Below are 72,089 nucleotides of genomic sequence, written 5' to 3' on the forward strand. Positions count from 1 at the left end.
TTATACATACAGATTACCTTACAGAGAAATAAAACCTTTCCCAATTGTATCTTTACATTTTTTAATCTTGCTGGCATTAAATTAACTAACCTATATTTTTACTGACCGCTAGCTTAACATGTTTTTCTACATTATTGGTCAAGTGTCTCTCTTATTAACGAAGTCTCTCTCATCAGTTATTAAAAATAACTCCAATTTCTGAACGCACGATAAGTGCTGAACGAGGTCGAAGTCACCTAGTGAGTTCAAATTTGGTTGGAAACTTTAGCTCTATTACCTCTACAAATCGGCATGAGCATTGGTCCATTGAAGTTCTAGATTTACGTGTTTCAGAAAGTGACTCTGATTACAACAGTGGTCAGCCATTCGTCTTTTATTATTGTTGCCATCAATTACATATATGACAAAGATCCGATTTCAATAATAGTCATAGTCTAATTGTAAAAATGTTGATAACGAGGAAAACACAGAATTAAAAAATCAGTAAACAGAGTATTTAGGAAAGGTAAATGTATATGTTTATCAAAACTTTGTGTTCGTATCTGGATATTTTTCTTACTCTGTGCTCAACAGCGACTGCAGAAAATGTTGAAATAAGAAGCGAGCTTTCACGCTATAAATGTTAACAAATACAAGTAGTGAAGTAGTGGTTAAATTGCGTATGGTTGTGCTGTCATAAAAACAATGTTATACAGAACAGTTCATTATTAACTGGCTCTTTCAATTAATATTTCACAGCTTTAGAGATCAAGACGGAATTTTTGCTACTTTAGAGACCAGTAGGCATATCCCAGAAGAATTTTCGTAGCCTAATAAGAATAGACCTACATTTTTACTAGGGACCCTAATAATGGCCATATAATATTTAATGTCTCGGATGGTGCCCTTGAAACAGGCGTTATTAAATAATGCATTTTTTCTCATTTCCATTCGGTTCTTTTGCATTTGTCCTTCAAATGAATTACCTTGGAGGTGTCAAATTTTGTATGATACTTCACCTCTGCTGCCTCTATATTGAAATAAAAATGGTAAAAATCGGTCCACTGAGAGTAGCAGTCCGGGACCAGTATTTTATCCTCTGTGGGCTAACACGACGTCTCCCCACTGACCTGAAGTCTGTCGTGCGTTTATCCTCGTTACATCTATACTTTCTTGAATAAGTAAACAATAACACAAGATATATGAGGTTTACATTATAGTAATAATAAAGAAAATAAAATTAAAAAACATATATTGCAGAATACGCTATATAAAAATCAAATTCCAGTTTACAGTTACATTTGGATTTAAGTCATAAATTTTCGACAAGGACTTCCACACTGTATTTTAAAATACAGTCTGAGTTCAAGAACGTGTTAAGCTATGCTTTATTGTTAGTGGGTATATTTAATTTATGACAACATTATAAATTGTATTGTTAATAACAATGCTTTTAGAGTAAGACAGTTAAAATGGAGATCCCACTAAGTGATAACAAAACTGAAGATGAAGCGAAGTGCTAAAATCTTTCTTGTCTCTCTCTCAACTGAGAAAATGAACGAGCGTTTACCCTAAGTGGAATAAATTAGCCAGTTTGTCACAACAGTGCCACTCTTGCCTCGCCGTTTCTTGATTGCAAGCTTTTTCTTAACGTGTCTTGTTTGTTAGAACTACCATTTCAATTGTCAGGACGATTGCATACATCTCTTTAAGTTAATATTAATTGTATTTACTCACAACTTTCTTTATCCCATTAGCATTATAAATGCGAAAGTTTGCTGAGGAGTTATGTTGGGATGTTTGATTATTTTTTCTTTTATAATTTTGTATTTGATACTCAATCATACAAAGCCTTGTGGACAGATTTATACTAAATTTGACATGTTTATTGTTTAGATATGAGAATAACACATATGTAATGTATTGAATTACAATAATAATTATAATAATAATTATTATACATATTATAAATTGTTACTGGCAAGTTAAAGCCACAGCCAAAGACCAACTGTATGATCTATGATGCTGTGACGTCATATGGGGTGATTAGTTTGAATAAATGCCATTGGCTGTTCTCATCACGCCACCAGATCACACCACCTACCACTTCCAGTGTCCTGCCCTTGTCTCTCCCTCTGTTACCCCTCCAACCTTAACCGAGCACAGTCGATGATGTAAACTAATTCAGTCTTTTATTCCGATTCCCCGTAACACGTACACAACAATTGGCGACGAGGTACTAATGCGATCCCGCGAGTGCAATGCAACCTGTTCGATTGTGCGTAAATAATTTCTCCGAAAATTATAGTGGGAGGAAGTGTGTCTGTAGTTTTGGCGTCACGTGGACTCAAAATCGGTACATTTTGATGTTGGAAGACAAGGTCGTAAATTGGAACATTTCGTCTTTATTTAGTGAAACAGTAAAAATGGCGGGAATTATTGGCGGAATCGGTGACTTCGACAACAGTGCAGAAACTTGGAATTCGTATGTTGAACGATTTGAATTATTCGTTGACTGTTAACAGTATTAGTGACGACAAAAGGGTTAGTACGTTACTAACAGTCGTGGGTGTGAAAACGTACAGTTTGTTACGAGATTTATGTACGCCGGAAAAACCTTCAGTGAAAAAGTTTGATGAATTAGTGAAGTTAATTCAGGACCATTTGTACCCGAAGCCATCATTCATAGCTGAAAGGTAACAAATTCAGCAAAAGGAATCAACAGGAAGGAGAATCAGTCGCAGAGTACATCGCCAGCCTCAAGAAATTGTCTGCATACTGCGAGTTTGGCGCATCCCTCAACGACTATCTCAGAGACAGACTGGTGAGCGGCATCAGGAGTGAGTCGACCAAGCAGAGGCTGTTTGGGAGAGACCACCCTAACCTTCGACCAGGCTGTGAAAATCGTCTGCTCAGTGGAAGCGGCGGAGAAGAAATGCGGCGGCATTGACAGTGAACGGCGGCAGCCGGGTCCAACGGATGGCAAGCGCATCACCACCCACATGTGAGAGTCGGCGGCAGCGGTGGCAGCGCGAGCTACAACGCAAGGTACGAAGTCAAGGTGCAGTGTACGTGCTGTGGGCAGTGTGGTCACTATAGGAAGCAGTGCAAATTGTTTGGTGTTGTGTGTCACAAATGTGGTAAAAGAAATCACATATCTAAGGTATGTCGATCTACTGAAAATTAGTAAGTTACCAGACAATCAGCTTTCGAAAGTTAAGAAAGGTATGTCTTATCAGTCTAATTTTCAAAACAAGAAAAACAAAGATTATAAGATACATAATTTTTGTAAATGATAGTTCAGAACTGTCAGATTCAAATAATTCTAAGAATTATGTTCAGAGTGATGAAAATCTTGAGAGTTATGTCGAGGACATACAGAATTTATTTAAAGTAAATGAAACTCACCGTAAAAGAATTAGAGTTGACCCAATTAAGATTAAAGTCCTAGTGCAAGGTCGAGAAACCATATTTGAAGTTGATACTGGAGCTAGTGTCACAGTGTGTAGTGAGGATTTTTATGAAAAATAATTTTAGTTCTTGTAAATTGTTAGAAAACGACCTAACTTTGAGTTCGTACACTAATGAACCTATTATACCTGTGGGCAAAGTTAATGTGGATGTTTGCTATGAGAAAATACATAAATGCTTAGATTTGTATGTGATTAGAGGAGGTTCACATCCTTTAATGGGTCCGTGATTGGCTTAAAGTACTGGGAGTTGACATTTCGTTTAAAAATAACTTGTGTGTTATAAACAGACCTATAGATAACAAGGCTAATTTTCGAGACAATGACGTCCGAGCTAACTAATCAATTTCCAGAAGTGTTCACTGAGAAACTAGGTCAGTATACAGGCGAACCAGTAAAAACTAAAATCTAAAAAGAAAATGCTAGACCTAGGTATTTTAAGCCAAGACCGATACCATTCTCATTGAAAAGTAAGGTAGAAAAAGAACTACAACGCTTAGTTGACGAACAAGTGTTAATTCCAGTAAGCAGCTCGGAATGGGGAACGCCCATTGTACCAGTATTAAAAAAGAACGGTGAAATTAGGCTATGTGGAGACTTTAAAGTTACTCTAAATCAGTCTCTAGAAGTAGACAAGTACCCTATACCTAGAATAGAAGATTTATTTGCAAATTTACAGCATGGAGAAACGTTTCTCTAAAATAGATCTTAGTCAAGCCTATATGCAATTAAAGTTAGATAGTGAGTCACAAAAATTATGTACAATTAGCACGCATAAGGGTCTTTTCTCATATTGTAGAATGCCTTATGGAATCTCATCAGCCCCAGGCATATTTCAAGAATTTCAAAGAGTTATTGAACAATCTTTGCATAATTTAGAAGGCATATCAGTGTTCATGGATGATATTCTTATCACCCGCACCTAATAACGAAACTCATGTAAGTAGGTTGCAAGAGGTTTGTAAACGCCTGAGTGAAAAAGGATTTACCGTAAAGAAAGATAAATGTACATTCTTTGTAGACAAAAATCGAGTATCTTGGTTTTAGTATCGATAAAGATGGACGCATACCTCTGAATCTAAAATTAAAGCTATAAATCAAGCACCTGTACCTAAATCTGTCACTCAAGTCAAAGCTTTTATATTGGCTTGGTAAATTATTATGGAAAGTTTATCAATAATTTGTCAACAATCTTGAGTCCGTTGTACAACTTGTTAAAAAAGGACGTGCCATTTGATTTTGATGAAAAATGTCTCAAAATCATTTAGCCATGTCAAGGATGTTTTGACTAAAGCACCAGTTTTGGCGCATTATGATTCAAAGTTGCCTGTAAAACTAGCAGTAGACGCAAGCTCGACAGGGCTGGGCTGCGTACTTAGTATCATAACCCCCTGAAGGCGTTGAGAGAAACCTATTGCATACCACTCTCGTACTTTATCACCAGCAGAATGTCAATATTCACAAATAGATAAGGAAGCTTTAGCAGTAGTATATGGAGTAAGGAAATTTCATCAATATTTGTATGGCCGAAAATTCACATTGTGTACTGATCACAAACCTTTAATTAGCCATATTTGGACCGAAAAAGGGTTTTACCTGTTTTTCGCAGTAAGCCGATTACAAAGATACGCATTATTTTTAAGTGGATACAATTTTGATGTACAGTATGTAAGGTCAGAAAAGCATGGTAACGCAGACGCATTATCACGCTTACCATTAAGCACTAAACACGTTGTAAATAATAACAATGAACCCAAGGTGGAAAGGTACCTATTTACACTGTATCGCTGAAAGTTCAGTACCATTAACTTTTGAAGATGTAAAAGCTGAAACCCAAAATGATCCTATTATAAAACAAATACATAACTATGTGATGTACGGATGGCCAAATTTTTTGTCAGGAGAGAATAGGGAATTGTGTTACCTTATTTCCAAAGGAAGGACGAGCTAACAGTTGAGCATGGCATTGTTATGTGGGGATATAGAATTGTTGTTCCTAACAAGTTGCGTAGCTACATATTAAATGAGTTACACGCGAGTCACTTGGGAATTGTAAAAATGAAAGTCAGTAGCAAGATCCTATATTTGGTGGCCAAATATAGATGAAAAACATTGAAAGCCTAGCGAACAATTGCTCTTCCTGTCTTATGGAAACGTTCTAGTCCTAGTAAGAGTAATCTACATGTTTGGCACTATCCATCTATGCCATGGGAAAGATTGCATATTGATTACTTGGGTCCTTTCAAAGATAAGACCTACTTGGTAGTAATTGATGCTTACACTAAGTGGTTGGAAGTATTTGAAGTAGGCTCTACTTCAGCTAAGCTAGCTATAGAAAAGTTAAGAGAACTATTTTCTAGATTTGGATTACCTGTCACTATCCATAGTGATAATGGACCCACCATTTACCTCAGTTGAATTTAAAAATTTCATGCAACTTAATGGTATAAGACATACATTTTCACCAGCTTATCATCCTCAGTCTAATGGTCAGGCTGAGAACTCAGTTAAGTATGCTAAACGTAAAATAAGATTGGCTTTTTCAAGAAAATATTGATACTAAAGTAGCCTTGAATAGAATGTTATTTGATTACAGAAACTCCGTTCATAGCACTACTAACGAGACACCTGCCAAATTAATGTTCAATAGACCACTAAGATGCAGGCTAGATTTACTCAGACCTAATATAGCCAGAACTGTGCAATTAAAACAGGACAAACAAAAAGAATATTTTGGCGGTAGAAAAAACGAGAATTCTATTTCCTAATCAATCTGTATTAGTGAGAGATTATCGCTCTAAAGACAAATGGATAGAGGGCATTGTAATAAAACAGTTAAATAATGTAATGTATTCTGTTATGACAAAAACTGGTCTAATTTGGAGTAGACATATTGATCAGCTGATAGGACTACACAGTAGTATTGTTGACAGTGACAGTCAAATTCCCACCATCTCAGGACCGTACAGTTGCGGAGCGTGAGACAGGGCGCTCAGTGTCCGCCAACTCCAAGCCCAGTCAGAATTAGTAACACTGACCTCACTAGATCAGCTGGTCTCTCCCCCTCCTCACCGCATCATACCTCTCCATGTCACATCACTACCCCTCATTCTAGACCACGTCTTTCTCTACCCTCAGCTGTTCCTTCTCCTGTCACTAGAACAGCTGATCATACAAACAGATACCCAACTCGTATTAGGAAACCTGTAGAGAAATTAAACTTGTAAATAACTTACAGTACTTAAGGATGACATTTAATAATGATATGTGTTATTTATATTTATATGTGTTTTATTATATATTTATTATTACACTTGTATTGTTTAATTTATCTATGACTTGTGTGAATTCAATTTATTTGAAATTTGGAAGGGAGGAAATGTAATGTATTGAATTACAATAATATTATAATAATAATTATTATACATATTATAAATTGTTACTGGCAAGTTAAAGCCACAGCCAAAAGACCAACTGTATGATCTATGATGCTGTGACGTCATATGGGGTGATTAGTTTTGAATAAATGCCATTGGCTGTTCTCATCACGCCACCAGATCAATCACACCACCTACCACTTCCAGTGTCCTGCCCTTGTCTCTCCCTCTGTTACCCTCCAACCTTAACCGAGCACAGTCGATGATGTAAACTAATTCAGTCTTTTATTTCCGATTCCCCGTAACACGTACACTACAACATACACACGTTTTTTACAACACCCTTGAAAAACTAATACCGAAGGTACAAGCAAAGGCGGCGAGCTGGTCGGGACGTGCATATTGTATTTTGAACTTAGTGACGGAACTATAATTCATTCGAATCAAAAGTTCTCGTACTCTCGCATAATCTAAAGTAAGAGCCAGTTACAATTTTGCTTATCCTAAGCACTACAATAATATATCCTTGATATATGTCTTTTTTTCCGTTTTATAATCATCATAGGGCTCCATCATATTACGTTGTAAGTACTTTCACTAAAAATAATACGGATTTATACACTATTATTCCTTCAAACTGGCCTAAAATATTTCAATTTTTACTGAGTTAATTGAAGCTATTCTATCAAATATTATAGAATGCGACTTCAGGGCCTCAAAAAACTACTTTTTAACAAGTTCAATTATTTGAAAATGAATCAGGTGATTTGAATATCTTTCGATGGCCATCACGCATCACAGGAGTTTGTACGCCATTAAAAAGGAATATACCTATGATGTCCCAGTTGTTCAGCAGGAAATATTGTGTAAAGGCGTGGGTAGCCTACCTGCTAAAACATAAAGCAAGATAGAAGACCTAACAATTAAAGGTTTTAACAGTCCTTTGTAAATATATTACGTAATTGTAATTTCGGGGGAGGGTAGCTTTACTTAGTAGATGTTTTATATTGTTACACTTTATATACCTATATATATAATTTAAAGCTTGAGAGTTTTGCAACTTATCCAATGTAGTTTATGGTGCTGAGTTCTGTGACATCATTTCCTTTTGGAAGGAAGAAAATAGAACCGATCGTCATAATGACATGTAATGTTCAGTATCAAATAAAGTCTGTCCTTTCTAATAATGTAGTTTTTATAGGTCCCCGGATAGAAAAATCGTCAAAAAATATGGCCGCCGGATGATACTACAGAACAGGTTCTTCAGAAACAGGCCGGCATTTTACTTTTTAATGAACTATGCATATAAGGTAACGAAACTTTATATATACGTAAATTACTGTAGGCCTACTATATATAAAAATCTACTTTTTAAGCAAACATATATTTTTCCATTATACTGGGGACGGTCCACAAGGAGTCAGAAGAAAATCTTAAATGAAAGCATAGGTCGAGTTGTAAATCAAATGAAAGGTCTCTACTATGCCACAAACCCGACCTCAAATGGTTCGCTCTAGCCAACATGACGGCGGTTTAAAGTAACAAACTTGAGTTAGATGAAAAAGCTTAGTTGTCATTCGTTATATAAGATAAAAAAATAAAACCCCAAAAACCTCACAGCATACAAAAAAAAACTATTTGGAACGCATTGAGCCCACATTCGGAAACAGTCTATGTTCTCATTTAACATTCTTCTGACTGCCAGTAGACCGTCCCCAGTATGGTGGGGAAAATGTACATTTGCTATTGCTATTGAGATTTTTAGGTATGCACTAGTGTCAAGTTTCGTTCCTTTATCTGCAATAGTTCAAATAATAAAGTGCCGTTCCGGGACTCTTTGTAGACTCGGTATATATTTAGTATATGTTTCACCTACTAAAATATTAACCCTAGTACAATAAAAACTATGTTTATATAAAATATACTCAGTATGTTAAGTCAGTTTCATATAATTCTTTTTAAGACGAAAAGGACGAAAAGGATACAACTAACAAAGAAGCCTTTTGTCTGTATATCAAATCTTATTTTGACATACCGGTACGCTATCGAACTCGGCTTAATCACTGTACATTCTGTCCTTCTGAGTCATTTACCTCTTCTATAGATTTAATACTTTTTACAAATAGATTTCAAACATTCCTTATTTGTTTGAGATAGAGACAAATATCTCTAACTTCCTTATTTCTTTTTCTTTTCAAGAATTAACTATTATCTGTCATACTACTGGAAAGGCTCCTACATAGGGTGGTAGCTATTTGGTGCTGCAACAGTACCAGCAGACTTATACAGCAATACCTCACAGAAGATGAGCCTCATTCCATCTGACAGTGAAAAAATGTTGTTAAGAAAGTGTGTACAAATGACGAATAACTTAGGCTCGTTAGTTATTTCAAACAATCAGCTGTCCTGCATTATGGCCTAACATACAAAATACTATTAACATAGCTAATACTACTAGCTTTTCAGTATACAAAATTCTTAGTAGAATAACCTAATAGCAAAACCCAAGTACCAAACGAATGGGTTGTTGGTGAATCTGCCGGAGAGTTTTGGTTACGTGGTTTCAGGAAACGCCATCCTAGTCTGAGCTTATGTAAACCCGAGACTACCTGTCTTGCTAGGGCAACTAGCTTTAATAAAGAGAATGTAAACAGTTTCTCGTTTTTTCTGTATAATTTACACCTCTTCATGAAAAGGCATAAATTTCAAGCAAGCGACATCTACAATTTAGTTGAAATTGTAATTTCTAAACCGTTCATGAACCACCAAAAATCTTCTGTACTAAAGGAACTAAACAGGTTGGTTCTGTCACTTCAGGGAAACGAGGAGATCATATAACAATAATACCATGTATAAATGCTATCGATAATAGTATTCCTCCAATGCTGATCTTTCCTCATATCAATTTTAAACAGTATATGCTCATTGGAGCGCCAAATGGTTCAATTGGGGGAGCAAAACCCAAGTGGATAGTCAACTGAAGGATTATTTGTTGACTTTTTAAAGCATTTTATCAGGCATGCAGAATCTACAAAAACAAACCTATCCTTTTGGAATTAGACAACCATGAAACTCACATCTCGATCGAATTTTTAAATTTCGCTAAGGAAAATTGTGTATTGATGTTAAGCTTCCAGCCCCACAAGCTACAGCCATTGTACTAACCTGTTTGGCCCATGTAAAGGTTTCTACAACTCTGCCATAAATGGTTGTATGTTATCTAATCCTGGAATATCTGCAAAGATATATGATGTTGCTGGATTGATTAGTAGTGCTTACACCAAAGCATTTACATACTAAAATATCGTAAAAGGATTTAAGGTCACAGGAATATTTCAATTTCCAAGAGACATTTTTAATGATTATGAGTTTCCTTCATCCTATGTAACAGATTGGTCCAAAAAAATGCAAATGTTACAGACCGTGAGAAGTCTCAAGCACCAACAAATGAACATGTATTGGATTTTCTTGCTCAGCGAGTCCAGGCTTCCTCCAACTGTGACCTACAGATTGCCTCAATATCAAAAGAAACACCTGCAATTGTTACACCTGAAATTATTCACCCACTTCCCAAAGCTGCATCTAGAAAGAAGACTAGAAAGGGAAAGCGGCAAGGGAAAATGAGAATACTGACAAACACCGGAAGAGAATGATATTAAAGAGCAGAAAAGAAACAAAAGAGAGAGGTCCTGCCTTTCGTAAACAATTGTATCCTGCTACAAAGAAGAACAAAAGAAACCCTAGATAGAAAAACAAAGCTATAGATACCTTAAGTTCTGAGGATGATCTAATGCCTTTTTATCTGATATCGAGGAAGATGATATGACCTTGAAAGAATTAATATAAGGCTTGTTTAAAGAAGAAATGGACATAGTTGTGAAGAAGAAAAAGTTATTTATTATGTTGCAAAAGTAATAAACAAAGTAGATGTTGTGTATGAAATCCAATACCAACTGGAATGAACTTTCATTTTAAGAAATGAAACCATACATGAAATTGATGAAGAAAAATGATCGGTATGTAAATTGCCTATACCCTCAACTACAGGATCTTCGGAATGTTTGAAGCAATCACTTAAGTTTTCTGTGAATTTCAGTGCATACGACATGCCTATGGACTAATTTGGTAGACAAAAGAGACTTTTTTCGTCTTTGTTAAATTGTGTTATATTTGTATGAGCATAGTACCAAGGTACAACACCCTGCATTCCTCAGGTCTGCAAGGTTGTGTAAATTATAATTTATTACACCCTTATCAAATAACATACATTTATTTTTAAAGTGTTGGTAGATTCCTTAAATTAAGCTTTTAGATAAAATTAATATTACTATTGTAAAATAAAAACCGTTCTCCCCTACAGTTTTTTTTATTGTAGAGTATGTGTGATTAAGAGATGCTACTACATAGTGAAAAAATAACTTAGAATTAAAAGTAACAGTATGGAAGTTTATCAAGTATTTCTAAAACAAATTTTATCCAAGTAATATTAGAAAGAATGTTAAGTAACTCAAGAATATTCCAGAGTTCTTCTATAAAATATTCCCAAATGAATGCAAAACTTTCGTAAAGTATTTTAAGCCAGGGTTCACTGAGTCAACTAATCAACAAAGTTATTTAAACTTTGAATTATTTCCATTGTGCAAAAGATGAAAAATATGAATGCTTCCACTTTCTCCAACATAGCCTTCTTCATATAATGTGATCTTTGTTTTTCTTTTGTTGCTTCTTTAAATCTCTATTGTTAAACTCTAAATAACAATAAACTATTTTTGCTTCTTAATTATTTGCTCTTATAAATGTAGCTTTAATATCCAAGAAATATTTTGTAGTACAACTAAGAAAAAAAATGTAAAGTATGACTTTTGTTTAACATCAAGTGACTTAATTTGGCAGTAGGGCAATATATAGTTAATTGTTCTATTACATTGTATTTAGAAGAGGACTGAGTTCCAAGCGCACATGGCCCTCATACCGACAAGTTTCATTTTAATATAATATATTTTCTAAAAATGTGTTTGTAATTAAAATCTCTAAATAAAATGCAAATAACTGTAACTTTTATGTTGTATGATGTTTTTAAGGTATTCACTTAAAAGTATTAAGAAGCTGTTGTTTAGAAAATAAAGCTTGTAAAAAATTATTTGTTGTGTACTTAATCAGGGTGAATAAGATATTTTAGTTTTTCTTTGATCCAGTAATAGTACCTGAAAAGGTTGATAGAGAGAGTTCTAGGACACACAGCAATCATAGATGAGGTAAGTAAATAGGACTTTAATTTTGCTCTCTGGCTAACAAAAGTACAACTTTGTAGTTAAAAATTCATGGCTAGACTACCTTGTCATGTTATGTGGTTCCGTTACTTGAAGCGGTAATAACTGCTATTGGGTTAATTAATGCGTTTCCTTTACAACTGGTATTATAATCATGGCCATTATATTTAAAATTTTGATTCTTAATAGTATAAATCAAGAGTCTCCTACCTTGTTACCTGAGTGGTGGGTTACATTTTCAACATTCTAGGCAGATCACATCTTGAGAGGGTGTTCATGTCGATTACTGTTCCCTCGTACAGTATCAGCAAAGGAGCAATCACTTGATATTAAATGATATCTACAGTAGAACCTCTCATATCCGACCTTCCCACATCCGACTCCTCCCGATATCCAACCTAGTGTCTGTGCTCCTTTGGCAAGTCTGTTCAGACTTGAAAGTGACTCATCTACACTACAATATTCTTTGTTTTTTTTTGTGCCACAAACCGTCAGTTCAGCCATGGTTGTTGATGTGGAATGTGTTCTGACTACAATCTTGTATTGTTCTATATTTGTTAACGTCAATACTGTTTGTTTTTCCCCAATTTCTGACTACGGATTGTGAAGTGCTTTGATGTAAGGTTGCATGTGTGACAATGGCAACTCAAAAATGTAAATGTGTTTGTGTTTTTCTGCATCAAAAAGTGTTGCAACGATTGGGCCTTGTTGAGTCTGTTATTAAGCTTGCTTCTGAGTTGGATGTAGGGGTGACTACGGTAAAGGACTGGAAGTGTACTCAACGACAGTCAAGACCGATGATGCATTAAAAAGCAGAAAACTGTTTTAAAAAACCAAAACTGGAACTTATTGATGAAGCGTTATGGATTTGGTTTTGTCAGGAAAGGCGCAAAGGGACACCATTGTCAGGCCCTATCATAAAGGAAAAAGCCATAAAATTTCATGACAAGTTGGGAGGTGATCTACAAAGGTTTAGTAAGTACAGTAGAGTCCCGTTAATCCGACCTAATTGGGACCGAGCCCTATTCGGATTATGTGATTGTTCGGATTAGCCAGAATTACAGAATAATGCGGTTTTAAACTTGAGAATTGGTCTATTTTGTTATAGAGTTATCAACATTGTTTATTAAAACATGTTTTCTGACTGTTGCATTGTATTTCTTGACAAATAAACGTGTTTGCGAATACTAAGCACATTTACCGTATTTAGTGTGAGATTTCTATTGTTAAGCAATGTGAGCTTACTGGATATTGTACGGGTCCACGCGTTCAATAGTTGTACGAAACTACGCGTCATCCAATAGACTCTCTTTAATGCGACAGAAGACAATAACTGAATTTATGTCTTTTAACAATTAATATTGTACTCAATAATAATATCAGTACTGTACGTCCAATTTTTGTTTGATTTCACTTCTTAATACAGTAATTTAACTGATACTTAACCTATAAGTTTCAATTTGGTACTGTATTTAACTTCATTATTTATGTACTGTACCATACACAATTTGTCTTAATAAAATACTGTATGTCTATTTAATTAAAGTTTTATTTGTACGAAATGATGCACCAATTTTAATTTTTTATGTAATTGGTTCCTATAACCGTTCATTATCGTTATAAATAATTCCTCCTGGACCTGTTCGGATTAACCGACGTTCGGATTACACGTGTTCGGATTAGCGGGACTCCACTGTACATAAAACTACATAAATGGAAATAATGTCATGGCATACAATATGCTACTCGTATAATTCTGGGGGGAGGGCACTCTCAGCTGATGATAATGCTGCTAAAGAATTTATAGAAAAATTTGAGAAGTTGGTCATAGAACAGAATTTTGTACCTGAACAAGTCTACAATGTGGTTGAAATGGCCCTGAATTACAAAATGTTTCCAAAAACCACTCTTGCAGCTAAAAATGATCCTGTGTTAGGAACAAAGCTTACTAAAGACAGACTCAGGATTACAACTCGTACCAATGCCACAAAATGCTGTTGATCGTCATAAGGAAATCTAAAAAGACAAGAACGTTTAAAAAAGTCAACATGACAACACTTCCAGTTTTCTATTGTAATCAATCATCTGCATGGATGGATAGTTATTTGTTTAAGGAGTGGTTTGTTGACGGATTTGTCCCCTCAGTAAAAAAAAATCATTTAAAGTCTAAAAACTTACCTGCTTGTGCTGTTTTGCTCTTAGATAACGCAAAACAGTCACCCCTCTAAATCTGATCTAAAAAAGGAAACATCAAGGCTTCATTTTTACCCCCCCCCCCCCCAAGTTACACCTAACAGCCTATGGATCAGGGTGTTATTGAGTAGCTAAAGAGAAGATACAGAAGAAAATAGGTCAGCAGAAGAAAATTTGCAAGTGTTTCAGCACTATCTCCATGGATTTGGATGGATGTATTGTGGGCAAATAATGGAGGAACACTTCCACAAGGCCAAGATTGATAAAATTGAAACAAAAATCCATTACTGAATTCTTTAAATAAGGTACTATACATAAGCTTAGATTTTAGTCACGTTTTGATTTAATTTAAAAATTGTAAATGTTTTAAATTTATTCAGCTGGTATTTACAAGTACAATAAAGTTGTTCGCTTATTGCAGTATACTGCATACATATAGTTTTTTTTCTACTTGGGAAAGGCGTTTCTTGCTCCTTCCAATATCCGACCTTTTGGGCGTTCTGACCATGGCTCAGTTCCGTCATGGTCGAATATGAGAGGTTCTACTATATTTCCATTACTGATTGGATTATACTGATAACTTATTTATTTCATGGATAGCAAGGAAATGGTGGGATAAAAACTAAGAATTCAAATTTACAATACTTTATTTGTTCACATTGTACAGTTGGTCATAAAAAAGGTATGGTAAAAAGTACAAATATGTAACCTGACAATAATTAATCATTTTTATTACCTATAAGGATAGAGTAAAATACATCAAATTGAATTAATTGTATTACAAATTTGTAGCCATCCAATTAATTCTAAACTTTCATTGAACTGATAGTAGTTAACATATTTAGAACCATTTCCCATTTAAAATATTAGTCTATTTCAGCTTGAAAATTGTAACTCCACTACATTTAATAGGTCTACAGCCAGTTTCACCACTGCATCAATGTTCTTGATCATCTAAATGTGTTTGATTTTTAACTTATTCTTATGGAGTAAAACTGTTTCATCTCAAGTAAACCAGGAAAAGTAAACAAATTTTTATGATGAAATTTCTTACTTATTAAAAAGGCCTGAGTGAACCAAATTATATTACACATTTATCACTACCACTCCCCTCCAAAATCTGTGACAGTGTTTTTATTGCATTGTTGAAGAGGATATTATCTGCATATCTAAACACAAATGCATTATGAAAAGCCAACAGTTATGCACTACAAAAAGTACCAAATCTTGTTTAATCTGAGATATTCATTAGATTTGTCATACAATATCTAAAAACAGTTGTTCTTTTAAATTTTTGAATAATTATCTCTTTTGATAAAGTTATTCATGGTCATATTTTAAATAGCCAACATGTTGTTTTTATTCAAGATAATATTAAATATTCTTTATAGTTTTCCCCGCAAATAAATCTGTTTACAACATTTTAAAACTATATGTTTACTTTATTTTTGAATAAATAAATTCTAAAAACTAAATGGCATTTTTATTAGTAAATATATTGAACTTTGTTTTTACCATAGAAACAATGCATTAAAATATAGGTGGAGGGTTCTGAAACATTATAATGTAACATTAGCTATATTTTGTAAAAGAAAACTAGCTTTATGATAATAATAGCTCTAATAATTTCTTATTACTGTATAGATTTTATATATTCACTAGTTCACAGTAAAATAAGAAAAATATCACTGTAATCTTTTATTTACACACATAAGATCTTTAGAAACAGCCTTCTTTAAAACTTGTGAGTACTTACACTACTATACATTACAAATCAATTAACAAAACAAAATTAGTTCTCCATCAGAAAGTAAAACACACACATTGCATGATGCACATTATGCATGATAATAAATTATTGTATTAAATCTAAATAAATTATGAAATTAAGGATGCAGTAACAAACTTTACAGTCTGAGAAAGATAACAAGTGACAAATAACTATGCATCATCCTCCTCAGGATTGTCACTACAAGTAACAGTCGTATTAGCATCAAGGAAAAGTGAACCAGATGACACCCCATGGATTTGTGTAGTGTAGACACCAACCACCTGCAAAACAATATTTCATTAACCCTGGAACTGGCAGTCAATTCTGAGTGTTTTGTAACCGTACTTTAACATTTTGTAAAAATACATTTTTACTTTAAACCTTTATGTGTAATACATTATTTTTTCAGGAAAATGTGGATGATGATGATATAAAAACATTATGTAAACCATAAATGTTTTTAAATAGTGGGACTGCCCCTGGTAAAGTGTGATAATTTTATAAATATTAGAATCTGAGATAGTCAATTTATTCTTCATTTTATCCAGTTTCAGAAAATATATTATGGTATCCTGTTTCTCTTAAAGAAAAATTACACATTGTAAAAACCACAAATAGTACATGAAAGGCTAAAGTTTTTACTACGGGAACAATTATTTTCAAAAATTTACAAAAAATATACATTATATTTATACTAAATATTTGTACAGTATACCAAAATTTCGCATAGTACAGCCAAAAAAAGGCTATAAACCATATCGATGACATATCACTAATTTTCAAAATAACAAAAGTGATTTTATTGAAAAATGTTATGACGTCACTGTAACATCATTGTTGCCAAAACAAAAAAACAAATTTCTCCATTAAAATCAGTAATTCTTTCTGTTTTAAATGGTACATATATAGTGGTGGTAGTTTTGATTTAAGTACTATATGAACTGTCAAAACACATGGCACATGCATGTCACATCAACATTATAATTTCAATTGCCTTTTACATAATGTTTACATATTATGTTTGTGGTTTCCTCAGACTCCTAACAGTACCTGTACTCCAATGTTTTACAAACCTGAAAGTTGGACTAGTATCTTTCATTACAGACAAAATAACGTAATTTCAAATACCTTTTAGTTAACCTTTTGGAGACAAACGCCCATTCTACTGAACGGTTAGAAAATTAAAATTAAAATATATAATTATGTTTTTATACAATACAACATTTAATATGTGTTATTATTTTATCAACTATTCTACCCAACTATGAAAATATCTTTCATTAATTTATACCTGGTTACAAATCAGACATAAATAACTTTTATATTATGATTACTCTGCTTCCAACAGACATAACACCTGTAACCTGTTTCTTGTTCTGTTTACAATGTAACAACTTTTTATATATAAAAGTAACACAAAGTAATTTACACTGTATTTGACAGTTTTATTTCAATCTACATGTCTGTGACATAAAATATTAGTTTTAAAAGTACTAACCACGGATTTTCGAACTAACACTAACTATTTATTATAACTTATTGGCTATATTTTTCTAAATTAATCTACCGACCATATGTAACAGAAAATTACCAAAAACAATCTTTTTATATCAAAATTTGTAAGCACACTAATAAACAAAAACACTAGCACTTTATTGTGTAGTTCTCAACATATTATAAATGATGAAAATCACATATTGGACTGAAATTTGGAAATAGTAAAGAAAAATAGTAGTAGAACAAATAACAAAACCACAGATAAAATTAACCATAAGTTTAAATTCTTTTGCTTATAATAAATTTAAAATATACATTTTTTTAAGTGTTAATTATATTTCTTACAGTAAAAAAATAAAATTGTGTAAATGTTTGTAAACATCTTCAACTTATATGAAATGAAAGAGAATTTCATAACAGATAAGTCAACAACAAAATTATCATTCTAGCTATAAGCATTACAGTGTTATAATCATACTTTTTGGCTAGTAAGTATAATTTTTGACTGGCATCTATTGGATTAACCATGTATTGACAATCTGATTATGTGATTGATGTCAACTTATGTTCTTACCACATCAATATTAACAGTTTGAAATTAAATCATCCTACAGTAGCAAACACTGCTACAACTCCACCAAACCATGTACATGCTTCCTAAGTACAAAAGTGCTAAAGGAAGTTATATGGTGCTCTGAAATATCATGCTAAATTAAATAAAACAGGCAATATTTTTATTAATCACCTGAGTAAGTTCCTTTGCTCACTGTCGACCTGTAAAATCTTTGCTAAACTCAAAATTTTGTTCCAGTACATCAAAGTATTGCCAATTCTCACTATACTCACAATACTAATAACCAGACATAGGGTATAGTGCACTGACAGTTGTGAGGAACTCTGTGTCTGTCAGCATTTTACATATCATGCATTACGTAGTTTCCCAAATATCTTTATTAATTTAAATCTTATGAAGGAAATAGGATTTTTCCGGACATTTTCCATCGTTCAGTGAAACAAAAATCAGTGACACTGTGTTTCAAGATCTGCAATCTGATCTCTTCTTCAGGTAAATAACTAACTTAACACATGATTACAAACTAGGTTAAAATAAATAAATCATACCAGAGCGATGTGACGCCTATGTCAGGAATCACAACCACCGTGTTGTGTATGGTAAGTCTTATGTAGTAGCTAAGATCTTTGAAATATTCACTGATATTACTCTGTGTGAATACCAAAACTAATAGTTATTTTTAATTGATTTGGTGAGTGTTTGTTCATTGACGTAAAAATGTTCACTATATTTAGTGAATAATGAATAAATGAGCTAATAAATAATATGCCTCAGAAAATTATATAACTGTTGTAGGTACACTAATTTTTTAAGTTACATTAGTATTTCTATACATTGAACGTGATATTTACTAAAGCTATCAAACATAAATGGTTATACAAAGATCAGTTTATCCCTAAAAGTGCTAACATTGAGCTGTATAGACCTGTGAGCCGACCATCACAAAAAAAACCATATAAGAATTTTGTACTTTTTTGTACCATTTTGTACCAATCACTGTAAAAAGTTATTACCCATTTAAAAGTAGGCTCACAGGTCTATGTTATTTTTAAAAACTTTGTCGTAAATTAAAATAAACTAAACCATATATTTGTACCAATTTTGTACCACCAATTTTTATTTTCGTACCAGTCAAATAACGGCTCAGGAAAATATTTAAGGTTTGCTTAACATGATGGAAGAGAACTATACGTGCCGTTGCCCATGCACTGCTGGTTGCAGCTGATTAGCTGAAGGCGTGTGATGGACTTACCGCACTGTCAATTATTAGCCGTGGCTAATGTCTATGTTTATTGTTATACTAATGATTTCTTTTGTAGTTTAAGGTGATTATTTTAATTTTTGTACACGTGAATAATACTCTACTATGCCGGGTTGTATAATATGACGAGGTTTTTAATTGGACGATTAAAATTGGAAAATGGTTACGATTTATTTTGTAAATTTTATCGAAGACTGCATTGTATTTTCTGAAACACTCTTATGAATTACAGCACAAAATATCACAGACACCAAAACAAGATGCAGTCCAGACAAGAAAAGCTTTTGAAAGTCAGCTCACAGATCTTCGTATAAAAAGAGAACTATGTATATCAAATTCTGATACTTCATGATAAGAGCTTTCAAATAATACCATAAATGGCTATATCGAGCACATTCTTTATGCCTCTATAAAATTTAATTGTTGGAAAATTTTAAAGTGTCCATAACCCATATCATTTTAATGTTAATCTTCCACACCAAACTAAAAGCCGTTCACAAATTCTTTTTTTATATCTGCACTTGAACTTGGCATTTAAAATTTTGGTAGTCTGAATTTCCCTATATAAACAACACCTTATGGTTAAAACTGTTAAAAAGTAGACCTCCGTTTTAGTTCATAAGAATAGTAAAAATCATACGAAAATTAATGAGCACTGGCTCACATCTACAATATAAATTAATCTCTGAAACACTATACGCTTACTTCTGGCAGCTACTAACCTCTAGGACCATTCAGCCTCTGGGAATTTCGGCTTATTTTTATGAATGTTATTGTTAATTGTTTATAAAGCATTAGTAAATTAAATTTTAGATACACTGTTAATATATTTATATATAGTGACTGAAATTATTAAAATGCAGAGTTCTCCACAAATCAGTGACATACTATCTGTTAATAGAGCCTGTAGACAAACAATATAAATTATTACAATTTATACTAAATTAAATTAAATACCGAAAACGATTAATGTTCAAGAAAAAGAGTTTCACTTGGGTGGAAGCACAGCTTTTATTGGGTCTGATTCACTAAAATGCCATTTAATTCTTTATACTAGATAACTCAAGTACCTTAACTTTTTTTAATCAAATTGAATTTGATTGCTTTATGTTTATACAAGTTTACATTTTAGATAGTATTTATGTATTCTATTTAATGTAACAGTTTATAGTAGTTAGTTAAGTTGTAATATTTTTTTTATTTACGAGGTCTGTTCCAAAAAGTATCCGACCGCCGACCAGTAGGCGGCCGCGGCGTAACTGACCGGCTCGAACCAATTATTGGAGGGGAAGGGTGAGCCTACTCCTTCCCATATTAGGCATTGAATACGATCCGGTCACTCAGTGAGTCACAGTGCTCTTTTCCGTACAGTACTGCCATGTGTATGCGTCACATTTCAATATGACTGAACGTGTTGAGCAGCGCATTTGCATTAAATTTTGCCAAAAACTTGGCCATTCAGCATCAGAGACGATTATTATGATACGGAAAGTTTATGGTGAAGTGTCTATGGGCGATACACAAATAAAAGAGTGGTTTAGGCGGTTTAAAAATGGCCGCATATCAGTGGAGAGTGATGACCGATCTGGCAGGCCTTCAACGGCCAGAAACGCTGAAAATATTGAACGTGTTCGTGCAGCAATTAATGAAAACCGTCGATTGACTGTCCGAGAGCTGGAAGAAGGTTTAGGAATACCAAAATTGTCAGTTTGTAACATTTTACACAAAGATTTAAAAATGAACCGTGATTCGGCAAAATTTGTTCCTCGGCTGCTGACAGAAGACCAAAAGAACTGTGGACTTGAAATCGCACAGGACAATCTGGATTTCATAAAAAGTGACCCAGGGCTATTTAAAAAAGTGATTACTGGTGATGAGTCATGAGTTTATGGCTACGACCCTGAAACAAAGGCTCAATCTTCACAGTGGAAAAACTCGCGAAGAGCAACGGCCGAAAAAAGCAAGACAAAGTCAAAGCAATGTCAAGACATTTTTATCACGAATATGCTCCAAGAGGCCAGACAGTGAATAAGGAGTATTATCTTGAGGTCCTAAGGCGGCTACGAGATGCAGTGCGAAGGAAACGACCTGAACTGTGGACAAGCCGTAACTGGATCCTACACCACGACAACGCGCCAGCTCATTCCTCAAATCTTATTCAGCGTTTTTTCGTCAAACACAATATCAACCAATTACGACAGCCTCCCTACAGTCCTGACATAGCTCCTTGTGACTTCTGGCTATTTCCGAAATTAAAAATTCCTTTGAAAGGAAAAATATTTTACGATGTTGAACAAATAAAAACAAAATGCGGACGAAGGACCTGTTAGCCATTCCGCAAAATGAATTTAAGGAGTGTTTCCGGAAGTGGGAGGAGCGTTGGAATAAGGTAGTGGCTTGTGGAGGGGGAGTACTTTGAAGGGGGGCCAGATTGCCGTTGCCGCCGAGTAACGTCAATTCATGCCAGACGTCAAGGTCGGATATTTTTTGGACACACACCTTGTATATACAATTACGTATGCTATAACTTATTATGATTGTTAATGATTAATATTGTCTTCAACAGATTAACTTTCTGAAACATATCTGTTTTTTTTAATTACATTGAAGTTTTACTTACTGCTGATTGAATCAAGAATCAAGAATCTTTATTGACCATTAGGCAATTACACAGAAAATTACAATAGGTCTCGTCAGTTTTCTATACTATACAGTCTAGTTTGCCTAATACAAAGTACTAAACATTTGTACTTAATAATATTCAACCAATAGAAGGACAGGGTGTACAATCTTTTTCACTTAGTTCTGAGTTAAAAATGAGAACAACATAGCCTAAAAATTACAAAACTTAACAAAATTAAATTTTTTTTAAAAGAACTAAGCCCTAGCTATTTACTTTTATCCCTCAAAATCATCACAGGCCAAATATTCTTCAATGGTGTAAAATTCCTTTTTCTTTAACCAGTCACACAATGTTGGTTTGAACCTTGATAATGGCAAGTTTTTTAAGGTAGTGGGGAGTTTATTATAAAGTTTGAGCTGCTGATAGTAGTGACTCTTATAAGATTTATCAAGCCTAACATTGGGTGTGATTAGATTATCTTTACTTCTGGTGTCATGGCCGTGGATATTAATGTGAGTCTCAAAACATATTCAAGTTTTCCTTTACATGGACCACATTTTGAAAAAATATAAATACAGGCCAAGGTCAAAAATATGGAGCCCAGCAAAACTATTTCTACAAGATGCCTGGGTAGGTAAGCCTGCAATTGTTCTAATGGCCTTTTTTTGCCAAAAACAAATACTCTTTTTGCAGCACCTGAGTTGCCCCACAAACGAATACCATAACACAGGTGACTGTGGAACAGTCCATAATAGGTCAGCCACAAGTGTGTCCAAACCTACACAAAATTTTGAGTTTTCTTAGCAAATAAGTTACCCAAATCTTGCAAGTTTCTTACAAATATTGTCAACATGTACATGCCAGCTTAGCTTACTATCAAGGTAAAACCCAATAGCTTTACAGGTTTAAGTAAGCATTCATCCTCTTTATTTATTTGACTTCGTAATGTAAAAATTATATTCTCTGTTTTGTCCTCATTAATAAGTAGTTTGTTTGCAGAAAACCAATTTTTAGCTAACTCTAAAGATGTTTTTAGCTGTAAAGTAACATCAGGAACATCGTAACCTTTGCTAATCATTGTCGTATCATCAGCGTATAGTATTGAAAGACAAGGCACATTAACACTGAAATCATTGACATAGATTAAAAATAAAAAGGGCCCCAGAATAGAGCCCTGAGGAACTCCTGCAGTAACATTTAAGGTAACCAGACTCAATATTGTTAACCTTAACTATCTGCTTCCTGCTGGAAAGATAAGTTTCAATTAATTGTAATTCTTTGTCCCTAATTCCATAATACTCTAACTTTTTACATAAGACACTGTGAGCAACCTACGGTGTCAAAAGCTTTGCTTAAATCGACTAAACTTACTGCCTACCACTAACTTATCTTCAAAACCCTTTAATATAACATTTACAACAGTTTCAACCGCCATTGCAGCAGAGAGTTTTTGGCCTAAACCCAAATTGAAGATTATACAATAAGTTCCTATCTACAAAGTAATCAAAAAGCTGTGTCGGCAGGGCAAGACTCGATAATTTTACTAAAAATTGGCACAATGGCAATGGGACAGTAGTTTTCAGGCAAGCTTCTGTCTCCTTTCTTAAAGATAGGGGTAACTTTAGCTGACTTCAGACAGGTTGGAAAAAAGGCCCTTAAATAAAATTAAGTTGATTAAATAAGTGAAAGGCTCAATTATGACATCAATTATTTTCTTTACAGTAAAATTAGAGAGTCCATACAAGTCCTCACTTCGAGAATTACTAAGTTTACTAACTGCACTAATGATTCTATTAGCATCAATCATACTCCATTTAAAGCCTAAAGGTAGATTTCCTGAAAGAGAGAAGTTTTTTAGCAGATCTATAAAGTTAAAATTATGTACAGAGGTATTTGAATTATTTTTACGTGGTACACTAACAAAGTAATTGTTTAACACGTCAGGGGAGAGTGGGATATTTTTAGTAACGTCAGAGCTATTACCAGATTCCCTTTTAATTATATTCCATGCCATTTTACACTTATTTTGAGCATTATTTATGAGAGTATTGTTTGCAGCTATTTTTGCTTCACTAATGGCTTTCCTATAATATTTTTTATACTCGTTAAATCTATCTTTATCCTTAGGGTTTAAGCTTAACTTCCATCTATCATATAAAATCAGTAAACCGGTTCTCATTGTCTTGAGCTCGGGTGTAAACCACTTTTTCATACATTTAGGTTTTGGTTTATTTTTGTCAATACTGATCCTGGGACAGTTTTGATCAAACAATGCTGTCACGGTATCAAGAAAAATACTAAATCCTATATCAACATCACTTATTTTATAAAGTTGTATCCAGTTCTCATTAATTGACAGATTGTTTCTAAGACTTAATATTCTGTCATCAGTTATTAACCTTTTACTTAACTTTGATTCACAATTTTTTTCATTTTTAAAAATTTTCAAACTTAAAGTAACCAAAACGCCCGCATGGTCAGAGATTAAATCCTGATCAATAAGTGCAGTAGTACATAACTCCTTATCAATATGTGTATATACATTGTCTAGGCAGGAGGAAAATCTAGTTGGCCGATGATTTATCCAATATAAGTTAACTGACCTAAGGACATTGCAGAAGTGTGACACCTCGGGTCTGCTAGGTTTCAATATGTCAACATTTACATCACCACAAAAAGCAAAATAAGTATGAGGTAGTCTGTTCATTATGTCTAATATTAGAGTTCTAGTATTAGATTGTGGTGTACATCACATTTTTATTGAATATTAGTTTATTACCAGACAAATGAGTTTCTATAGTGTTATAAAACACATATAAGTCAAAGTAAAATGTTTGATAAAAAGACGTAAGATTGCTTTTCTTGTATAGACTACATCTTGTTTAAGGATTCTATAATATTTTGGTGCGTAATTCAGAATAGAGTTGTTTTAATACATTACAAAGCAGTCTTCCGTTGTGTTCAAAATAAATCATAGGAACTTTGTAATAAGAATGGTCTAACCTCTTATAGACAACTAGCCACTGTTGTAGTTCACAATTTTCTGGAAATTTATAGTACTGTATATTACAAAACCCGGCATGGTCGAATATTGATCATGTACAAACAAAATAAAAGAAATCACCCTAAACTGCAAACTGTGAGTGACACCACGGTTAGCAAGTGACAGTGTGGCAAGTCCATCAAGCGCCTGCAACTAATCAGCTGCAACCAGCAGTGCATGGGCAACGGCACGAATAGTTCTCTTCCATCATGTTAAAGAAAACTTAAATATTTTCCTGAGTCGTTATTTGACTGTACAAAAATAAAAATTGATGGTACAAAATGGCTCACAGGTCTATACAGCCCTAACATTGTACTACACAAGGTGAGGTAGGAGAAATTCATATTTCTCAATGTATGTTATAAAGTAATAAACTAGAAAAATGTCACTATTAATTTATCCACATGCTGTCTTTATATTTTCCATCTTAAAATTCATTTGTAGAAGTAATTGTTTGACTTTGCTAAATTTTTTAACTTGCTTTTTCAGATATTTTCAGTGGACAAAGACAACACATATTTGATTCTTGTTATTTTTTAGAAAGTAAATGTGCAAGTTGTGTATATTTTTTTATTTGTAGTAATTGTTAAATCAAAATGAGTTCAATAAAACATTTTTCACTCAAGCACATTGTTCATAACTACTGATAGCTAATCAATATTATCAACCTACCTTTTATTCAGAGTGGGTGAAGTCACTAAATACCTCATTATTTACTGGAATGTACACTATCTACAGGAAGGAAGTCTAATGGATCTACAGAGCATAAAGAAGGATTTAAGTAATTGATGTGACCTGAACGGTTCCACCACTAGCAGTGGCCATGTCGTTAGAGCCGAGTGTCAGACACTGCGGACCAGTCAGCTGGCAATTTTCGTCACTTGTCAGTTGTAGTGGATAACTTGGCAACACCGGACACACCTGACATAGGATATGAATTAAAACACTTTAAAAAAGCAAGATTTTAAAACTATTCCAAACTTTAGTGATTAAAATTTATATAACTGTTACTCCTACCAACTGCAAATTGATTCCTCCCCACCGGACCCTTACACAAAAAAAGAATATTCAAATTTCTATGGGATAGAAAATAGATTCTCATGGCAGATTAGAATATTTTGTTAATTGATGTTGTTGTATTCTATACTGTACATCAGTGTAACTACCACAAAAAGATTATATGTTTTATTTTTTAAATTTAATTGTAATTACTTCATCCAATATAGACAAGCACATTTTAAATAGAAGTTTTTAAGTCATTATACTTTAACCCCAGACAGCCCAAGTCATTATGAGCAGCGCATTTTACTCCCTTGTGAACTGGCAGAGTAAATACAACTAATAAACATCATTTGCGTATTAAACAGGATTAAAAAAGTACTTAACTTTAACCAGCTTTCTAGGGTTTTTTAATGTATTCACTTCTAATTATATATCATTCTTTGTCTAAGTCACTAAACATTTAAAATTAAAGATTATTCATGTGTAACACTTTATCAGCATCTGTTACAGCTCAAGAAAAATGTTTGATTGTTATTTTACATTACTAAATATGCTTTGATCCAATATTTATCATGATTTATCTTCTAGTGATATTCAAGATTTTCTCTGAATAAATAATGTTTCTGAAAATTAAATTAATGTTTTGATAATAGACACAGCTCAGAGTTCAGAATTTTATTTTCATCTGTCGAAGGATATTTAGTTTTAACTTTATTTGCTTAAATAATTTACAAAATATAAATTTTCATGTTTGTAACAACAGCTGCACATAACAGGATGTTTTTGGGAAATTTTCCATTGTTCAGTGATACAAAAATCTAAGACAAATGTCAGAAAAATTCTTTTATATTTACAATCCTCCTGTTGTCGAAAACAAACTTTAAACAAAGAATAGATGGACATTTTCTATTACTTAGACTTTAGTATAAAAGGTATAAGCATTGATTGTGTACTAAAATTAAAAAAGAAAAACGCGTTTTGGAAAACAATGTTTTTTTTTATATGAATCACACATGGAAATTTAGGGAGAAAATTGGTAAAGGGGTCCGAATTCCCTTAGAGGGCGCCGCCGAGGACATCTACAGCATGGTCAACTAACAAATATAAGCCAGGAATTACCTAAACCTGGCAAGCCACCATTCTGGTTTACTTTGATGCCTCGCATTATCTCCAATTATAAAGTTAAAACACTCTCTAACAAGGTACAACATTGTTACCAACTTTCAAAAATCAGTAGATTCATATACATTCCTAGGTAAATCTGGCCTGCATCTTGCCAAGTCTCTCAAAATAGTTCAGGGTCTATAAAACAACAGATAATTAACTGATTATATTTATATTTCAATTAAATTCTTCTTATATAAATACAATGAGTAACCCTTCAGTTATTGGTAGGAATGTAATTTTATAGACAATCAAAAATATCCTGCACTATGGAGCAGAGAAGTAGAACAGTTTGAAAATAAAGTGTTTGGAGATATATATGTAAAATAATTAATTATATTTCAAAACAAGCATTAGAGTAAGTAGCTTATATAGAAAATTATATTAAAGGGAGATGTTTCACACACAACAGGTGCTTGAAAATCTTTTCACAGAAAGTTATTGAGCTTTAAGACTTCATGAATGTGTTCTAGCATAAAACAAACAATTGGGTGTAATTTTAAAGTTTGTGTTCTTCTTTTATTTTGGGAAGCTTGAGTCCATAAGCTTCCCCCTTATATACACACATGGTTAGAAGTAAGTATGTATGTGTGTGTGATACGTATGCACATGTTTGCACATAAGAGTGTATAGGTATTTATATTTGTATATTCCTATCAGTAGTGTGTATTTTGAGAGTCCTTGCTGATGGACCATTAAGAGTAGGTGAGGATTGTAATATTCAGTAATTAAATGGTTTATTTTGTTAAAACAATGACAAGCATTGTTTGCTTACATCAACCATGCTTATTTATGTTCAATGATTTGACATGAATAATAAAACAACAAATGCTACCTATCAACTTAGGAAGTATCACCTTTTAAATCACTTTTATACTTTAAATATTATTGCACAGATTCTTAGGTTTCTTAACTTTGTTGCTTTTGTTACCAAATTTTATTAACCCTCCAGCTGGTATGAAACAAATATTCGTCGCCAAAGGCCCGTCCGATTTGGCAAGGACGAATATTTGTCGCCAAAGTAGACATGTACAGTTATTGAAATTTTAGGCAATTAAGATTATATAAATAATTTTTATTTGATATATTCTGGAAGAGCATTAAATGTAGTACCGATTTACTGTTCTTACTTCGATTATTGTCTTCTTTGTTTACCGTAAAACATCATTCTCTATGGACAGCTGACGTGAACGTAGTACGGGTCAACCACATTGTTGTGAAACTGTAAACAAGTGCCGGGTTTTGTGTTTAAGGTTATGAATCCAATAGTATTTGTGGAAATTGTATTTTATAGTGTTTTAGTATTGTTATTATTGTTTTTTTAACTTTCTTAGGTTATAGATTTAGTTGTTCAGTATGGGTGAAAACTTTAGAGACCGATCAAATGATCTTAGAGAGCTTATTTACTTATATTTGTTTATTTATTTATATATTGTACATAATTATGTAAAGAAGGTAAGATAAAAATTTATTATTTTATTTTATTTTTGTTTTATCTCTCACACTTATATAGGTATGAATGCAGTCATGAGATTATGTTTACCCACGAACAATAATATTTATTTAGAAATCTACGCATTTTTGAAAATAAGTAAATACGTGTGCTTTTTCATACAAAGCCCTGTAACACATACGTTTTGAGGTAAAAGTTACAATAATTACATATTTTTGGAATCAGGACAAAATTTTGAATAAGTTATACATTTACAGTTTTTATGTAAAGCTTATTGCTAAGCAGTTACACAACGGAATATTTACAAAAATAATGTCCAAAAAATATTTTTCTTACATTTTGTAAAAAAAAACAAAAATATGTTTCCACGGGAAAAAAAATAAGATATTGTTATTATAATGCTCCCCATATAGTTGTGAATACATTGACATATAATAGTTTATAAATTATTTGGACTAACAGTTATGAAATGTGATACATTATAAGAAACGTCTGCGAGGTTGTTAAAATAGAGCCGCCAGTACAGAGTGACACCTTTGCCAGTTCTAGGGTTAATGACTCATTTAACTAGGATCACTGTCCTAGACTTAGGGACTGGCTAACACATAAGAAAGAACTCTTAAGTCATATTTGATTGAGTGCACTGGAGAGTACAGCATGTTTGAATTTATTATTCTTCCTTCTTCTTAATGACGTATCCATACGTTACCATGACAACTCTCTGCTGAGAGTTAAATACACTAAGTATATTGTTCACAACTTGTTAATAGAATAGAGAAGTCTTCACATATAATTCATCACACATTAAGACAGCTGCTCAATAATGGGCAACAAAAACTGATGTTTGTGGAGTCTATCTTCTTTATTTTTTTTTCTTAAATTAGTTCATAAAAAGTTATGTGTGCATTTTGTTTTAATGAGTGAAAGGCTCTAGGAAAAACCTTATTTATGCTAGACAAAACATTTTAAATACAATTTTAACTCACTTTTTGGCCATCTGCAGTGTGTGGATTTCTACATCCTCTGCATTTACAATCTACACAGGGTTTACTTTCAGTGTAACAAGCACACCTCTGTCCGCAGCAAGTGAGCTTGCCGGGAACAGCCGTGGCATTTCCACAACGGCATCCCGATTTTGTAACTCCACCTCCCAAACTTGTTTTGCCTCTTGTTAGCTTTTTAGCAGGAAGTGATCCTCCACTGTTTAATTGGGGAGTGTGACTCTGGAAAAAAAAAATACTAAAATATAGTTTTATTTAATATATAACAAAATAAAAATTTAAAACTTAACATATTTGATTTGTATAGCCTACAATGCCATACATAGAAAATTATTAGTTATATAACCTACCACAATTTCAATTTGTACCAACATTCCAAATCCAAAACCATAAGTCAAACAGAATTTTTTCCAAGATACAATTTTTACCTCCAACATTCAATTTTTGCCTTGGATCTGTCAAATGACTAGTGACTAGTCACTTAAAAAATTTTTCTCCAATGTTAAGCAATTAGTCAGTAGTCATTTTTGAAGTCATCCCAATAACATCATAAATGCGAAAGTACCTTTGTTTGTTTGTTTTGTTTTGACGCATAAACTATTTAACCGGTACAAAAATTTTACATGGACATTTTTGCAGTCCCGGGTATGAACATAGGCCTATTCTTATTTTGAAAATTCTTCCGGGCTACGCCCCCTGGTCTTTAGAATAGTGAAAAATCCCATCTTGGTTTATAAAGTTGTTTTTAAATATTAATTGAAAGAGCCTGTCAAATTTTATCAACTGTTCTGTATAAATATTGTTTCATGTCAGCAAAACCACATGTATAATTAATTTAACTATTTTCAATTTGTTCACATTTATAGTGTGTGAATTTTCTAAAGAGCAACCATTAGTTTTCACGCCAATTTTAGATTTCAGGGATTAGGTACGTATTCATCTACCTTAGAAAATGTTCTAAAACATAAGATGGTCAGAATTTGACTCCAAGGACTCCCTAAAGCAGCTAGGAAGAACTATGCTAGATGGGTTTGCTGGACTGTGCTATTAAACTTAAAAGTACCAATTCAAGCTCTTATGTTCTAAAATATTTCAAATATTATTCAGTCTGTAAAGAAAACAAACATGTAAATAATGTTATTGTTAAAGTACTTTTAACTGCAAATTTTTAGTATTAGATATAAAAGACAAAGTTACTATCAACGTTTACTATAATTTTAAAGTTTGTTATAAAACTCATCTTAGTTGTCTTTTTACAGAAGTAGGCATCGCTGTGTATGTAAATATATTTTCTTGATTGGGAAAAAGACACAATCGACTATGGAACAAAAAATACTAGGATCAGAGTAAATTACAATGGCTATAAATATACATTTTTTAACATATTTTCTTGATTGTGGCAAGCAAACATTGGCGTCGGATATATAATTCACTTGAACCAGAAGTGCTCATACAGGTGCGAAACCTACGAAATTGCATGCAAAGCCGCAGGATAATTTTGATAAAACGTTTGTTATCGAAAATCAAACTTAAGTAGGACAAATTGTGTATCAGATCAGTTGGGATGTTGCACAGCTTAATCTGAATATTGCTCATTGAATAGTAATGTATATTAACTACGCATGGAAATTATAAAGTTTGCAATACAAAACATTGTTTTGCCATTTCTGCTTGCCCACTTCAAACAGAATACAAAATAACAGGATTTTGTCTTTTACTTTTGATATGGAACATTTCAATACAAAAAAGGTTAACTACATTACTGCATTCAGAATTTATTTCTTAACAAGAGCATCTGCTTCAAACATCTGTTTATTACTCTCTGGCCCGAAGAAAGAAATCCATCCAAAACACAGTTAGCAGTATTTTTATAATGTCAAACGACTAGTTTTTTTGTTATTTTTCGTTTTATTCTAGAGTTGAGATTGTATTAAGTGACATGATACTTGTTATCATGAAATTTGACATCAAGTGGTATATAACAATAAAAGTTTCAAATATAATAGCCATATTGAAAATGTCTAAACCTTTTTTATTGTGAATAGGCTATGTTGTTTTTTTTTTTTTTTTTAAAAAAAAAACCTTTTCTGCAATATTTTGTATATTTTAAAAAATAAACTAAACATTTTTATCTATTTTTTTATAAGGCTTTAAATTAAAATTGGTGCTTTTCAGCCAGTCTGTATTTCTGGAACAGAAAAATAAATCCAACTGCAGATAAATGTTCCTTGCAATGTACTGCTATGTACTTCGCATTACACCTTTGTCTTAGAAGTGTTACAGTAAGATTGTGTGCCACTTAAAATAAAATATGTATAGGTTAATATAAAATATGTACTTGACTAAGCTGTAGTATAAGAAATGGCTACCATAACAATAGAACCTTCAATACTTTCTTGTGAACAAATAAGGCATGTTTATAACTATAGTATTTGTGACCATCATGTAAGGAAAAATTAATGTTTCATCTAAACACATATTGCAATAAACAAATACCATCAGCTGTTACTATAAACAAATAAACATACACATTTACATTTTTATTCATATTTTGCAAACAAAATTTAAGTCAAACAGACAGTATTTAAACATAGAAAAGGCTTAGCTGTTAAAGCTGGTGTCTGCAGTATAATAAGCAGCCACCACCACCAAACCATATATATTTATAATTATTTAAACTACCAAAACCAAAATGTCAAACTGAATTACATTATAAGTAATTTATATTACCTTAGTAATCTTTAAGCTGTTTTTATACCATAAAATGTAATTATTTAATGATGGATAAAAATACTATTTAGGATATCTGTATTTATATAATATAAAAAAAAACAGAGTAACATTTAGTTACTTTTTACTATTTTTAAGGGTGTGTATAACAGCTTGTGATACAAGTAACACATGCACATTACTCAAATATCATACAAGTGACTTTACCTCATTTAATTAATTAATTTGTAACAATATTGTTATTCCACGTCATGTTTACTTCACATGACAAGTGATCTAATCTTGATAATTTAGTTTCGTTTTTGGTGTTAATTATTGTGATTCATTACTTTAACTTTTAACTTCACAGTCAAACTGTTACTGAGAGATAAACTGTGAGTTTATTTGGATTTCTTTATGGATTTTGTCTTGTTTTCAGTTGGACGCTTAATGAGAGGTTAGGTGATAGTGGTCAGTCATTTCCCCGGTCGAACTTTGGTGAAGTAACTAGTGCTCTTTGCTGTAGTTTTCCCAGTGATCTGTATTACTGTGTATTATTAGTGTACTTCTGATTTCATTTCCTTCTGTGTACGGGGCCTGACCTGACATGTCGGAGGGTCCGGCCCTGAGCTAATGGAAAAATGCTTCGGAACCGTGAAATCGCGGGATCCAGAGTCTGGAACAAATAGCTCGGAACCGAACTGCCCAGCGAGTAGCTCAGCGGGCTCGGAACCGAGATACGTAACCCCGAAAAACCATGCCACTAACCTCAACAAATCTCAGGTCGAAAAATCTGAAGTGGATAAACTTTCGAAAATCAAGACGCCGCTTATGTCGGAGATTCTAAAAAGAAATACAGCTAAATCTGAATCGGCCACTAAAGTAAATAGGCACAGCCTAAACACTAAAAAAGAAGTAGACCAAAGCTGTAATAGGCCTAGACTAGGCTCTGATAAACGGGAGTCGAGTGCACAAACAGGCCTATCATTTCATTAACCTAGTGAAAACTCAATTAGCTCTGATCAAATTGATGACCTTTCTGTTGAAAGGAATGAAATTAATGTTAATATAGGCCTAGGTCCTACTGCTCAACCAGAATCTAGTAGGCATAACTTAAATCAACCAGTGTCACAAAACCACCCACGACTCAATGAAAGGTCTCACACTAGGCCTAATGTAGAAACAAATAGCCTACATAAGGATGACAAACCGAAGTCCAAAAACAGCTCTAAAGGCTCGAGACCACAGAAAAACAAAATCCTTATTGGTACTGCCAGCTCACCTGACCTTGCTAAGTTCTTCGGAGCTAAGAAGGCATGGTTCCATTTAGGAAAGGTAGCCAAAGGAACAAAAGAGGAAGATATAAAGGACTTTGTTAGTATTACCTTTCCGAATATGGCTTTTAGAGTAAAGGATAAATTGGAGAGTAAAGGAGTAAATGAAAGCTTCAAATTAGGTGTAGAGTTTCTACACAAGGATACAGCTATGGATGGCTCCTGTTGGCCTAAAATGTCACGCTCAAGCGTTTTTTATTCCTAAGGACGCCAAAACCTCTCATGAGTTAGGGCAAGGCGTAGGCCTACAAAACTCTAAGCCAAAAACACACCCGTTACCTAGGCCTTCAGAAACAGTAAATAGTACCCTAGCTATAGCTACATTAAATGTTCAATGTATGAAAACCAAACTAAATGTTCTGTCATTATTTATTGAGGACTTAGATCCTAATGTTTTATGTGTTACCGAGCACTGGCTGCGGGAATGTGAGTATGAGCTATACAATAGACTCTGTAATTTAACGTTGGCTAGCGTGTACTGCCGTCAAGCCTGCAAACATGGAGGTTCTGCAGTGTATGTATGTACACTCCTCAGTTAAACATAAAGAAATAAATGTTCTACAATTTTGTGAAGAATTAACCCTGGAATTGGCGGCAGTGGAGCTCTTGGACAGCTCTGTTATCGTGATGTCGGTGTACCGTTCTCCGGATGGAAATTTCAATGACTTCTTAGAACGACTGGAGGACTGTTTGAGTTATCTCTCTCTTAGAAAAAAGAAGATTGTGGTCTGCGGAGATTTCAATATACATCTGGAAACCCCATCCACCAAGGAAAGACGCTTCACAAACTTACTGCTTAGCCAAGGTCTATTTGTGGCAAATAGGCTCCCTACCAGAGGTCACTCTTGTCTCGACACTATGGCTACAAATATTGACTCATGGGACTATAATGTCTCAGTTGTAACCCCTATGGTCGCTGACCATGACGCGGTTGTGATGGACTTAAACTATCCGTGCTCAGCCACATCTGAAGGTAAAACTCCTCCTTCATGGCATGAAGACTACAATTTTATTAAAAGGACAGTCAAAGATGACCAGCTGCCCCTGTTATCTTGGCAATTAGGACAACTGGACTGGAGGAAGGAAATGCCTGAATCTACTGTTCTGGAACCGGAATCCTGTTTCAATTCATTTTTCACCTCTTTCATGTTTGAATTTGACAATCTCTTCCCAGCTAAAACACTTAGTGGAGTTAAGAGTAAAAGAACTAGGCCTACTGCCAAAATTGTGGACAAAACATGGTACACGCCGAAATTGCGTCACCTTAAGTCTCTTGTGATTGCAGTTCATGATCGCTACAAATCTGCCAAGTCAGTGGAAGAACAAATCAAACTCTACTCGACCTATCTTAGAACAAACAGACTCTACAGGTCGAAGGTTACGGACGCAAAAAGGGCCCACAATGTACAGTTCATTGAAAATTCCCCAAACCCCTGCAAGGCTGCTTGGGAAGTGGTTAACGACTCAAGATCTAAAAAGCCTAAAGTTGTCAGTTCTTCGAGTCCAGACTCCTTTAACAACTTTTTTGTCGACACTGTAGAAGAAATTGTGTCAAGCATACCAGCTGGAGTACAGGACCCGTTAAATTTTAGAACTATAAATGCCGAGCATGGCCAGGGCCCTTGCCTGAGCCAATGGAAAGAGGTGACCCCATCAGAGGTGGTCAAAATTGTTAAAAACTTCAAAGCATCAAGTAGCCCTGACATCTACGGAGTGTCATGCAAGGTATTAAAGGCGGTGATTGATACTGTGGCGGTTCCTCTGTGTACAGCTATAAACAGCTGCCTTAGACAGGGTGTTTTTCCTGCCAAATTGAAAGTTGCATGTACTGTGCCTATCTTTAAAAAGGGAAATGCAGAAGACATTGCAAACTACAGGCCTATCTCTGTCCTCCCGATAATGTCTAAGGTGCTAGAAACAATTCTAAAAACTCAATTGACAAATTTCTTTGAATCTCACCTTCTGTTGGGAGATCACCAACATGGCTTCAGAAGAGACCACTCTACCACCACTGCTCTTCTGTCTTTGTCTGCGGAAATTATCAGGGCCTTTGAGGATGGGGATTCGCTGGCCTTAACGCTATGCGATCTGAGTAAGGCTTTCGACTGTGTGCCTCATAGAATCCTACTTGATAAGATGAAGAAGTACGGAATAAGGGAAATTGCTCTACAGACCCTGGAAAACTACTTGGAAAACAGACGCCAGATAGTCTCCATCGGTGGCGCAACATCTAGCAGCAGGGAAATTATGCACGGCGTCCCACAGGGCTCCGTACTGGGACCATTGCTGTTCATCATCCTAGTCAACGACCTCAGACTGAACGGCCAGACATTACTTTTTGCTGATGATACCACACTGGTCTCAAAAGGAGGGTGCATGGATGAAGTTCTCAGAGATGCCTAAGATCTGCTGTCTGTGGCAAAAAAGTGGTTTGCGGCAAACAAGCTGAAATTAAACGAAGATAAAACCCAGCAGATCTTGTGCACTTTGAAGCGGACAAATCCGGAAGATAATGTGGAGGCTGTTAAGCTGCTTGGTTTTTGGCTTGATCCTAAGCTGGATTGGAATCAGCATATAACGCAAATCTGCACAAAGCTCTCCAGGGTAGTTTTCCTTCTCTGGAAACTCAAACATGTAATTACGGAAAAATACCTTGAAATTGTGTACCATGCACTTTTTCACAGCCACCTGTCCTACGGATTGCTTCTCTGGGGACATGCCCCTATGTGTGGTGAGGTATTGCTGCTCCAGAAGAAGGCTATGCGCACCCTAACATCTGCCAAACACCTGGACCACTGTCGTCCGATCTTCAGACGACTGGGAATTTTGACAGTAGGCCTATATGGGCAGTACGTTTTAAACTCGTTGTTGTACGTAAAAAATAACCAGCAAAATTTTACCCAAAGACAAGACGTTCACAACTACAACACCAGAGGAGCAAAAGCGTTGAATATCCCGAAATGTAGACTGTCAAAGTCCCAAAAGTGTTTTCCCGTAGCAGCATTGAAACTCTTTAACAGCCTACCTGAAGAGAAAAAAGCGTTGAACAGTTTAAAGTTCAGAAGTGAAATCTACAACAAATTAATAGAAAGGCCTCTCTATTCACTCACTGAGCTGGATGCGACGCCACTCTTCTAGTCCCACCTTCCGGGATCAACCAAACTGACGCAATCTATCTGGAATTCCAGTCATCGATGAAGACTTCAAGTATCAAGTAAGCTCCGTCAAGACGGAGAATATGGAGGTACAGAGAGCTGTCCACACTATTATTGTACCCGATCATGATTACATGGAGAGTTTTACTTTAGAAAGTAATGAAAATAAACGAAAAAGAGACATAGGATGCTAGTAGCCCTTTTGAGAATCAGGACAACAACAAAACTTTACCAAACTTGAAAAAAGCATTTATCAAGAGATATTACAAATCTGACAATCAAGGGCCGTTTGAAATTATCATTCAAGATAAAGAAAAATGTAAATTAAATCCATTTACAATAATCAAGAACCATTATGAAGACATTGAACACATAGAACGTTCAGGGAAAAAATCTTTTAGTAACATGTAAAAACCATGAGGCAGCTAATAGTTTAGTAGACTCCCAATATTTGTCTCGTTACAATGTTTTTGTACCATCAGTTAGAATATATTCTGTAGGAGTCATATATGTAGAGCGAGAAATATCAGAGAATGAAATACTTGCAGATACAGAAAGTTATGTGGATATTATTTAAGCTCATAGGATTAAAAGACGAATTAATGGCGAACTAGTTCCTACATCTTTAGTAAAGGTTACTTTTGACTCGAACAGACTACCCGAGTATGTTAACTTAATGTTCGAATGAAGGTAGATACCTACATTAATCCTGTTAAACAATGTTTTCAGTGTTTTGCCTATAGACATGTAGCAAGCACACCCTGTACTAATAATAGGCTATGTAGAAACTGTGAAGAGAGTTTTCATACAGATAAATGTCAGACCCCTTTCAAATTTATTCATTACTTAGGTCCACACAGTAGCATCTCGAAAATATGCCCCGAATATATCTGTCAAAAGAACATTAAGGATAGGATGAGTTCAATGAAAGAGGACTATCATATGTCTAGCAAGTTTTTCCCCATAACATATAAAAAAATTAGAGGTAATGTAAGATCTAACTTTTACGCTACTGCCACCAAAACCCGCACATATGAAACTAACTTTCCTGATCTTCCATTGATTAAGTTTAAATCAAATAGCCTATTAGAAACTGCCAACATGTTCTTGCCCTTAACTGAAGAAGGTTATTCCGAGCTTAACAGCCGAAACAGTGAGAGTAGGCTAATTATAATGTTACATATACTCCCTCAGATAGACCAACAAAAATACAAAAATCATAGGATAGGCTATAAAAATAATAACTATAAGCCCAAGGTCTTACATCCTAATCGTATTAGTGGCAGCAGAGCTAATACAGTACCTAATTCAAAAACTCATACGTATTTTCCAACCCAAGAAAAAGTAAGTCCTGACATTAGTAGTCAGCGTACGGAACAGGAAAAGGAATACTTACGCTCCCTGGTGAATAAAAAAATAGAGGAGATACAATTGAAACTTGAAACCACACCTATTTCATTCACGTCAAAAAAAACAAGTTGATGATTTTTTTTGGCCCCTTTCAAAATGGGGGAGAATAACATTAATACAAAAACTAATATCTCCATGGACAGAAATTTAAAACAAAACACAAATAAAAGTTCCATTATAGGACACAGTTCATCTTAAGCAACTGTTAAACATGTTAAATAATTTAAACGTGTTTCAGTGGAACGCAAGATCACTTAAACACAAATGGTCAGAACTTATGCACACAATTACAAAGAATAACATCCATGTGTGTATGATTCAGGAAACTTGGCTAACAGATCAAGATTACATTACGGATAACATGTACAATATTGAAAGGGTAAATAGATTTGATGGAGACGGTGGTGTTGCAGTTATTTTACATAAGTCCGTTACATATACAAAAATATCTAGCTACAACAACAATATAATACAGTTAATCTGTATTAAAATAACTAATTTTAAGAAACCTAATTTACATTTACAATATATATTGTAAACCTTCAAATAAAATTGAAAGAAGTTTTTGGCAACAATACTTATTCAATCAAGATCAAGGTTTTACATTATTATATGGGGATATGAATGCTCATCATCCATACTGGGGAGCAATTACTCCTAACACAAGAGGAAATGTTATTTTTCATGAATATAACAATACATTAGCCTATTTATTTTGCTTAATGATCACAGTCACACTACAATGCCCTCCTTAGATCATCATGCTTCTACCCTTGATGGATCTTTTGCGTCACCAAATACGCATGCTTTACTGGAAAAACGGGAAATATGTAAGGACTCTATGGGTAGTGATCACTTACCAATAAGTATACAATTTAATATGTCAAGTCTTACATTTCAGTATAATCCATATTTTAGTAATATTAATAACAACAAATTTAATTTTAAAAAAGCAAATTGGCCACTTTTCACTAAGACTATTGAAACAAAAATTAGGGAGCTACAACCAATCTCTCCTGAATATAAAATGAGTGAACTCTATAATATTATTACACAGTCTAGTGAAGTATCTATTCCCAAAGTTAAAACTCCCACAAATAATTCAAGGCAAGCTTTTTCACCAAAACTATGGTGGACAGACAATTGTTCCCGGGCTGTTGCCCAAAGACGGCTAGCATTTACTACATTCAAGAAGCAAATGAATGCAGTTAACTACCATGCATATCAAACAGCTCAATTAAAGGCTAGAGAGAAGTAATCCAGTTGGCCAAGAAATTAAATTGGGAAAAATTATGCCAAGATATTGGGGAAAAAAGATCAAGTACATTTGCTTGGAAAATAGTAAAGAAGTTAAAAGTAACAATAGTATTAATCATAATGATGCTGTTATAAATAACAACGAGGAATTGTGTGAGGGTTTCATGAAACACATAATTCCAGACTATGTACCCCATGTTAATGAAATGCAATGCATGGAAATGAAATTATATAGATCAACAAATGACCCTTTAGAAACAAACTTAACGTTAAAAGAGTTACAACTAACTACAGTATTAAGAGTAAAAAAAAAGAACACATCACCAGGCCTAGATGGGATTTCCTATAAAATGATTAAATGTTTGTCAATAAATGCCCTTAACATGCTCCTAGAAATCTTTAATGATGTCTGGAATGGATATACTGACATTCCTACAACTTGGAAACACATCAGGGTCATTGCCCTACTTAAACCTTCTAAAGATAAAAATCTGGAGGAACATATAAACCAATTTCATTGATTTCTTGCTTTGCTAAAATTATTAACTCAACGATCAAAAACAGATTAGAATGGCTTATTGAAAAATTTGATCTAATTCCTAGCACTCAATATGGATTCAGAAAAATGAAAGGTTGCAGTGATTATCTTATTACTTTCATAACAGACACTTTAATAGCCCTGTCGTATAAAGAAACTACTGTTGCTGCATCATTGGACATATCCTGTGCCTATGATAATGTTTTTATACCAGCACTGATAAATAAAATGTCTCATTTAGGTACTCCACCTAAATTCTTGGTTTATTGCCACAACTGGCTTATAAACAGGCACTTAAGCTTCATTGATTCTAGGTTTACCTGCACTAGAGTTAGTAACAGTGGTTTACCTCAAGGTTGTGTTCTTAGTCCTTTGTTATTCTCCTTATACTTATCAGACATAAATTCGTTTTTGCCAACACATATTAAATCTCTACAGTATGCTGACGATATTCTGCTATATTCTTCAAATAAACATTATGATGTAGTACACACGCAAATGCAGCAAGCCATACGCAATCTAGTTACATATTTTGAAATGTTACACATGGAATTCAATGCCCAGAAGAGTAGTATAATTATCTTTTCCAGAAAAAGAGTTGTTGATCCTGACCTACAATACTTTATAAAGGAACACCGATTACCTCTAATTGATTCAATGAAAATTCTGGGTATTTTTTATAGATAATAAGCTTACTTTCAAGACTCATATTAATAAAATATTGCAACAATGTCTAAAGGATTTAAATATATTGAAATCAATTAGTTGCAGAACAAGTGGAGCGCATCCAGAATTTGTACTGCAAATTTACAAAGTCTTATCAGAAGTAAGTTAGAGTATGGTTGTTTTCTTTATGGACACATTGCCAAAGTTGAATTGAATAAACTAGACAATGTTCAAAATCAAGCATTAAGAATTGCACTTGGAGCATTCAGATCTACCCCCATTATAGCTTTGCATGCAGAAGCAGCAATAATAACTTTAAGTCTAAGAAGAAATATGTTAACTGAAGGATTAATCTACAAGATTATTACTCAATGTAAACATCCTGCTTATTTCAGTTTGATGTACTTAAACTCGACATATATGGATATGCAGTATTGGGAAAAGAAGAAGATACCTTTATTTTTAAAATCATTTCATTTCTCAGTTGAACCCTAATTTCTCTATTAATGAAGAACCTAAAAATCAATGGGATTTTAAAGAACCTCTTTTTATGATTGGCAGTAATGAAAAACCTAGCACCAGTATAAATATAACAGATAAAAATGAGTGTACAATTAATAAGTAAGCATCTTCAAAATGAAAAAGTTATTTTGCAGGCAATAAGACAGAAACTTAACACAACATACAAAGACTATCTGTGTGTTTACACAGATGGTTCAAAAACAAAAGATGGTACGGGGTCTGCCTTTTATATTCCATTGCTCAATATATCAGATCAATATTCTTTAAATCCGTATTCATCTAGTTATACAGCCGAGCTAATGGCAATTTTAAAATGTATTGAATATATAAATAATTTAGACTTTAATGATTTTGTTATATTAACAGACTCACAGGCAGCAGTAAGCGCTACAGAAAACAGCTTCGAAGGTTTATCGAAACAAAATCCAATCTTCTCAATAATATTCCAAATATTAGAATCAAAGAACAATATTGTCCTGCAGTGGGTTCCAAGTCACATAGGTTTATCGAAACAAAATCTAATCTTCTCAATAATATTCAAAATATTATAATCAAAGAAAAATATTGTCCTGCAGTGGATTCCAAGTCACATAGGTATTTCAGGTAATGAAAAATCTGACAAATTAGCAAAAGAGGCAATCAAAGGATGGCACTAAAATAGAACAGATATATATCCATAGACAATTTCAAAGCGTACCAAAAACAATTATACTTCTCAAAAAGTAACGATCTGTTTATAGGAGTAGATAAAGCCCGATGGTATAAAGAGGTTGTTGTAACGATACCAAAATATACATGGTTAAAAAATGTTGAAATGAAAAGATGGAAAATAATCAACATTCTAAAACTTAAGATTTGGTCACGTCAATATACTATATACTACCTATATACTATTTGTCAGTATTTCACTCCACTACTGTACTTTAGGTCATAGTGAAACTTTGGAACATAGGTATCTTTTTTACGTGCCCTGCATATGACCATGCTAGAAGCCAAGGTTTAAAATTAATAAAGAATAAGTATGGGATGAATGTTCAAAACTTTTAAAACTAAAATTCTCCGGTCAAACGATTTAGAGATTTTTAAAGAATTACTTCAATTTTTTAACTCAATTAAGCAATTTATTTAAAACAAAGTAACTATCTGCATATTGGTAACTTAAATGTAACCTGGATAAGATGCTTCAACCTAGGAAGCCTGATGGACCCTTAGCGAGAAGATAACCTAGATCCTTACAAGACTCCTACGTCAAGAAACAAATAGTACATTGAGGCGGCATGGGATTTCCCGAAGCCTACTAGCCTAGAGCTAACAATTAAAGAAAAAAAATTTTTATTCAATACATTAAAAAAGGCTGGCAATAATTAATTATAAAAAACTATAGCCTAATTATATTTAATAATTCACGTAGGTTTTAAGTTTAACTCTTTGAGTGCCGCAGCGTTTTGCTATATGGTATGAATAAAATGGCGAGCAAAAATGCCTGATTCTGCAAGGGTCTGGTTAAAAATTCATAACAAATTTATTTATTGGTATAATGTCTTGGGTTTTTGTTTTTTTTTTCAGATAAATATATTTTCTTTATACATATAATACATTGATCACTTATTTAACGTTTTTATACAAATAAAAAAAAATCATTAACAAAAACTTTATGAGCAAAAACATTATGTTTTTTATTTTGACACAACTTAGTGTTATTGAAATATTTTATTTTTTCACTTTTAGTTATTCTATCTTATACTCCATTTAATTCTTTACAAAAAGACATATACAATTTTTTATACTTATAAATGAATTTTAGAAAATAAATATGAAAATATGAACCACTACAAAACTAGAAATTTTGTAACCTAACCTAACACTCTGTGTAACTGCTAGTGTTTAAATCTAGTGCCTGCAATACTAGGTCAGCAATATTTTCACCCCCCCCCCCCCCCACCCCCCCCCCCCCCCACCCCCCCCCCCCCCCACCCCCCCCCCCCCCCACCCCCCCCCCCCCCCACCCCCCCCCCCCCCCACAATGTTTCACAAAATAAAATGAATATTTGCTATGTATTCTAAAACTAACAACAAATCTTTTAACAAAAACAAAATTGCACTCTTAAATTTATACTGTGTATAAAATTAATACTTGATTACAAAATAATATTGATGACACATTTTAAACAAAAATTTAGTCAAAATATACAACATTGCAATATTAAAACATTATATTTTTATTAAAATTATTTACTTACACTCACACATTCATTCATTCTGTCTGCAACAAATCATGACTAGCGATCCTCGGGCACCACGGCCGCGGACATCCGCTGCAAAAAATACAACTTAACAGCTGAAGCAAACCGATCCCGGCTCTCCAAAGATTTTAAAGGATCTGGAAGAGAATTCCACAAACGGCAAGCAGACACTACAAATGATTTGTTAAAGACAGTTGTTCTGTGGTGGGGGATTCGCAACGTCGACGAGCCAGTGCGGGTGTTCCTTACGCCTTCTTCAATAGCAATGAACTCAAAATCGTTTGTAAAGTATTTTGGAAACCCGGTTTTAAGGATAGAAAAAAGTAAAATTAGGATTCGGAAAGCTCTTAGATCTTGCAATTTTAACGTTGACATTAGTACATAATAAGGTGAGATATGCTCATCTCGCTTTAAATTAAACAAAAATCGTAAACAATAATTTTGGATTTTCTGCAATCTATTATTCAAAACCACAGTCATGTCATTAACCACGGCACAACAGTAGAGGAAGTGGGGAAATACGAGTGATTTAATCAGTAAAAGCTTTATGTAGTGTGGTAGAAATCGTTGCATTCTTTTCAGCGTGTGCACTGCTGCAAATACCTTTTTACAGGTATCTACAACGTAGTCGGTCCAGTCCAGCGTTTTCGTAATTGTCAATCCCAAACTTCCGACACTACTACAGTATGCTACAGCCTCTCCGTTTACCAATATTTCACGTACATTGTTAAAGTCAACTGTATTCAAAAGTCTAAAATGCCCAATTATTATGGGTTTAGTTTTGTCCGAGTTGAGTTTCAGTCCGTGCTTTTCAGTCCAAAGTACAATCTGTTGAATGTCCAAGTTAATGTTTTCAATAGTTTGGTTAATGTTACTAACACTGCAGTGAGCATATATCTGTAAGTCATCAGCATAAGAGTGAAACTTCGTATGTGTCAGTACCTTGTTTATATCGTTAACATATAGTGAAAAAAAGTAAAGGGCCAAGAATGGATCCTTGTGGAACACCACACGTAACAGGCTTCCAGTCAGATCTAATGTTATCAACCATAACACACTGCTGTCTTCCACTTAGATAAGATCCCATCCATGTAAGAACCTCGGTGGAAAATCCTATATGCCTCAATTTTTCTACTAATAAAGTGTGATTAACAGTATCGAAAGCTTTAGAATAGTCAAACTGTACTAATACAGTGCACTGCCTTTGATCCATGGCAAACCGGATGTCATCTGTAATTCTCAATAACGCAGTTTCAGTACTGTGATACTGTCGAAATCCAGACTGATAAATGTTAAGAATATTTTGCGATTGTAGAAATTGAGTAATTTGACAATGCACTATTCGTTCAAGACCTTTAGATAAAGCAGGCAAGATGCTGATAGGCCTGTAGTCTTGCGGAAAAGCAGGTGATGGGATCTTGTTTAGTGGACGGATTTGGGCAATCTTCCATATATCAGGAAAAAATACCAGTTCGCAAAGATTCATTAAAAAATTAAAGTAAGAGATGGAAGTATAGCGAACAAGACACGTTTCACCAGTCGAATTGATATGTCATCAGCACCAGTTGCATTGGTACTGATTCTGTTGATTACATGCAGGACATCCAACTGCATCACTGGCTTAAATTTGAATAGAGGATATGCATGCTCCGTGGGGGGCAGACTTTGTAGTTGGTTGATGTACTTTTGCAGAGCAACATTATTATTTGGTCGGGAAATTAAGAGAAAGTAATAATTTAAATCATTCAAGGGAACTTGGACTGGGACTAAAGAGGGCTGCTTGCCAAAGCCCAGCTTTTTCACATTACGCCACATGATCGTTGAAGTCAGTTTCTTATTAGCAAATAAACGTGTTGATGTATCTCAATCTAGAATTTCGAAGGCTTTGCTTAAACCCTGTTTCGGAGTCGACGATACTGATCCATGGCCACCGCATCACCAGTCCTCCTGGCTTTCCGATAGACTGCGTCTCGTTGAGCCATTAAATTTAAAATGTCTTGAGTGAGCCAAGGCACTGGGCGCCTTTTATTCACTCGTTTTTTAACAATTGGAGCATGCTTGTTGAAGAGTGACAGAATCAATGAGTTTAATGTGGCAACCATTTCATTAACGGTCGACTGAGTTTCTACAGAGTGCCATGGTGCTTGAAGTACATCTTCTAGGAAGACATCCTCATTCAAACGCCTAAAATCCCTATATTTCAAGAATCTTTCAAAAGGCTTAGGCGTTTTATAGGAAAGCACACAGAAAATAAGATCGTGTTTTGAAACTGCAGGTATTGGAAGTTGCCCTTTGTGAACAATATCATTCAGATCGCTAACTGCTATAATGTCTAATAGGGTGTGGGATTCAGCAGTGTGGTGTGTAGCGTCCAGTGGTACAATAGTCATGTTGCAAACAATTAAACATAGTAGTCAGTTGTTTGTAATCATTGTTCGGTGTTTTCATGAGTAAATCAGTGTTCATGTCACCCATGATTAGGACACGACTGTAGCACGGCATCAGGCGCAATAGAACATCCTCAAAGTCAGTCAGATGTCCAATCTTAGGAGGGCGGGGTAACAAACTCCCAGAAGTAGGGCATCTGAACCAGACAATCAAATTTCTAAGAACAGATATTCAGGTCTAGCCGAGTACTCCTGAGGTGAAGCATCCAGTAATTTAACCCTTAAAGTTTGTTTGGTGTATACCGCAACACCTCCACCCCCTTTATTTATTCTGTCGTTTCTGTGGAGGACGTATCCACTTATTGATACCTCACTACTGGGAATACTCGGCTTTAGCCATGACTTTGATATTAAAATAATGTCAAAAAGTTTGCTGCCGAAATATAGCACTGATATCATCCACGTGCCCCCTCAGTGACTGAGCATTAATATGGGCAGCTTTTAGTTGTTTGGGATAAGGGGACAGTTCATGTAGCAGGACTTGAGCGGTATCAGGCGGAGGAGTGGTTGGGGGAGGTGCAGGAGAAGCCGGGTCGGAGTCACTGTCAGCCGCCGACATCCCTACAGCTGAGCCGCGACCGCCGCGCGCCGCCCTGCCACCAGACCACGCTGCTACAGACACACATACACACATTCATACAATCCTTTCATTTCAACACAATACATCAATATGAAAAAAATAAACAAATATTCCATATTAGATGCGAAGAGAACGAAATACACACAGCCTTGCACTCCATAGATAATACTAATAAATATATACAGTGGTACTAAAATAAGGTAGGAGAGAGAGAGAAAAAAAATGATCATCTAAATAATTGATAACTGATAAAGTTGAAATAGTATTAAGTGTAAAATTGGTATGTAAATAAACAAATTTAAATAATAAACAGAAACAAAATACTACTTGTAAAACATGAATAAATAAATTATTATGTATACTGTACACAATATAGATAAAACTCAAGATTCCTACAAATAATATTATATTGTTGTCCTAAAACTTAATTATACACACACTCACTACTAAATTACTAAATATATGCCCGCAACATACATACAGATACATATATATATACATACACACACACATACATACACACACACACACACACACACACACACACACACACACACACACACACACACACACACACACACACACACACACACACACACACACACACACACATGCATACATATATACAATGCCTGCTAAATACAATCTTGAACCCAAACATACAAATACACACACACAGCTCTACGCCCACACATACAGTTCAAGAAAAATATTCACTTATTTTTAAGACATTAGACATAAGACATTAATCTACTATACTAAATCATTACATTTTGAATCTAATTTATGTCGTTATGCAGATGAGGAGAGGGATAAACACTAATTGTCCAATGACCATGTAGCCGAGCCCTTTTTCTTCTCAGAGGTTACCCAGTTTACGCGGCCGTCTATGGTCCAGACATTTCGCGCCCCATGCTTGGCGATCGCCTGCTGGAGCAGCTCTCGCCGATGGAGCGTCAAGTCCTCCCTAACTGTCACTGGAGTCCCCTTCAACTTCTTCTTGTTATTGAAGACCTCCCTCCGTACACGGTAGCTGACAAACCTGACGATGATGGGCCGTGGTTTCGCCGGGCCGCGATCATTAGGCCGGCGAGCAGCTCCGACACGGTGGGAGCGATCTATGTCGGCCAGGCTAACACTGACTCCCAACTTCTCGGTAAATAATTTTACCATCATCTCATCTGTGTCCTCTCCCTGTTCCTCCTTCACGCCAAACACCCTCAAGTTGTCGCGCCGCTGATATTGTTCGAGCTCATCAGCTCTCTGAGCCCAACCCCGATTTACAAGTGACAGCTGTTGCCTAAGTCCCGCCACCTCTGCCTTTAATAATTCTATTTCTGCGAGCGCACTTTGGACGGTGGCGTTGAGAGTGGCAGACACTGTCTCAGAGACCTGAGTCGCCACGAGCTGGACAATGCGCGCAATAACGCAGGAACCGTTACGTTAGAATAAGGGGCACAGAAAAACCACTTGAAATTGTGCAACATGAGAGAGACTCTCCAAAATTTAATGTGTTTTGCGCGGTTTTCACGGGAAAATGTGTTCGGTCCATTTTTCTTTGCTGAGAACACTGTTACAGGAATAATGTATGGTTGCGAGTCCTATCAAGCAGTTATTGGACTTAAAATAGTCTATCCTAATCTTCAATTATTCTGTAATAGCAGTACTGCTAATGTAAAATTTTCTAGGGAGAATGTATTATTTTTTAACAAGAAAACAAGAACAATGTAAAAGAAATCTCTAAATGTTTTATATTCTGAATTACATAATTGATATATTTATTTACCTGTATATTCAGTCCAAATATATATATATATAAATATATATATATATATATATATATATATTCAATAAGCATTGAATCACAAAAAGTACTTGCTCCGCCAGGACTCGAACCCGGAACTCTCACTTGCTGGGTGAATGTGCTACCGTTACACCACAGAGCCCTTACATTTTGCGATTCAATTATTTTGTATTTGGCCGTTTCTTTCACATATGTGTTTAAATCAACGAATTATACTAATGGAACGCGCTCTGGGCCGGAGAAACCGAGCCGAAATCCTGGGCTGCGTCCCGAGTCTGCAGGCGCTGGAAATGGGCAAGAACTCACTCCGCCCATATGGCTAGCATTATAGTAATGATCTAAACGCCTTCTAGACAACAATATTGTTAGATACCACAATTTATTTATTACTACAAAATAACTGCTTTTTACCGTAGATTTTTATTTTTAGTTAAAAAATCAGATTTTTGTACAGTATCAAAATAACTGGGATTTTGACTTTTTATTTTTATATTTACTAGGTGGAAAAAAACTACTTTTTTATTGACAGTATTTTATTTCAAAGTAAACTACATAAAATGTACAAACTCCAATGGCTGTTGCATATGAGATGGAACATAAAAATAATGTTGGAACTGCTGCACTTTTTAGACATTTTCTTAGTGTGTCAGGAAAAATTAAATGGTAATCATGTTCGGTAAAATGTTTACTGCATAAAACAGTATGTTTTGTTGGCTTAAAAGTTTTTTCTCTGTGTCACAGTAATCCACTTTTTTTAATAAATTGTCATTCAATGGAAAGCTAAAACAAACAAATTAAAAAATAATAAAATACAGGTAGCTGAAAATCACAAAGATCCAATAATTATAAAGTTGAGTAGGTCAGTTGTAGATATTGTTTTTAGCAATGATTTATAAGTTTATGCATTTATAAGTGCTATAACGACCAACATTGATATCTTGGATCAATGCGGATGAAATAATGGAGTGATAAGCATGTTTTACTCAACTATTGTTCATGATTAAAAAACGATAGATTAATAGGCTAATTTACTCATTAACAGTCTTACCGTACTTTTAATTATTTGGGTAACCCAGTTAATAAGTTGGTAGTACAGAAAATAATATTGGTGAGAATTACTATTTAGGAAGCTGCAAATAAATATTGACATGGTTGATACAGTAAGAACTTACTTGTAAAAAGAAATGTGGCTGTCTTTAGTCCATCTTTAGTCCAAATAACAACAATGATTGTTGTTTCGGCATGAAAATACGTGATGCCGTATCGTCCCGTTGATCGCCGCACAACTCGGTGAGTTCTTGCCCACTTTAAGCGCCTGCAAGTCCATGGATACACCTGAAACGCACAGAGATGTCGCCCTGATTTGTTTTATTTACTGGCGTTAAGCTAAATACCATGGAGATATACACCTTCATCGAACTCATTCTTATCCATGTAGATATGAAGTTTCGTGATGTTATGTAGGTATAAATTACGATAAATACAAAACCTCATTGGTCTATTCGTTCTTAAAATATCCAGGGTAAACAGAAACTTAAGATATTCAAAAGAATATTCTTTCTCAATCCTTAGTGATAACTTAATGAATATACAACATCTCACATTTAATTGAAGCTCAATTCATTCTGGAGATGTCGCCCTGATTTGTTTTATTTACTGGCGTTAAGCTAAATACCATGGAGATATACACCTTCATCGAACTCATTCTTATCCATGTAGATATGAAGTTTCGTGATGTTATGTAGGTATAAATTACGTTAAATACAAAACCTCATTGGTCTATTCGTTCTTAAAATATCCAGGGGTAAACAGAAACTTAAGATATTCAAAAGAATATTCTTTCTCAATCCTTAGTGATAACTTAATGAATATACAACATCTCACATTTAATTGAAGCTCAATTCATTCTGGAGATGTCGCCCTGATTTGTTTTATTTACTGGCGTTAAGCTAAATACCATGGAGATATACACCTTCATCGAACTCATTCTTATCTATGTAGATATGAAGTTTCGTGATGTTATGTAGGTATAAATTACGTTAAATACAAAACCTCATTGGTCTATTCGTTCTTAAAATATCCAGGGGTAAACAGAAACTTTAGATAATCAAAAGAATATTTTTTCTCAATCCTTAGTGATAACTTAATGAATATACAACATCTCACATTTAATTGAAGCTCAATTCATTCTGGAGATGTCGCCCTGATTTGTTTTATTTACTGGCGTTAAGCTAAATACCATGGAGAAAAATGCACCACCATCGAACTCTATTTTGTCTCTTTGGAAAATAAACTCTGTATCAGTTACTGATACAAACTTGATACACTGATACAGCATAGCATGGTAGTACCCTATAGAATGTTACGAAATTCTTTTAAACCAATCCACGCATTGTCAAATAAAATGTCATGTGGTTCTAATTATATGTGATTATAAATTTGTTGTCTGAGATTTTCTCATTATTAGCATGTTTACCCATAAGACTATTATAAAAATGTTCGCTAACTTGTAGTTAAATCCCGTGGAAGGATGTGCACCATCATCGAACTCAATGTCCCTCCTACAAACATGACAAATTCCCTCCTCTTCATGGAATATTTTAAAAGAACAAGTCAGTTCTAGAGACAGATAGAAAATGTAAGTATTTCGGCTCACCGAGAGATAGGATTTGCTGACGCTCAGCCAACAAGTGTATTATCTCAAATATAAGGAAATATTCATAATATATTTTTAGTTAACTTCTTTATTTGTGATATTGGACAACTACCATAGTGCTTCACAAAGAGAACAAAAAATATTCGTTACATAAACATTGTGTTAACGACTGCACACAGGGAGAGAAACTTAGCCAGTTACAGCGGCTAATACAATATTTACTTAACCTAGATCCACTTTACTTTCAATGCTTCTCTCTCTTTTTCAAACACACACCACAGATGACATATTTACATTTTAATTGTTAGATGTATTGTTCTATTATTCTGTTATGATGTTTGTTGGTTTTCTTACTTAGGCTTGACCTTTAAATAAATTAACCATTTATGTACTAAATAAAGATGAGTTGTAAGTCCCTGTACTAGTTGTGTTTATTAGGCTAGGTTAACCTTTATCAGCCCAGGTAATGAAGAAATAGTATCAGACTCAGGAGTAAATTCTGTACGTACTAATGTGTCTACTTGGCACCACCAGGCTGCTTAGAGTCAATGACCCATTATTTCAGAAAGTAGTTTAAAAAATTGGGGAAATGTTTACACCGTATTTTTTATAATTTATTCCAAATATACCGTAAAATATTCAAAAAGTCTTATAAAATATGTCTGTGTTAGTAGTTTTGTATAGCTGTAATATTTTATTGACATTTTATAATTTATTTGTAACAAATGTACATCAAACCATTAAGGAGTTGATAACTAAAGTTTGAGAATATTTTTGATTGTTGTTGATTGTTTGATTTTTGTATTATTAACCTTACAATAGAATTAAATTTGCCCAATGTTTATATTACGGCGATGGCCAAGTTGGATGATAGGACGTCTCCTGTACCTGACAGTCAATTCCCCAGTTCGGTGGTCTGGCGTACATTGTGAGTAGATCAGTACTCACAGCAGTTATTCCATTATTAATTGATGTTCAGTGTTTTAAAAGTTTCGTAACTGATAATAACATAATTTTCGTATTAAAAACTTTTATTTTTCTCTGAGTTTGAGACGCCAATCATTATAGAATGAAGTACCTGACAATCTTAGGAACAAAAACTTCATTTCATTTATATATAAATATATATATATATATATATATATATATATATAATTTATATATATATCCAAATTGAAAGGTTTTGATGATTGAATTAATACTCTATGTACTAAGTAAATTTTATTATTTTAAATAACAAAAAAAATATATCCGGAATTACCCACAACTTTACTCGCGCCCTAAACATATAATTTTATAATTTCATAATAAACAGTTACTGGAAACTATTCCAATCTGACGCACTTATATATTCATTGATAAGTGTTTGAATAGAAATCGAATTTTTACTTGCTCTTATTTCAGGTTTGGCGCTTGAAGGAATCATCTTGTTGGAATCATTTATATTTCACACACGGTAGTAGACTATACCTTGTTGCCACGATAAAAACATACATTTTCGTTCCGAGAAGCCTTCTTTAATCTAAAAGTGTGTAATTTTTTCTAGATGCTACAACCTTACTTCAGTTCCTTATACGTTGTTGATCTTCTTGAAAAATGTTTACTTGGTCTGTTGAGAGCATAACGCACGTGCATTTCAAATTTCGTTGTTGAAACACTGACATAAACTGAAAAACCTCCCCCACCATATCTAACGTTGTCATGGTTATTTATAGAACTGTCCATCTGTAGATGGACTAATAGATCACTCAATTTCTGATCTAATACTCCAAATTGCCTCCAACAATACCGTTACTCAAAGCATAAGCACTAAAAGGATATTCACGAAAAGGGTATTGTCTTTTTTATATTAGAATTACGCTAATTTGGCATTAAATCAAGGAAACAGGATTTTCCGGACATTTTCCACCGTTCAGTGATTCAAAACATCAGTAACACTACTTTTTGAGATCTGCATTCTTACGTTTTCTTCAGGTGGTAACATGACAGCAATGTAGTTTACAATAAAAACTCGTGCTAAAGAGTTGTGACACGCATAATTTAGAAATCAGAACAAACATGTTGTGTGTCAACTCCATGCATACAATCCAAAACTTGCACTTAATAAACAGAAAACACAAATGATTGAAACCGAACCTAAGAATACAGGTCAGAGTAGATCTGCACTGACTGACCAACCACTGAAGCTAATAGTAAGTTGCGATTGTCACGGCAGAAACAAGATAGAGGCGTCAGAAAACGGGAGTGGGTCCTTTTTCATTATTGGTTTATTATAGAAGAACTTCTCAAAACTATACTGTTAACTCTCAATTTATTTAAATAATTAGCAATCAAAGCGGCCTAATTTCGACTAGTACTTGGTTTATAGGTTAGTCCGCTAATTGTTGCCTTTATTTGATTTCATTTCAACCGATTAATTCTTAACGACTATAAATAATAATTATAAGGATATTTGGGAAAATCTTATCATAAAGGTTAAAGTAATGAGGATGTCATTTGTGCGGACTACAATCTTTCAAACCTTGCTCAAAGGGTAGGATAACAAATAGATATGACGGTTTTCGGTTGTAACCACCATGAAACTAATTGTTTGCGTGTAGACATCGAAATATTAAGTAGTAATTCCCGTATTTTACATACCTGTTACACGATACGTGTCTAAGGGCCTTATGAGAAGGAACGGAATTGGGCATTTTGATGAGTATTTTATCTTGTACACCATTAATGACCCAACGGGTGTTTTTAGATACATCCAAATAAAATCACATTCCTCTTTAAGGCATCCAGCATGTGGATCTGTGGGATTGTGATAGGTGCGTGCGAAGGTAAAGATTAATTTGAATTACTTCCATGTTTCACAAGATTACTTGGGTACAACTCATTATCCATGTATAGCTGCCAGATCATACATCCATGCTCATAGCCATGAGTATCAGATTTAGATGATTCACGTTTAGAGATTGAAATTCTATCAAGAGTTCATTTTTGTCGTAAAGGCTGTTTGAGAACCACACAACATCTAGCTATGTGTACCAGATCCTATCTGTAGAGAGATTCGCAAGTTCCACAAAATCTCTTCATACAATTTTTTAATTAGTTTAACTGCACTTTTTTTCCAGTTCAATACAATCGTATGATATTTTAATATGTGTTATAGTAAGACATGTTGCTTATTCACACATTAAAAATAGAACATGTTAGAGGAAAATAAATGTTAAAATTCGGCGACAAAATTTGATTTCTGTTTAATTTTTCATCGTAGTACCCTGTTATGAAACCTAACTGAACGAAAAAAACGTGAATGTATCATTTGGTAGATATTTTGAGAAATATTTCATCTGTAGAGTTTTAAATTTTATGAACCTTCGAGTTGAAACGGACAAGAAGGAGTTGTATGGTATCCAACCATGGAATTTGCACATGAGTGGAACTCAGTAGGCTGACACAATTCCTCTCTTGTCTAAGGAGATGAGTGTCCGTACTGTGTACAACTACGTACTATCTTAAATTAAGTTCAGACTGCGTATGTATCGTCAAAGAGTACACAAGAATGAGCTCAATGAGGAAATCCATTATGGTACCGGTAGGGGATTAATTGTATAGTGAAACAACCCAGCAATAAGCTAAACTTCCTAGATGTTCTATGAAAATACTGTATCTATTACATAGGACTGTTTCATATATGTATAATATATCTAGTACAGTAAGTTTTAGTTTTTAATATCCAATATAAGATACTCTCCTATCTTTGAAATAGTTCAGGACCAAATCAATACTGGTGAGCTGACCCTTATATCTATCGTCCGATTTATCCGCCGTCTCTCATTGGTGGACACATCGCGTAGTTCCGTCTCTCTAACGTCCGGAACATTTAGTTGAACCGTAGGAGCCGCTCTGGAGATATGATCTAGATATGCACCATTTACACCTCATGCCTGACCCGTCCTTCTATCTCCGGATTCTCTCCGTAGCTCTTCCTCTACTAAACAATATGTTTCTAACTAAAATGAAATTCTGATGATGGAAAGGGATTATCCAATAGTGTTACAGTAGCAGTAAGAGTAAACACAAGCAGACGCTTCATCGCGACACAAAATCGCTTCAAACACATTAGCCTAAAGCATACTCTGCTACGTAACCGGTGTTTACTCACTTTGTATATTGTGTCTATTCCATTTATCCCGACGATATGATGGTTAGTAATCTTCGTACCGTATTTCAACAACAAAATGGAAACAAGATATCCTCAGGTATTCAAAACTAATCTAAATTATTATGTGTACTTTTAGTCTTCATATTACCGTGTTTGTATAAAGAAATGTATATGTTGTGTTTAACTGTGTCTTATTATAATTACGAGTTCCAACATGTAATTGTAATGTATTTTAACATTCTTTTACTGCTCTCAAATTTTTCTAAAAAATAATATAATGTGTATACTTTTACTTGTAATTTCAGCTTTAACCTCTGGATACTCCTTTAAAGGCTGGACTCCCAGTGATGTTGCCCGTTGACTCGAGTCAACGGGAGGTTTTCCAACGTTCAGTGATACAAAAAAAAACAGTAACACTATGTTTCGAGATCTGCAATCTGATCTCTTATTCAGGTAAATAACTAACCTAACACATAATTAAACTGCATGTTTATTTTACCCTAGTTTGTAATTTGTAAGTTGTAAAGTTTGTAAACGCATATGTGACAGATACGGCCAATGACAAAATAATTAAATCGTAAAAAGTGAGGGCTCTGTGGTGTAATGGTAGCACATTCACTCGGCAAGCGAGAGATCCGGGTTCGAGTCCCGGCAAGTACTTTTTGCGTTTCAATGTTTATTGAAATTAAATAAGGCTATTGCCATTTATACAAATTTAATGTAAATAATATAATTTGACAGGTATTTGGTTTTCCGATCATATGTTAGTTTGGTTATTTAAACGCGTATGTGACAGATACGGCCAAATACAAAATAATTGAATCGTAAAAAGCGAGGGCTTTGTAATGTAATGGTAGCACATTCACCTGGCAAGTGAGAGATCCGTGTTCGAGTCCCGGCAGAGCAAGTACTTTCTGCGATTCAATGTTTATTGAAATTATATATTATATATATAGATACGCGTTTGATGATCAATTTATTTATGTGTACCTGTAAATTAAATCCGTCTTTATAGGCCCACTAGTTATGAACTGATGGCCTGTAAAAGTATATCACAGTTGTTACAATTTGCCAAGCATGTCGATTTTCTAATACTGATGCCCAGCATACGGAAAAGACATCATAAGTTAGGCTCGGAAATTGACAAATACCAAATACGAAAGCCATCTATTGGGAACTTTTTGTCTCAAGATGCTGTTAATATTGTGGCAGTCAGTGATGTGCACTGTTAATTTTGACGTGATGTATGATCCATAAACTCTTGTTTCTAGAAGCTCTTATTTAGTAGTGGGGTTTCATTATAGAGATGTTCAATTTCTTAAAGTGAGGTTTAAAGCCAGGACCAAAGAGGTTTCATTATTTGATAAGGAAGGTTTGCACCAATTAATTTAATGGCCATCCCTCACAGATTAAAAATGTGGTTCCTCTTAGTATTTTTGAAACGGTATCTAAAACATTACTGAAAAAGAATCATTTAGTTATTTCGAGTATTGTTACTGAATTGCTGTAATCATTAGTATTCGTGTATTTAAATTTAAAAGTGTCCGCATTCTATCAGTTATAAATAAATAATACTAAGTTCTAATTATAGGGCAGAATTTGTGATAATTGGTCATGTAAATTATATAACTTGTGTTTTACAACGTAAACACAGTAAATTTACTCGTACTTAATTTTAACTAATATTAAGGAGTCGTTCCTTGCATGCTTTTATTCTTTACGAGTATTGTACATTTTAATAACAACACTTTAAAATACTGGTTTACTTTTTATGTTAATTTGTTTGGTTTATAAACAAATGAGCAAAGATAAAGCCTTCTTATTTGGATTATTCAGGTGTGCCATTCAAACCTATCATGTAACGACGATTGCATTTCTCTAATAAAGAGCACACTAATTATAGATAGAACACACCCAGCAAGCTCGTGTAGAAGGACGCTGGACTGGGAATCTCTTGTAACTTGCAGAGATCCAATTGTGCAAGTTCCTCTTGACAATGGCTTGTTTCGCTCATTTACTATTCAGTTTCAAGTTGTTAGGGAACTTGCTGTTTAATTTTGATAACTATGTGTTTATACTTTATATTTAAAGAATATTAATTAGGTATTAAATATAATTTAGGCTTTGGTAAAACGTAAAAAAATTATAACATGTATACAGAATTCGTTAATATTTTAACATTTTGGCATGATCTACTATCTAAAAGAACTATTCATGCGTATACATATTTCAGTGCCTACATGTGATATACTGATATTGGTGTGACATGTTTATAAATAAAAAAGGTCCTGGATGACTGTAAAAGGAATACTGTATACAGCAAACACTCGTACATACGGGGTAAGATTGTTATTGATGTGTTACTAAACATATACGAGTTCTTTGAGAAATAGCGTTGAAGTTCAAATGACAATTGAACGAAAAACAAAATAGTTAACAATCGTCCGTAATTTAGGTAACATAAGTATAGAAACTGAGAGATCTTGTGAATATAAAATACAATATTTACTTTGCTTTTCCAAAGCTAATATGCTTGATGATCATTATTTAAACATGGATTTTGTCACAAGAAAAGCCATTATTCGTTAAAATAAAATGAGGAAATACAAAACTTTTTAATTAAGTTTTTATTCTATGAAAAGAATGTATTTCCAGGGTAACAAATTTCTGTAAAAATATAGGCTTTATTTTTATAAAAACTAAGTATAATCAAGCACCTGGTCTTTATATTTCGTATAGGTTGCATCGTTCCGAAAAGCGTAAAAGATTAGGGTACCTAGCTATAGATTTATTACATTGCTTTCAAATTTCAAGATAAAGCTAAAAAGATAAAACTTATTGTACAAATTCAGTAAAAGCCTGCAAGATATAACACAATAATGGAAAGTTAACCTTTGACTTCAGGTTTTTGAATACTTTGATGGCTCAAATTTGGGATATTTTAATTGTTCATTATCAATGTTGTCCTGACTGTGGCATCCAGGTTTATCATAAGATAGTTTGATTGGCCAGATTAGCTGATAATTTAGATTAAATTCAACCATTAACGCTTTTGGAAAGGTTGAAATAAACCATGGTCCTTGTTAAAAAACTCGTAATTAAGTTATTTTGTTTACTCGTAATGATGGCTATTTTTATACGATTGAGAGCATGAGGATCAATCAATGTACAATACGCAGTAAGGTACATGTTAGCAGTGTTGTTTTGAAAGCTAAGAGGAACATATTTCTTTTTGTGTGGATTGTCCGATTTTTCTACAGCAAATATTCTTGTCTGGTCCAAGACCAACTTATTCATGCTACCGCTTAGTTTTCTATTATTTCATCATTCTATGAGTATAGTGTCAAGAAATCTTTATAAGAAAATGAAAACCATCTCCACCTGAAAATAAAATAACAATATGGTTTTAATATGGTAACTACAGAATTTTGACCATAAAATAAATTTAAAACATCCTTTACAATACTATTTTTTATTCCTTCCATCCCCACACTAATTATTCCACTGCACGCATAATACAGGTCTCAGAAGGTTTGGCTTACGGATGGCTATTTTTTTACCTGGTAGTATACCTTTGTACAGCATTTCCACGAGTGGCATATTAATTGCAGATGATTTACTCGAAATATGATGGTGTTTTGGTAGATTTCCTTTACAGAGCATGATAACTGTTGGACTATCTCCCTGTTAAAGACTTTTTAGTCTAGACATAAAAGAGTACGGCACCTCTGTTCACGTTCACTTGAACAGGCTGGAACAGAGTTAGGATCCCCTTGTTCAAGGTGACATTGAGATAGTGCCCGTCATCCCTCCTCATGGGATCTCAAAAGAAGACGGTCCATACTCCTCAACGTAACCATCCTGAATATCATGTCACACCGGAAGCAGCACAAAGGTCCTTTTTTAGTGCAATGGTAGATTTTTTCTTCTTGTCCTGACTAGATAAAATATAAAATATCATACATCTGAAAGATTAAACGTCAAAATCAGTCATATGACCCAAATATGAATATCTTTTAAAAAACTGTGTCTTAAGTTGAGTGCTAATAAAATATTTTATACACCAAATATCACATTATGGTCGATTTGTCGGGTTGAAGTAGAAAATAAATATAAAAATGTACAATATATCTAAATTTGGTGATCACATAATATTATTATTTATAATACATAACTACTAATCTAATACACTTTCACTATTTGAATAATTCTTTAGAAATAGACTTCCCGCAGGATATTACAATTGTTATCTCTTTATTTACTTAGAATTCAACGTGTACAATACAAAGAGAGATTGTGGATTTAGAAAGGAATGTTGACTATAAATAAGCACGACCTGACAGAATGAATGCAATGTTGGAAACCGAAAGACTTGTTTGATACCAGAGCATGTTTTCCTTGTAAACAGGTTTTATTGTAATCCGACGACGTTTTTATTCCATTGTCATGGTTATGTTACAATCAATAAACATTGAATCGTATACTACTAACTAATGTTTGCAAATTATGAATAGTTTTATATTCATTGTATTTCGTAACATCTGTTATAATTGCATCGAAAACAATCAGTCAGTAAAATGAATAATGAATCTTGCGTTTTAACCATGGCAAACTAATTCAAAACTCGAATGTAATAAATACTTCATTACACGACAAATGTATTCACTTCTTGAATTTAAAAGTATGTAAAGTATTAAGATTGTAAAATACACAATAAATTGTTTACCTATGCAAAATTTTAACCCATATATATATATATATATATATATATATATATAATATATATATATATATATATATATAAAGCTAACTAGATTATTAATTAAAACATATTTATAACACAATCAAATAAAATCTAGAAACATACATAGTACATACTATACATAGTATAGAAAACTGTAAAATAACATAAAAACAAATATTGATGAGATTTTGTGTAAAATAAAATCTTAATATTACTGAAGATTACGATTGAGTAACACTATGTTATGTTACATTAAGGCATAATTACACCAACATCTCATTTACTTTTTTTGAATGTGAAGTAAATTCTTACATTTGTTGAGTTTATAAAGTCTGTTGTCCGTTGTTGTGTATATTGTGTACATGTACAGTTCTCTATTCTAATATGGTATCATACCGTAGTACTGGCCACTCTACATTACCAGTATTTTATTTCTGCAATGTCGCAGAGCGTCGACCTTGGGCCAACAAATAGTGCTGGCGAGTCGGTGCGTCATAGATTACCTAGATGAGTTAATTGTCATGTTACTGCGATACAACAAGAATGTCTGCCGATGCACAGTGTTAACCGTTATCGTACATGAGCCTGATTAAGCCTGCGACTTAATGACCTGCGGATGTGGATATTTGAGAATCTGCAGTGAAGCGACTAACTTTAGATCGTCGCCGTGTATCACTGTACTCGAACTGGGAAATTGGCTAAGTTGACCTACTACCATACTTATTACTATTTTTTAATTATAAATGTATTAAAAGTGTAACTTCGATATGTTACAATAAAGCACTTTATATTAGTTATAAGTACTATTAGCATCTGCCAAACGGTGTCTCTAGGGACCTGAGTATTTTAGAGTAATTTAGTACATTTAAATTTCTCAATCAAACATATATTTCATAGACATTTTAAATATTTTTTAAATACTTGAGTGGAAAACCTCTATAATTACAACTTAATTATCAATAATTCACACAAATAAGAACAACGTTGAAATCACAAAAACATCAATTAATTGAAAGAAAGCTCAGCTAGATGTTGTATAACAGTTTGGGTTAGTTAGATTCAGTTTGGTAGGTAACTCGGTGGATCAATTAGACTTTGCGAACTGTAGGAGACTCGTAATGCTACTTCCAAAGCTGATCACGTTCCAACAGTAGCTTTGTATATTTGCTTTTGATCATTTCTCTGATACTGTATGATTGATCCATATTGAATTTATTAGAAGTTTTAGAGATGTTTAATACCTCTTAAATTACACGAATATCATAAAATAAGGACCACATAAATGCTTGTGACCGAGTTTAAGTGAGGCCTGACCCGCATGTTTTTCTGCTTGTTTGTTTCCGAGCCCACACCATAACGACTCTTCATTGTCAATGGAACGTCCCTTTCCCCACATTTAAAGCCCCACTTAATGTTGGTATATCTTTTATAGTTTGTAGTCTAGGTGTCTCTGATGTAGAAACGATGTAAATAGTTCGTTTTCAACTCCTTCACCGACTTTTTTAGGATCTCTTCAGACGAACATAACTCTAGATCCCATCGGTTGCTCCACCGTGGTTAGAGATCGTGTCAGAAATATCGTAGTGCACTCGATTATGACAATGGACAATATCTTTTCACCTGGATTACACTATATTTTTATATTTTGTAGTCTAGGTGTCACGTCACTGCTTTGCCGGGCCTTTTCCTCATTACGCATAATTTTACCTCTCTGAAAAATTTACATATAAACATATAAGAGATATGTCATGTCATCTTGTCTTTAACAAGCATCGTAAGAAATGTAAGGAGATGTAAGTCCTTGATACACAATATCACAAATCATTTTTGAATAATAATTAAATGCCCACGGTGACCCCCCGCACAATCGCTGCCAATTATAAAGCTCTCACAAAAACCAGGGTCTTCATGTCTGGGTGAGCCCATTTCGTTCGGTTGTTTCCATGGAAAGATTTTACTGATAAATTCAATGTCACCAACACATTAACTGTGTTTCCGATTCGTTATAAACATTTTGAATACTTTCAATTAAATGTTATTTTGAAACTAGTATTAACTAGTTTGATCAAAATCAAATATTTTATTAAAAATGCTTGATTTTTAATACTTGAATTGAATGATTTCATTAACCTTAGTACTTACCACCAGATTTCTTACAGTGGTCATCAGATAACCCAATGCTAAATTGCACGAGATGACATTCATAACTTTTCAAGTTTGTGAAAATGTAATGCATATTATCTCCTCAGAATAGGGACAAAGTTTGATTGTGTGCCTTCAACCGTGGACGGCGAGCCGCAACTCTTTAATCATAACTTACTGTAATTCACATAAAAATCTATGATGCAGTTCTTGAATGACATATTTAGACATTTATTTATTTTGACTAATTAAATGAAATTCCGAATTAATGTATCAATAATTTATAAATCTATCTATACTATTATATAAAAATCTAATGGTGTTTCTCTGAGTGTTTGAGTGTAAGTTACTCAAGCAAGTATGAACTACTGGACCGATTGTACTAAAATTGTACATGAACATTCTAAGGGTCCCAGGTCAACATACAGGCCTATGCCTATTTCAAAAATCCCTCTGGGATACTCTCCACTTACCTCTGAATTTGCAAAAATTCCCATAATATATTAATTGTAGCAACCACGTGATATTACTTGAAAGATCCTGTTAAAGTTTAATCAACTGTTCTACATAAAAATTGCAATAATACGATAACAAAATCTTTACTTTTATAACCCTGAAAGCATAGAGTAAACGTAAGAGTAACAACACTTCTTTCAACTTTTTTAGTAACCACCGATGAGCACAGAGGTTATCTCTATATATAAAAGTCAAAGCTATCACTAACTCAGTCACCACTGATTCTCCAGCTTCCGGTATCACAGAAAATGTAAATTTGGCACACGTATATGTCATGACTTAATTATAAAACTTTTTTATACAGATCAACACTTCATAAGGGTTTAAAAAGGGTTGAAACTATTTAAGGATTATATTTTGTTTCTCGATGTTCTACAAAGGAGAAATTTGACACACATATGCATAGTACACTCAAGAGACTACCAGTACCGGAAATACATTACACCATATATCGATTATAATGGTAGGAAATAGACCAAAATAGGCTCTCTGACCACAATAGACGTTTCAGACCAACTTATGTATATACTTTCTTGATCAGGGCAACAATGAAAACACTATTGCAGCACCGTGAGTAACTAATACAGGAGAATATTACAAGGATCTAAAGTAGAACATGTAAATACTTTTTGATCCTGGCAACAAGGCAAACTATATTATAGCGTTTGAAATATAATTGCTTCAAACTAGAAATGCTTCCTCACGCGCTAAACCTGAAATAATAATATCTACCTTCAAGTAAGAATTATCATAGTACTTCGTCATACCGTCATATAACGTCATAAAGGCTTTTGCTAAGATAAGTACGGATTTAGTATAACTCCACTCTGTCCTAAAATAGTTCAAATGTTGCTGAAATAGTTGGAGCTATTCAATAAAATATCATGAAGTATCGTAAAGAAATTATAATTTATTTCAAAGGTACTTATAAAAACTGTTTCACCCGGACTTCAGGGTTCCAAAACACTACTCTTTAAACCGCGGGTAACTGCTAGTTAAACATAATTATTGTATTTACTGGGCTAACAAAAGTTCACACTTATCTTGAACAGCACCCTGTAAGTATATCAGGATTTACTTGTGTTGATATGTCATGTAATGAGGTAAAACTATACCTATTTACACCACTAAAATATAAATAAGACTATCAAAATAAAATATGTAATGCGGTAGTTTTTAGGTATACCAACTGAATTAAAAAAATACATGTATTTACTGTCTAAATGTTGTCCTTCAAATAAAAAAAAAAATACAATATAAAATGTGTAAATATTCAATTACACTTTGTATTATTGGTTGCCTATCACCAATCACAATACCTAATACTATTGTTTAATTACTTTTCTTTATACGATTTTGTTTATTAATTAATTTATATCTGGCTCTATTACTTCAGGCATGTATTTGAATAACCTAAATAAGTAATAGATTACACAAATTAAATAGATAGGAATTACACTTGTCAACAGTAATTTGTTATGAATGAAATGTTTAAATGGCAACAGATTAATTTATTTTAAACTAAATTCAATAAACTAAATAATTAATTCTGCCTGAATAAGAACTCCGGCTTGGTTATTTTTTAACTGATTAACATACAATTACTGTACAGGTATAATGGATTAGAAGTAAACCATCATCTCATATTTTTAAATATTTTGTATTAAAGAAGGATGAGAAGTATTAGCTCAGAGGATTGTAGAGATCTGAGAACTCTGGTGTTCTCAGAAATTTGGAGCTTCTAGAGTCCTTGTGGTATCAGAAGTCTGAGCGTCTATAAACCTGATGCTCCAAGTAGAGTTGGGCTTCTAGAAACTTGGTGATATCAGATAAGATATTAAGATATTAAGGTGATGTCTAGATATTAAGATTTCTAGTGACACGTAGTAGTTTTAAAGGCTACGGATCCTTAGAGACCGAAACGATGGGAATGTATACTCGTAGAGACCTGGTTCCAACAAAGATTGGGACATCTAGAGACATGGTGACCTTAGATGCTTCTAGAGTCCTAGCTGCTTTAGAGACTAGGGGATCCCAATGATTGGTTAATCAGAAATACTACTGTATTACTCAAATAATACTGGGAGGGATCTTGAGATTGCAAATTAGATTTGATAATATTGTGTTCCGGAGGGTTTCTTACAATTTTACCATAATACAGAGATCAGAAACAAGAGCTTCGCTGTAATGTATGTGAGAAGTAAGTACAGCTACTAATGTAATTACTGATATGTTAATAGCTAACTTCAACAATATTTGCTTTTCTGACAAATAAACTGCTTCAAATTCATAAAAGGAAGGGAACAGAATAAACATGTGCTTTGTAAAATTTACTTTACAATGGCGCTTCTTTATAAGGGATCACCGTTGTGAACACTCGGAAAACAATGTTTGTTTTTGTAACAGTAGAGTAATTAACGAGTCTAAGTTTAATCACAACATAGGGCCAAACGAAACAACTAGAGTTAACTACATCGCCATGTCAATAAATCTATACGTTTTAAATTTGAATAGTATTCACGCAGATATAACTTTGTTAATACAAATATTCAATTACTTAAAAAAAATATGAGAAATGCAGTTATCAAGAAAGTAACTCAGTTTTTGTTATTTGTTTAAGAGGTTGATTCTCTGCTAGTGGTATTTTAATCAGTTACACTGAAAGTATTTAAGATAAAACGGTGTAAATCTAATTGCAAATGTGTAGACAAACATGCGACCGCCACAGTTAGATATCCGAAGCTTTACCTTTACGCTACGGTTACAATCGAGCTCAGCTTGCAGCACTCTTAATATTTTTTCCTTTCAAAAGAAATGAAAAGGAACGAGTTTTCTCCACAGTACATAAGAAATCACATACTTCGCAATGTTTATAAAAATTCTAAATATTTCATGATATATTACTATAAAATATTGTAGTATACGGTACATGATATCCGGCGAAAAGTTAAACTTCACTAACACTTAGCCAAATCTCGTGGAGGGAAATGCACTGTGGTCTAATTACAGTACATGTTACGTGTATAGAAATGAAACTATTGGGCTGAATTTCAGGTCTGTGGATTAATTCGTTCTCGAGACATTGTATAGACAGACAGATAAAAGCGAAAGCTTTCTAGCCCCCAGAATAATACTGATTGAATAAAGAGTTTTAGTTTATGTTACTGTTAGTCTAGTTACGGAAAAAATAATTTAATATTCATAAATAAAACATGAATCCTAAAATTTGCATAAAATACTCAATCGATGTACAAAGCCGTAAATTGATAATAACCTATAATGTTTTTATTACTCAGTTTGGAAAGGTTTTGAGTGGGAGCGTATCGAGTTTTGAAGATGAGAATGGGGTGGTGGCAGGCGGAGGGGTGGTGGCAGGCGGAGGTGGGGCTGTTTACTAGTGACGCATTAGCTGTAAGTGGTCCATCAATACAAGCACTGATTGTTTCAGATACTGAAATAAATTACCAATTAAACTAGAATAAATATTCAATGTTTTCATTTCTGTTGCGAGATGAAAACAATGAACTGAGTATTATAAAATTATATCATGGTTACATTATTTATAATATGCCAGACGCTCAAAACATATTACAGTGTACTGTTTTAGTACCAATTAAAAAACACTCCATTGCATGAAGGAAAATCGTAATTTTATTTTTTTATAGTTCGGAAAAGCTCTCATTCAGATAGGGAGTAAGGCCTGTTGGCAAACATTAACAATCTTGGCTTCTTTAGCAGTAAGGGTATAAGTCTTAAGATTTCCGTGTTTTTTTCTGTCTCAGTTATTTGTGTAGTGTTCTTACGGCATTATTTAACAAAATCCCACTTACGTTATAAAGAAAATACGCAAAATATCAAAACCTTATTTACAATAAGAATTTTTAATTGTATTTCACAATTTTGGTATATATTGTAAAACTATTAGAAAAATGTGTAAAAATGTGTTTAAAATATATCAATGACGGTAATATTTTAAACCTCTTGTTACGAAGTGTGATAAAATACAATCATGTACAATAAAGTGAAGTGAAGTTGTAGTTATAAGATATTAAACCAATTCAATAATTATGGAAGCTGCTTGTTCCATGCCATAATGAAACTTGCTAATGCTTACATTCTGAACAATTGATAACCATTAATATGTTTATATTTATTAAATTTTATTTCATTATAATCAAAAATGATCACATAGTTCCATTAATCCGGGGTTTATCAGACAAAATATAATTGTGAGTGTGGTATTCCAAAATGTATTAATGGACAGTGTCTCAGTTTGACTGAATGATAATCAATATTTTGTGGGATATGTGTGTTTATGATTACAACCTCGAATAATATAATCACTTTAGTTTTTCATGACAATTTAATTTATGATATATGAATGAACCTTACAAACACATTCACTTGTGTTCAACATACTGCTACTTGGATACGAACCATCGGCGATAACTTTTCGGGCGTATATACTTTATTTTCAGTTAGTTGTAACTTTAGGGCGCCATTATTGATCCGCCGTTATTTTTAAAATAAAGATACCATAAATCGTGAAAGATGATTTGGAACTACATTTTTTTAAAGTTTTCGTTTATTTATGCTCGTACAGTACATATTTATTTATAAGATGATTATTTGTGAATATATTGTAAAAATAAATACAAATGAAAATGACATTAATTTTTCCTTGGTATCTGAACACATTGTTTACACCCATTTAACTGTATACAAGTTAGTAATCTACAGTTAATGGTATCAGTAAAACTAGTTTAACTGTCATAAAGAGGTACTTATATCTTTATTTTATGGAGTCGTTAAAATATCATTTATACGCATATTTCATTTCATAACAGTGTGCTCTTTGCACTATAGTTGTTAGGGGTTAGATCAACGGGGCAGATCAATCATCGTGGACGGAAACATGACAGACTATGGTGGACACTCCTTTCGATACTGTTAGAACTGTATTAACATTTAACAGGCAACAGACTAGAAGTAAAAAAACACTTATAAAGCGGATGAAAGAAATACATTGAGTTAACTTTAAACGGGAAGTCAACATTAGGGTCATAACTCATTAGCTGGCCAACTTGTTCCGTGGTTAACTTAAAATTTGGTCGACACAGATTATATCTATAAGACAGTTTGTGAGGCACCCTAGTGGAAGGCCTAGACGAAGCTTGGGCTAGAATGTATCAAAGCAAAGCAAAAATATTTTCTACAAAAGAAAATGAAAATGAACATAAAGTATAGTTTAACTCCTCGAAAAGTTTATCCATGGCCAAGAGATGATGAAGATCCATCAGTCACTATTAATCCAAATTGGACTACTAAATATTTTTGCTTTTAAGATTTTTCCACATTAAATATGATGATATCACTTTTGCTATCATTATATTGTACAAGACATTACAAAGTTTCAATTTTAAAAATCGTGTTAATTTTACAGATAACGTTGCAATGTTTGAAGAAGAGACTTTAATCAGTGGCCAACACTCGTTATTTGATTGGTATTATTGAACAATTCAACATATTATCCAACTTCGACGTGTGCAAAAAATCGTACAAAATAAGAGAAACTGTTTTAAATTAACCGATAAAATTACTATAACTAATAAGTTGAAATCGTATGCTAAGTTAAATACATTGTAATATCGAATTATTCTTCGGATGAAAACAATCGAACCATTCGATAATACCAATCGAAGTTGGCAGGCCGCTTATTAAAATCTACCCTTTTTGAATAACGCCAAACGAGTCTTCTATGAAGATAGTGTAGCGCCTACAGATCAGGAAGCACAAGTAACATATTAGACCCCAAATGGGAAGATTACAACCGTATTAGTAAGTCCGGGCAAGTGGCCAAGACATGCCTAGACTGAGAGTTATTGAGCCATTAAATCACCAGTGACTGTGAGTAACACTCGACCACTTGTGCTCTTTGTGTTGTTTTACCTGTCACGGTTGTTAACTTAGCGATTAAAGGATAATCAGATTGTTGCTCTTTGGTAAGCAAATGTTATTGGTTCCTATACCAGTTAAAACATTTTTAGATGTTGATTTTGAACGTTAAGTTAATTAAACTTCCAGTTTCTCAAAATGGTTACATTCGTTTACTGCGTAGTGCAAATATTGTCGCACACCTTGCCATTTATAATATAAGGTTGGTCACATTAGTGTGGAATAACTCAGCCCAGAATTATACGGTAAGAGGCTACCAAGCTAATGCCATAACGTTAATACGTGGCTACCTTCGATTTAAAAGGTATCATTTTTTCATGAAACGAATATTTTTCAATGATGATAGGCGTAGGAAGGTCAAAAAGTCCAGTTGTCGTTCAACAACTTGAGAACATCAAAATTTTAATTTCCTAATCACATTTTTTCTTATATCTATCCCATCAATATAATAACATATTGAATAATACTAAAAATAATTATAAAAGACATGCTATAAAATATGGTTTGAATCAAACCAATTCATTTTTGAATATAACATGCAGCCGCTTACTCATTTTAAAACTCTTCTGGATGCGCTAGAGACTTGAAATTTGATGCACTTATTAGCATTTCCATGTTTTTTAATATAACACAATCAAAGGTGGTGTTATTTAATTTTATCACTAACAACGTTTCACGATTAAATTTAGTACAAAAAACACGTATATAAAATGAAATCTTCTAAAACCCAAAAATGTAATTATATGTATTGAAATTGACGTCGAAAAATGATTTTTTGAAAGTGTATCTCTTTCCTGCTGCGGTCATATATTAAATATTGTGGTAAGGCATTTAGAGTTTTTACTTATTCAAATAAGCTGAATTTAAATAGAGCATTTATATTGTTCATGCAACACACAACTTCGTTAAAATATTAACTCGTATTTAACTCACTTGTTAAACAGACTTCGTGAGGAACCTTTCCACTGATTATCCTACAACTTCCGCCTGGATGTACTATCATTACTTTGATAAAAGTCTTAACAACTGGAAAATGTCATTATCTAACTAAATTTTTTGATCAGTATACTGTATTGTTTAACCTAACTGTTTATAATATCAACTTAATAGTTTAATAGATCTTCTCGTAAACTTAACCCCCTTTCATATAACCTCTCTAGATAGTTAAATGCCAGTTGCCATTAACTTCCAATGAGCAACATGCACGATTGAATAAAACGATGACACTTTAATCCTTTGATTAGTTTAACTTCCTGATAGAGTTATCCCTGTCAGCCAAATCTCTTGATTTATTTAAACCTCTAATTGAACTTACTACTTCTTATTATTACCCACTGGCAACTTCTATCTATTAAAATGTAATGAATAAACATAAACGTAAAATTGTAATAGCTTTCATACAAATACCTTCAAAAATGTTGAACTTGTAAATATTTTTTAAACAAAAGTATTAACTAGATTATTACTTGGTCTAGAATACTTTTCAGCATTGAATCCTAGTAGGATGAATCCTTGAGGTAAAGATATGCTGGATTTTGTATGTGATAAAATAATAGCCGTATATCAACAGACTTAAACAACATAACTCTAAAATACATATTATTTAGTAATCATACTTACAGGCACAACTAATTGGTTTGCTCAGACAGTGTTTGGAAACAACGAATTTCGAATGTTTGACAATAAATTTGACCAGAGAGTATTAAATCATTAATTTAAGTCTAAGTGCTCATTGTTCCGTGTTGAGTCGTCACGACATATCGAGAAAGTTACTATTGGCTCATATTGTCTTGTAAATAATATTGTGATTGTGTTAAAATAAAACAACTGACAAAATCTCCTTTGTTTTAATTTATATAATGCAAAGAACTTTAATTTCTTTCTTCAAATACAAATTAAACACAATTTTTCAACGTAAACATATGAATAAGGTATTAATTTATACAATTATTTTTAAATTTACAGGAAGGTCTGAAATGTGGTTATATACGACTTATTCAGTTGACAAGTAATAATTCAACAGAGTAGAAATGAGATAATTGAGATTAGGTTGGAGGAATTCCAGGAAACAGAAACACTGCTAAAATGTCACGACAGGTGTCAACCCCAATATCGGAAAACTGACAAAACAAAACAGTTGCTACTTGAGGATCTTGATACTTTTTCTTGTAAGAAACCAAGGAATCTGTGGCTCGGCTTTAAAACAATTATTAGTTCAATTATTTCGATTTTTGTGATTTACTTACGTTTTTTTAATTTTAACAAAATTATTTTCACAACTGTTTTTGACTGTAAACTAGACAAAGTGTGAAATGCCAATTTCAATGCAGAAAATTTACCGTAAGATAAAGCGCATATATATGAGACAAAACCCCTATATTCCACAGGACAAAATATTGGACAGGTTGGGAAAGGGATCAAACCGTAGAGCTACGTAACACTAGCGGTAGGATGGCTGAAACTTTAGTTCTACCCGTGTTGTTAAACAACTGGAATATAAGAATTTTTACCTCTTATTTGAAAATTAAATAATTAAAAACATCTGTGAAAAAGAAAATATTCAGGCAATAAATTAATATGCATAGTCCTCTTAGTATCAAAACAATAATTATTACTCTGAAAGTTATTGATAAACCAACACAAATTCTTAGCAAGAAGTACATACTTGTTTTACAAATGTTATTTTCTATTTTTTATTACAGTATTTAGTTATTAGATTTATCATGATATAACTATAATAGCCTTATTGTGACATAAGAAAGCCTGAATGTTGTCAAAGTTGTTATTGAAAAATGCAAACTTGTGTTTGAAAACAATATAACTTCTAACATTCTAATGCAGCTTATTATGTGACTGATTCCTGATTTTCCCAAGCCACAACCCAAAAATAATAGTTTTGTTAACAAAATGAGCGGTTTGAACAACCCATACAATTAAGATCAAACTATTCATATTCCCAATTACTTTGTCTACCTTTCTCAATTTAATATGTGGTTCAATACCAACAAGATAAGGACTTGTAGTCTACTATTTAATTGAAATATTTATCACTCTAGTATCAAAATCTATGTTAAATTTTATTGATATAATATTATAAATAAAACTAGATTATTTACAGATACTGTTTTTTCAGGTCTTGGAAAATAACGTTATAAAGTTTACTGTATGTGTTTAAAATATTATAGTCTGTACATGTGTAAATGGGCAAACAATCTTAATTTTAACGACTCGTTTGATTAGTTTTTGGGTTTTTCAATTCCACAAAATAAGAGAAATAGTAGTACGAATTATAATGCATCGCAGACTACGCCTGTTTTTTACATAACTTGTTAGGATGACGTTGTGGGAGTAAGATAGAACCACAGGTCGTAAAAAGTACAACAGTTTCCCGTATCTTTCTCTAGTCTGATAGTGGTAAACATTTCTGCCGTATACCATCTTGACTAAGACCATCGTGGACCATAAGGTCCAAGACCTTACCAAGAAGTCGGCGACAGTGACTAGTAATGTCAGTGACACAAGTCTCTTGAAAGCATCTTTACACTAATAAGGGTAATAGCGGTCTTTTCCTAAGGTCTGA

General features: G+C 33.6%; 2 protein-coding genes across 2 annotated transcripts; one reads left to right on the top strand and one right to left on the bottom strand.

Moving 5' to 3' along the window:
* Positions 1-14,918: 14,918 nt before the first annotated feature.
* On the bottom strand, positions 14,919-32,072 carry LOC124360184. The gene is made up of 4 exons (XM_046813575.1): positions 32,048-32,072; positions 29,664-29,900; positions 25,854-25,979; positions 14,919-16,341 (listed from the first exon to the last, which is right to left on the bottom strand). Exons 1-4 carry the CDS (start codon positions 32,048-32,050, stop codon positions 16,231-16,233), a joined length of 477 nt encoding a protein of 158 aa, XP_046669531.1. The 5' UTR covers positions 32,051-32,072; the 3' UTR covers positions 14,919-16,230.
* A 2,276-nt stretch (positions 32,073-34,348) lies between these two features.
* On the top strand, positions 34,349-36,124 carry LOC124359239. Its single transcript, XM_046811869.1, has one exon. The coding sequence runs from the start codon at positions 34,349-34,351 to the stop codon at positions 36,122-36,124; it is 1,776 nt and encodes a 591-aa protein (XP_046667825.1).
* The last annotated feature ends 35,965 nt before the right edge of the window (positions 36,125-72,089 follow it).

The sequence above is a fragment of the Homalodisca vitripennis genome, chromosome 1, assembly GCF_021130785.1.
Source record: "Homalodisca vitripennis isolate AUS2020 chromosome 1, UT_GWSS_2.1, whole genome shotgun sequence".
Classification (NCBI taxonomy): Eukaryota; Metazoa; Arthropoda; class Insecta; order Hemiptera; family Cicadellidae; genus Homalodisca; species Homalodisca vitripennis.

Bases quoted from the DNA above. Each gene is read 5' to 3' on its own strand.
- LOC124359239 (XM_046811869.1), top strand. From the start codon at position 34,349: ATGTCGGTGTACCGTTCTCCGGATGGAAATTTCAATGACTTCTTAGAA.
- LOC124360184 (XM_046813575.1), bottom strand. The intron at 25,980-29,663 runs GTGAGTTAAAAT...ATCCTATGTCAG, and splicing joins ACACTGCAGATGGCCAAAAA to GTGTGTCCGGTGTTGCCAAG. The intron at 16,342-25,853 runs GTCACATCAATT...ATTGTTTTGCAG, and splicing joins CTAGTGGTGGAACCGTTCAG to GTGGTTGGTGTCTACACTAC.